The sequence below is a fragment of the Pituophis catenifer genome, unplaced genomic scaffold (assembly GCF_029215685.1).
Source record: "Pituophis catenifer annectens isolate HBS135680 unplaced genomic scaffold, rPitCat1.0.hap2 SCAF_1, whole genome shotgun sequence".
Classification (NCBI taxonomy): Eukaryota; Metazoa; Chordata; class Lepidosauria; order Squamata; family Colubridae; genus Pituophis; species Pituophis catenifer.
The window spans coordinates 141169340-141241428 of NW_027256881.1; the positions used below are offsets into that span (position 1 = coordinate 141169340).

Sequence of the window (72089 nt, forward strand, 5' to 3'; positions counted from 1 at the left end):
GGAACATTATTTCAGCAGGGCTAATCCACCTCAAATAACACAAGTCAGGATTTAGCCAGTCCTCATATCAATTTTTTTCTCAAGTAAATGACAACTGAGGGTTTACTGAGGTATAGTTCAGTATAAGAGGATTAGTATGAACCTTCCATATCCATAGTTTCTCTCTGATGAATCTTCCATTTTATTTTCAGGACTTCCAGAACAGTAGACCAGCCCTGGGCAAACTATCAGGTGGATGCAGCTTTAATGGAGAAAGGAGATAATCCCAGCAGTCTCTTTTAGCCAACTGACTAGAAATATATTCTTTATCTTCCATGCTTAGAAGTGAGAACCATTGTTATATAGTTCAGTGGCACTGCCCATACTGTTTGCAGCCAAACAAGGTAAGATCCATAAGGCAACACACATTTTGCATATCAGCTTAAAGGGAAAATATCAAAAACCCAGAACCTTAAAAATCCAAAAGCCCAAGTAAGACTGCTTATTTGCAGCAACACTGGAAATCTAGGAGGAGATGCCAGGAGAAATGAAAACAAAATAGTCAAGAAAAAGAATATCTTAGAGGATGACATGGCTGATTGGCTAGAACACTGGATAACTTCACACCATATTGTAAACTTGCTTTGCTGGTCCCTGGAATGCAAAAAATGAGTTTAAATATTAATCTGCTTTATATTCCTGTAATATAGCCCAGGAAAATATGCCCAGGATGTTGAAGAAATACTGGAAGAGAAACTTGGCCTTTCACATAAGCTTCTCATTTGGCCATATAAATGCTTTAGAGTTCTTGGCCAATCATTGCAAAAGATAGCTTCAAAAGATAGCTTCATCTTGAAGTTCTGTATAGCAAGACTATCATTCTGTGGGACTCACTGTAAGCTTATATTTCTACAAACAATAAGATTAGCCTGGGTAAGGAAAGTAAGATATAGATCAACCACCGATTTTGGATAGCTTGTTTGGAGTAGCTTTCCAGGATCTCTGATATAACTTCTTCTTGTGGTACCTAATCCATTACCTACAAATGCCAGAACGAAACTAGGTCTTTAGCTTTGCTGTGAAGCATTCCCTTTGACCCACATCATGGTCTCTTCCACCAACATGTGATAGGGTTATCTTTGCAAGCAAGGAAGCACAGCCAAAAAGTGGTTCATCTGATTTTGGCTTAATGTGGTATGTATATATTCTTTGACCTTACTGTATAACACAAATGGCCCGATTAGCATTTAGTGGTTCTAGCAAGGATGCATGTGTAAAAATAACCAGTTTGAAGCCACTGGACACAAGGTTCCTGGTATCCCTTGAACTTTTGCCGAAAGAAAATTCTGGCAAAGTTTCATGATACCACCAATCTCTTTCTGTTAACTAAGCAAGCAACAGTACCTATGAAAAGAGAAAGAGAAAAGAGAGTAGAAAGAAAAGGTCACCAAAAACAGTATTACAAGCACTGATTCAAAAGACGACTTAGACTCCTTATTCACTCATCCTGCCCCTTTGATGGCCCTTGTTTTCCAAGCTCATAATTCTTCTTATCCAACTTAAATCTTTCCATTAGCTGAACAAAAGGAAATCAATGGCATGTAAAGCCTTCCAAAACCTCCTCTTGTTTTTTAAGTTATGCACTCCTTGAGAAAAATTCAGCCAGTCTTTTTTGTTTAGCTATCATTTCCCTTCTAAAAATGGATTTGGGGGCTGCCAAACATAAAGGAATTTTAGGAAACAATTTTGCCTTATAACTGTTCCAAATTCTCAATATGGCATATCTGATAAAATGATTTTTTAAAAATCTACATTCACCGGAAAGATCTCAAATAGCAAGCGATTGATTTAGAGCTGCAAGCAGACTTTCCAGCCTACCCAGAAATACCTTCTTGAGTCACTCTGAACATCCTCTCCAACCAGCTGGACTGGACATCTCAATCGCATAACAATCCTAACATTCAGAAGGGCCTTCTCCTTAGTCCAATTCGATGCCCTCCCAACAGCTGCTACTGCTGATACCAAAAAAATCCCCTTTGAACAGAGACTGTGTTATGTAGTGGAGAAATAATTGAATCAATGGAACATGCTATTCTCTATTGCCCTCTCTGTGCAGTTACTTCCTAACAATTATTATTTCTACTCTTTATTAAACATCCTGATCAGTCCAATCAATTTTATCTCAAGATGATATTATTGCATCAATCTAATTTTATTCCCTTGACTACAGTCAAGTACTGTTCTATAATCTGCACAGTATACCACAGCACTAACCCTAATACTTTTTAGATATTTTAGAATAACTATATTTTTCTTGTGTCTTTTTTTTTTTTTAATTTGATTTATATGCCGCCCTTCTCCGAAGACTCAGGGCGGCTTACAATGTGCTCAGCAATAGCCTTCATCCTTTTGTATATTTATACAAAGTCAGCTTATTGCCCCCACAAACTGGGTCCTCATTTCACCTACCTTAGAAAGGATGGAAGGCTGAGTCAACCTTGAGCCTTGGCGAGATTCGAACCCTGCAGTAATTGCAGGCAGCTGGTCTTAATAAGCTTAATAACAGGGTGCCTTAAAGCCCTGTACTACCAAGGCTCTTTTAATTGACTTTTGTATTTTATTTGCTGGTCTATGACTGAATAAAGATTTGATTGAGTCATATTTTAAACCAACATCTTTGTATTCTAGTTATTTATCTTAAAACTTGCTGGCACAACAAAACATTTCAATTTTTTCATCAAAGAATCAATCCCTTTCAGGGAATCCTATAAAATCAAAACCAAAACATCAGCAAAAGCTCTCAATTTAAAGGTCTTATTTATTTTTATTTTTAAGCCCATTATCTTCTCATCTTGTCTAATATCTCTATTCAAAGCTTTACAAACCAAAATAAACAGCAAAGGGGACAGAGGATACCTTGTCTTGTCCCTCTTCTGAATATAAAAATGGTTAATTCACCGTTAACTATAACTGGAGCCTTTGGGGATGTACAGTATATATCATTGATTTGATTCCATGAAGAAATTCTCACTGAAGTCTGACGTGAATTTATGTGATAAGGCCTTGTCCAATTGTCCCACCATCTGTTCCTCTTCCCAGCTCAACAAATCAACTAATGCCTGAATAAACATTTTTCATATATTTTCAAAAGGGTTCTATTTAGAATAACCCTAAACCTCAGAGTTCCTTCTCTCTGAGTTCCAGCAGAGCCAAATTTGCCCTGCCAAATTGTCCAGTCCTCTCCTCAGATCCCTAATTTCTGATTTTTTTCTCCAAAAGTTCCATCCTGACATTAAATGTTTTAATTTCCACTGAAATCTTATCCAGTCTTTTTAAAAAAAGTTTTTCAAAGTCTTAAACTAAACTTCTAAAGATTGTGCTAATGTTGTACCCAAGATGTCAAATAATCATATTCATAAGAGACAGTGGAAGCTGCTGCTCATCTCTAAACCCTGATCTTGATACCCCTATGTGGAACCATGGTCTATATCATACACTGCTAGCAAAAGATTTATTAACAGCCTTTAATTCAAAGGAGGCAGTCCTTGTTTGTAAATCCAACCAAATGATGGGAAGGTAGATAGAAAAAACAAGCAGAGCAATTTGATGCTCCAAGCTGAAGAACATAGATTCATCAAAAAATAATCTTTCAAAAATAAAAAATCAACTTAATTCTGTTTAGATGCTCTGAGTCTCTTTCGTTTCCAAGTTTTTGCAACTCAGACAAATATAAGAAAAAATTCTTAACATTTCAATATAAATATAGCTCCAGAAATAAAGTCTCTAAACAGAAGTATTCATTTTTTTTAAAAAAAATTGATTTATATGCCGCCCTTCTCTGGAGACTCAGGGCGGCTTACAATGCGTTAAGCAATAGCCTTCATACTTTTGTATATTTATGCAAAGTCAGCTTATTGCCCCCACAAACTGGGTCCTCAATTTACCTACCTTAGAAAGGATGGAAGGCTGAGTCAACCTTGAGCCTGGTGAGATTCAAACTTACAGTAATTGCAGACAGCTGGTGTTAATCACAATGCTATCAGTCTGCTGAGCCACCAGGCCCTTTCCAAAGATCCAAAGAAAGTTTCTCTTTAGCTACAAGGAAGAATACATCAAAAAAGTGAGAGAGAGAGAGAGAGAGAGAGAGAGGGAAAGAGAGAGATATGACACTCATCTCAAAATTTTGTTTCTGCAATTTACTTGCAAGGAGTGACAATCCAGGGTTCATATGGAACAATTCTAGTTTTTAGAAATGATAGGGCGCCCTTGCTGTGCAGGGAGCAAAACAAGCTGTCCCATCATCTCCAAGATTAGAACGTTGGAGGCATCTAAGCTGCCATTTTCATCACCAGAAGCTGTTTGCTTAAGCTTTTTTCCCTAGACAATGGAACCAATTAACATCCCATTCATTAGCATCAATGGGACTGCCATAGGAAGACTTTTTCTAGCCATAGTGTGAGTCAGAACCTCAAAAATAAGGTGTCACAAGAACTGGAACCCTTTGCATAAGACACCCATGAAATACACATTGTTCTCCACCACAACCTGAAACACTATGCTGTGGTACCCTGTTTCCCAGAAAATAAAACATCCCCTGATAATAAGCCCAATCGGGCATTTGAGCGCATGCACTAAAATAAGCCTCCCCCTGAAAATAAGCCCTCCCCAAAAATATTTAAATGCAGAGCTGGAAATAAGACGGCAAGATGAACCCCATCTTGCTCCATACCCTCCCCAAATAATAAGACCTCCCTGAAAATAAGGCGAAGTGCTTATTTCAGGGTTCAAAAAAATAAAAGATAGGTCTTATTTTCGGGGAAACACGGTAGATGTCCCTATTATCTACAATGTGGTGGCACGCATCCCTGATACAAGGAAGCAAATATGGGAGGAATCTATCCCCTTCTATCACCAAGGTATATCCTCACTCCCTAAATCCTAAATAACTTCTCTTTTGTCATCCATTTTATGACAGTCATAATACTCATATAGTAATACACAGCCCATCTAACAGAAAATGAAACATTTTTTTAACCTTAACACATATGGTACTCAAGTAAAAATAGGTAATATTGAAAGCTACCTTGTACAGGGTCAAAGCTATTTGCAACTCAGAGACAGCCAGATTATCTTGATGACTTGCTGTTAAACTAAGATATTTTGGAAGTGATCTGGCTGAATATTGTGACAAACATTCCAAAAACCAACACTTTCCCACTCACCAATATCTAAACCTCATCCCTGGAAGTCATGAGTAGTTTTACCTTAGCTGGAATGTTGACAGGCAACTGATTCCAAAGACTGCACAAACTGCTTTTGCCAGATTTTTTTCTAGTGCGCTGACACCAAAGTAGGATAGACTGCTTTGATACAGTGTGAGAATTGTGCATTGGCACAACGGTGTGCCTGTGTTGTGGGATGGGTGGGAATAGGTATTTGTTTTCCTAAGGGTGACTGTATGATAAAACTCCCCACAAACACACCTTGGGAACTCCATAAAGTGGTGATGGCCATGGGAGGTAGTGTGATGTTTCTAGAAGAGCTTGGTAGCCACTGGTACTATTCATAACAATAACATACAGGGGTTGTTTTGGTTCTTATGAGGGTGCGGCTATATCCCTGATTGAGTACTAGTGTTGGTTTGCGTTTGGGGGTATGTGGGAGCAAATTAGACTTTTTTTAGGAGCTTAGGCTCAAGGGCATCACTGAGACACCCCGCCCCCCCCCATTTGATTTTGTTGTTGACAGTGCTGAGGGTATGTGGTTTTGTTGCCTCTGAAAACCAAGGAATATTAGGAAGACATGTTCAGTTGCTGCCAGGACTCCAGCAATGAAACTTAAAATATTCACCATACCTCCAGAGGAGGAGGGGGAGGGAGGGAGGGAGGGAGATCAGGGCACCTCACTGAGTTCCATGAAATGGCAGATTAAGCAGAGTTTTAAGTTAGACATACTCATGACTCTCTTTGGGTCTGAATCCAACTCCATAAGAATTAGTAGGCTGGTCAAGTAATTCCTCTTTGATGTTTTCCCAGCCCATTGACTTCTCCCTCGAAGGAGAACAGTGCCATTGTGTCATATACAATACCATACTTATTTCATGGGACTTCAAACGACTTCAAGCCATTCAGTCATACTATAGTTTTGTAAGAAGGTGGATGTAAAATATTCCCAATTGCTTTTCTTTTATCTCCTGAAGGGACTAAGTACAACAACTACTTATCTTGATGCAAACTGATATAAAAGAAGCCCTTAAGAGCAGGAAGATTCTCTGCTTATCTAGAAAATCAAAAGGATAAGTTACCAGAGCTCAAACAATCAACTACTGTGTTTCCCATCCTAAATTGCTTCTTACAAGTAAAAATAACCTTAATGTTTCATACAAGGTAGGGCTTTGAGGACTTCATGTATACTAGCCAAACGTGAGAAGACACTCAGTGCCTGCAATCATTAACTTAACTCAAAGTGTGAATTCTAATTTATTCTTCGCAATGGACAGACCTGCTCCACTCTGCTGAAGAAACAAGCATGGCAAGTCCTACCATAGGGAAGAGCAGAAGCAACCTCCAAAACTCAGCTGCTCAGCCGAGTGAGATGTCAGAGAACTTGACCTTGAAGCGAGAAATTGGCTTAACCAGCGCTATCTCACTCGTAGCTGGAACTATGATTGGATCAGGTATTTTTATGTCACCAGAATGGGTACTGCATAACATAGGGAGCCCTGGTGGTAGTCTCATTATTTGGGCAGCCTGTGGTTTGGTGGTCATCTTTGGAGCTCTGTCCTATGCTGAGTTGGGAATTTTAATCAAAGAATCTGGGGGTGACTACATTTACATCCTGAGGACTTTTGGGTCCCTTCCAGCTTTCCTTTTTGCATTCACCTCAATCATTGTGGTAAGGCCTGCTGGCGTGGCAGCCGTCTCACTGAGCTTTGCAGAATATGCTCTGGTGCCATTTTATTCTGGCTGCTCCCCTCCGCAGGTCATGATCAAATGCACCGCTATAAGCTGCATCCTCTTCCTGACATTGGTCAACTGCCTCAGTGTCAGGTTAGCGACGTCCATGATGAACATATTTACGGCTGCCAAACTCTTGGCACTATTGGTCATCGCAGTGGGAGGACTAGTGCTGCTTGCTCAGGAGCAAACCCACAGTTTCCAAGATGCGTTTCAAGACACCAATATGGAGGCTGGAGCTATTGGAATTGCATTTTATCAAGGTCTCTGGTCTTTTGATGGATGGAACGTCTTGAACACGGTGACTGAAGAAATTAAAAAACCTGATGTAAGTGAAGGCTGCTTTTAATTTTTTAATAGATTAATACATTATAGATTAATTTATGGATGAGACCTGAATTGTGATTTCATTTTGACATTTTATAGATAGTTGGTTTAGATCTGCAGATTTGACACTCAGGGTTATCAAATGACCCAATTTTCTGGAAATTGTCTGTACAGGTCATTTCTGCCTGTTTGGCTTAGGTTCCCAGCTTTCATTAAAGAAACTGAAAAAAGTAGAAGTCACTGACTAGTAGAACTAGTGGCATGGTATTGTTCTAATAAGGCTAGACAGGCATGTACAGTATAGGTAGGAAAAGAAGATACTTACAATGTCACTATCTTAAATGAGAATTTCTAGATTTCTTTTTGTTGGAGATTTGCGTCCAGCAGGAATGCTTGTTAGAGAATAGGCTCCTGAGCATATATAGATGCTAAAAGAATATCAAGCCATTAGGTGGCATCAGGTTTCATTAGTAAGAAAATGCTTATAATATAGAGTATAGTATACAGAGTATAGGATGCAGAGTATAGTCTTCATCTAGCTATTAGTGTAGCTCTACTCAAAAATGTTGCATTTTTAAATTAGTGGCGGTTCAATGGGCAACCCTGTTCTCTGCATTCAATAAATGTTGCCATGATGAATTGATCAAAATATCACATTTGCATCATATTAGAACAGATGGAATACAATGCACGTACCATTAGGTCACCCGGCCTTATGGAACTGGCATGTGGTAATCCTATTTCCTCTTCTACATTAGCACAATTTAATGCTGGAAAATGCTGCAATTTCCAAAGAGGCTTTCTTAGGCTATTAACTAAAATTGGGGAGAAAATGTATCTCTGTATTTAGGGCAAGAAAAAATTCAAGCATGGCATTCTTTCAAAAGCTCATCCATTTTTAGGCTTGCATGAGATCTAAAAAAACCAACAGGATCGCTTTAATGAATTAAATGCCACTTGTTAAAGCTGAAGCCAACAAATGGCCAACAGCTTAAACTTTGTGAATTGTAATATCAGGTACATAGAAAAATGGCTACAGTTATGTTGCACACAGTTGCCTTTTAATTTTCTTTTGCATTAATATAAATATAATTAGTGTAAAGTTCTGTTCAGATCAATAAGCCATCCAGCAGCATCCATGGGGAGGTTAAAAAAACCCCTCAAGATGGCAGTTATGGCATGTAATTGTAGAAGAAGAGCAGGTGGCACTGGAGACAGAGTTAAACATGTCATAAGCTTAGAGTACTTATGTTGCCACAAGCGATCCAAGTCCAAGTTCCCTTGAATTTCTTTGACCCTTATCTAATGCCAATTTAATGCCGGCCATTAGTTGACTAGATTCTTGTGTATAAGCTTGAAGAAATTTTCTGTGCTGCAGCTTAACATATTTTTCTGAACTTTTGTACCTGACAGCAATTGAAGCCTATTTGTATATATGTGACATTGCTGTAAATCAAATAACTTTTTTCACAGCCTTAAGACCTGAAAGATGTTGATTCTACAATTTTGCATACACAATTGTCAATTATATGATTTTCCTTGTGAAAAGGAGTGATGTCAGCCCTTTTGGCTACACAAAACCGAGAAACACGCACTAATGAAGTATAATGAACTATATTTCATTAAGATAGGCTTAATGACGAAATCTTGCAAGCCTGATTGTGAGTTACTTTCTTATCTCTTATATCCTGTCTACGCTGTGGCCCTTGCAGTGCCTCTGCAGTTACATGATTATAATTTGAGTGCTTGGCAAGCTGCCCACATTTATGACTGCATGAATGCTTCAACTCTCTCCCCCCCCCCCCGCCTTCCCCCCCTTCTCCCAATCTCTGCCCTTTTGGCTACCCTGCATTCCACTGTACCTGCTGCTCTGCAGCACTTGCTGTCCTGCCCCCCCCCCCCCCCCGGTACTGTACCATTCCTGCTGCACCCAACCTGTCATCCCTCATCAGTAGCTGGAGGAAGAAGATGGCAAAAACCATCTGGGGCAGCATGCGATAGCAGGTTGAGAGAGTATAGGAAGGTGGGGAGGCAGGGCAGAGTGAGGTCAGTGGGGGCAATAGGGGTGAGGGAAGGCACAATGGCAGTGGCAGTGGAATGCAGGTCAGCCAAAACAGCAAAGATAGGATAGGTAGGTGAGGTGAGTTAAAGCATAGATGAGCACAGCTGGGCAGGAGAAGTGTGAAGTCCTCACCTAATAAGTGTGGTTCTGGCATAACAATGGCATACAAGACAGCGGTGAGTTTTAAATTTTTTTACTACCGGTTCTGTGGGTGTGGCTTGGTGGGTGTAGCATGGTTTGGTGGGCGTGGCTTGGTGGGGCAGGGGAAGGATACTGTAAAATCTCCATTCCCATCCCACTCCAGGGGAAGGTTACAGCAAAATCCCCATTTCCTCTCAATCAGCTGGGAATTGGAAGGCAGAGAATAGATGGGGGCGGGGCCAGTCAGAATGTTTACTACCAGTTCTCCAAACTACTCAAAATTTCTGCTACTGGTTCTCCAGTATTGGTCAGAACCTGCTGAAACCCACCTCTGATACAAGACTACCGAAATGGCTGTCAGTAAGCAGTGGGATCACATGCTAACGGCTACGTTGCTTAGCAATGAAAATTTCAGTCCTAATGAAGGATGCTAAGTGAGGACTTTCCAGGACTTGAGGAATGTTTAAGCCCTTTTTGTTTCTATCCTGGCTCTTGCCTATTTCTTTCAAGGCCATCTCCCTGTGATATTCTGCACCACCTTCTCCATTAGCCTCAATCTTCCTTCTTGTGTGCACAGAAAATCTGAGGCCAGAATCATGGGAACAAACTATCAATTTACTTCTCTCTTCTGCCATTAGCCTTTGCTGAAATCACTAGACAAGTCCTATAACACAGTGGTTTTTTAAAAATAGGCTTTTCCCTCAGTCCTTTAGGTTTTAGCAAATGAAATTAATCACATCAGAAAAGGGACTAGGAAAATGGTGAGGTTGAATCTGAAGGCTCTATAGCAGTGGTCCCCAACCTTTTTATCGCCGCGGCCCGCTGAGCGCGCGCAGGGGTGGGGCCGCGGCCCGCTGAGCGCGCGCAGGGGTGGGGCCGCGGCCCGCTGAGCGCGCGCAGGGGTGGGGCCGCGGCCCGCTGAGCGCGCGCAGGGGTGGGGCCACGGCCCAGGAGCCTTTGCGCAGGCCCATTGCGCACGGCCCAGGAGCCTTTGCGCAGGCCCATTGCGCACGGCCCAGGAGCCTGAGCCTTTGCGCAGGCCCATTGCGCACGGCCCAGGAGCCTTTGCGCAGGCCCATTGCGCACGGCCCAGGAGCCTGAGCCTTTGCGCAGGCCCATTGCGCACGGCCCAGGAGCCTTTGTGCTGAAGCGTTCCTGTCCCCCGGCCGCTGCGCGGCCCGGTGCCAGGTACTTCACGGCCCGGCACCGGTCCGCGGACCGGGGGTTGGGGACCACTGCTCTATAGCAGGGCTGTCAAACTCGTGGCCTCTGGGGCGGATGTGTCACGTGCTGGCCACACCCACATGCCCGGTTTAGCGAAGGGGGGAAAAAGTCATGATATGTCATGTGATGACGCCGTGACGACGCGAGTTTGACACCCCTGTTCTATAGTCTGAAGTACTATCTTGGCAACTCACTGCAACAGAAAGCAAGGTTGTCCTAGAGTTTTCTTTGACAGAATTAATTGGAGGGGAATGGAAAATTTTATAATTGGTTTTAGTTTGGTTTAATCTCAGAGATTGCTAAAATACAGATAGTCCTTGGGTTCCGATGATTCAATTAATGACTGCTCATTGGCATTGAACAACTTCAGACTGGTCTGCGAAGTTGCAGCCATTGCAGCATTCCCATGGTCATGTTATCATAATTCAGGCACTTGGGCACCAGCTCACAATTTTGATAGTGGCACTATTCTGTGGTCCTATAGTTGCTATCTGTGACTTTCTTTGATGGCTTCCCACAAGAAAAGTCAATGGAAAAGTTAGCAGGAAGTTGCAAGTCACTCCTGCTGCTTTATTGCCTGTCCATCCCTGTGTCTCCTTAGTGTCTGGCCCAACACTCAACCACCTGCCCATGCGCCATAGTGCCCATCTGTGACAACCATCCATAACTCTGACTATTTCTCTGGGACTCTACCATGGTGGCGCAGTGGTTAGAGTGCAGTACTGCAGGCTACTTCTGCTGATTGCCTGCTGCCTGCCATTTGGCAATTCAAATCTCACCAGGCTCAAGGTTGACTCAGCCTTCCATCCATCCGAGGTTGGTAAAATGAGGACTCAGATTGTTGGGGGGAAATATGGCGACTCTAAACTGTTTAGAGAGGGCTGTAAGGCACTGTAAAGTGGTATATAAGTCTAAGTGCTATTGCTATTGCTACCTCATCCTATATTACTTCTCATACATGAGGTCCTCACTTAACAACCCACATGGTCCTGGGGTTACAAGACAACTGGGACTGCCATTGCTAAGCAATGCTAAGCAATGCTTTCATGTGACATCATGGTTTATGACCACATCACTTAGCAATAGACATTCTGGTCCCAATTGCCATTGTAATGTGAAAAACCCTGTAGAGACCTTTAAAAAAAATGAACTGATGAGGCTGCTTTCTTAAACCTGATGTGAGGAATGTCTAGATGTGTGCTCTGTTTGGAAATATGAAAATAATGCTGGTGCTGTTTTAATGAATAGAATTACATAACCTTTAGCAATTACGAAAAATAGGTGATGCATTTGGTCAAAGACTGAAGCATTTCTTCTGAGGCATTTTGAAACTTTCACAACCCTAATATGAACACAGAGAAGATAATGAAATAAAGTGAAGAGTGTAAGGAACAATTCTGTTCCAAGACATACAGTCAGGTCCAGAAATATTGGGACATCGACACAATTCTAACATCTTTGGCTCTATACACCACAACAATGGAGTTGGAATGAAACAAATACAATGTGCGTTAACTGCAGACTGTCAGCTTTAATTTGAGGGTATGTACATCCAACTCAGGTGAACGGTGTAGGACTTACAGCAGTTTGCATATGTGCCTCCCACTTGTTAAGGGACCAAAAGTAATGGGACAGAATAATAATCATAAATCAAACTTTCCCTTCTTAATACTTGGTTGCAAATCCTTTGCAGTCAATCACAGCCTGAAGTCTGGAACGCATAGACATCACCAGACAGTGGGTTTCATCCCTGGTGATGCTCTGCCAGGCCTCTACTGCAACTGTCTTCAGTTCCTGCTTGTTCTTGGGGCATTTTCCCTTCAGTTTTGTCTTCAGCAAGTGAAATACATGCTCAATGGGATTCAGGTCAGGTGATTGACTTGGCCATTGCATAACATTCCACTTCTGTCCCTTCAAAAACTCTTTGGTTGCTTTTGCAGTATGCTTTGGGTCATTGTCCATCTGCACTGTGAAGTGCCGTCCAATGAGTTCTGCAGCATTTGGCTGAATGTGAGCAGATAATATTGCCCAAAACACTTCAGAATTCATCCTGCTGCTTTTGTCAGCAGTCACATCATCAATAAATACAAGAGAACCAGTTCCATTGGCAGCCATACATGCCCACGCCATGACACTACCACCACCATGCTTCACTGATGAGGTGATATGCTTAGGATCATGAGCAATTCCTTTCCTTCTCCATACTCTTCTCTTCCCATCACTCTGGTACAAGTTGATCTTGGTCTCATCTGTCCATAGGATTTTGTTCCAGAACTGTGAAGGCTTTGTTAGATGTTGTTTGGCAAACTATAATCTGGCCTTCCTGTTTTTGAAGCTCACCAATGGTTTACATCTTGTGGTGAACCCTCTGTATTCATTCTGGTGAAGTCTTCTCTTGATTGTTGACTTTGACACACATACACCTACCTCCTGTAGAGTGTTCTTGATCTGGCCAACTGTTGTGAAGGGTGTTTTCTTCACCAGGGAAAGAATTCTTCGGTCATCCACCACACTTGTTTTCCATGGTCTCCCAGGTCTTTTGGTGTTGCTGAGCTCACCGGTGCATTCCTTCTTTTTGAGAATGTTTCAAACAGTTGTTTTGACCATGCCTAATGTTCTTGCTATCTCTCTGATGGGTTTGTTTTGTTTCTTCAGCCTAATGATGGCTTGCTTCACTGATAGTGACAGCTCTTTGGATCTCATCTTGAGAGTTGACAGCAACAGATTCCAAATGCAAATAGCACACTTGAAATGAACTCTGGGCCTTTTATCTGCACATTGTAATTGGGGTAATGAGGGAAAATCACACACCTGGCCATGGAACAGCTGAGAAGCCAATTGTCCCATTACTTTTGGTCCCTTAACAAGTGGGAGGCACATATACAAACTGCTGTAAGTCCTACACCGTTCACCTGAGTTGGATGTACATACCCTCAAATTAAAGCTGACAGTCTGCAGTTAACGCACATTGTGTTTGTTTCATTCCAACTCCATTGTGGTGGTGTATAGAGCCAAAGATGTTAGAATTGTGTCGATGTCCCAATATTTCTGGACCTGACTGTATATAGCAATAATAATAGCAATAGCACTTAGACTTACATACTGCTTCATAGTGCTTTTACATTTCTCTAAATGGTTTACAGAGTCAGCATATTGCCCCCAACAATCTGGGTCTATATGCTTGAATTACATCTAAAAATGAAGAATGCTAAGGTCTCTAGGAGTAGATAATAATCTAGGAGTAGATAATACTAAAACAAAATCCTATGAAACAAATATGTAGTAATATTTTAGATACTCAAGAAAGAAACACAGCTAACTGAATGGAATAAAAACTGGGTGTTATTTTGTGAGGGAACTCTGGATAATATATAATTGGATTAAAAAAATATTTAGCCTCTGGAAGAAAGTTGAGAATTTGGAAAGCAAATATTTTGCCCTGTCAACTTTGAGGAAACATAAGATATGTTGAGGCATATATGTTTTGCCTGTAAATGACTTTTTCTGTTTTAATTGCAATAATACGCATGCGAACAACAGCTTTAAACTCAATGTAAATCATTCTAAACTTGATTGTAAAAAATACGATTTTTGTAATAAGAGTTGTCAAGGTCTGGAATTCTCTACCTGATTCAGTTGTCTCAGCTACAAATTTTCACAGTTTTAGTCACAAATTGACTTCTGTGGACCTCACTTCATATTTAAGAGGTCCGTAGAGGGGGCGTGCACAAGTGCACTAATGTGCCTCTCGTCGCTGTCATTGTATTATTATATTATTTCTGTTTTCATTCCTGTTCGACAAATTACAATAAATAAAAAATAATATATATCCCACAGGTTGCCCACCCTTGTACAGGTAGTCTTAAAACTTACAACTGTTCCTTTAGTGATCATTCAAAGTTACAACATCACTGAAAAAAGTGACTTATGACCATTTTTCACTCTTACAACTGTTGTAGCATCGTAATTTACATTCAGATGCTTAACAGCTGACTCACATTTATGACAGTTGCAGTGTCCAGGAGTCATGTGATCACCTTTCGCAGCCTTCTGACAAGCAGTCAATGGGGGAACCAGATTCATTAACAACCCATGTTATTAATTTAAGAACTGCAGTGATTCACTTAACAAATGTGGCAAGAAAGGTCATAAAATGGGGCAAACTCACTTAACAAATTTCTCACTTAGCAATATAAATTTTGGCCTCAGTTGTGGTTGTAAGTTGAGGACTACCTGTAGAAACCTAGTAAGGAGAAATGGCTTTAGTATAGATCATCCCAAAGAGTTCCAGATACCTTGTTACTTTGTGAGTTCAAAATCAACAAATAAATTCCCACGCTTTCCCGAAAATAAGATCGGGTCTTATATTAATTTTTGCTCCAAAAGACTCATTAGGGCTTATTTTCTGGTTAGGTCTTATTTTCAGGGAAATATGGTATACATATTCAAGATTAAGAAAAAATATGGTGTCCATCTGGCTGACGATCTTAACTGGGGCTTATTTTGTGGGTAGGGTTTATATTACTACCATCCTGAAAAATCATGCTAAGGCTTATTTTCCGGTTGGGTCTTATTTTGAGGGAAACACGGTATACATATTCAAGATTAAGAAAAAATCTTTTTGAAAGCAAGTTAATAACATATTTAAATACTATGTCTACTGAAAATAGCAAAAAGGTCTGAGAATTGAATAATGAGTGGTTTGTTATTTTTTTAATTGTTTTTCCATGGGATTATTTCAGTTATAAATATTTTTTCTTTGCTGTGCTGCTATCAGATAACTGGTAGGCCGTGCGGGTTTGGATGGGGAGAAACAGGCTTCAACTCAACCCTTCCAAGACCAAGTGGCTGTGGCTGCCGGCGTCCCGGTATAGCCAGCTGGCGCCATCGCTGGTTATTGGGGGCGAATCATTGGCCCCCACGGAATGGGCTCGCAACTTGGGCGTCCTCCTGGATGCACGGCTGTCTTTAGAAGAGCATATGACGGCCATGGCCAGGGGGGCTTTCTATCAGGTTCGCCTGATACGCCAGTTGCGCCATTTTCTGGATCGGGACTCCCTACGCACAGTCACTCAAGCACTCGTCACTTCTCGTCTGGACTATTGTAACGCTCTCTACATGGGGCTCCCCTTGGGGTGCACCCGGAGGCTCCAACTGGTGCAGAATGCAGCCACGCGGGGGATTATGGGAGCGACGGGGCGCTGCCATGTGACTCCTCTCCTGCGCGAGCTGCATTGGCTTCCGGTGGACTTTCGGGTGTGCTTCAAGGTGTTGGTGATCACCTTTAAAGCGCTTCATGGCTTAGGGCCGGGGTACTTACGGGACCGTCTTCTGCCACCAATTGCCTCCCACTGGCCAGTTCGCTCCCACAGAGAGGGCCTCCTCAGGGTGCCGTTGGCCAGACAATGTCGGCTGGTGATCCCCAGGGGGAGAGCCTTCTCTGTGGTGGCACCTACCCTCTGGAACAATCTACCCCCAGAGATACGAGTGATCCCAGACCTCCGGACTTTTCGTCGGGCCCTTAAAAGCTACCTCTTTCAGTTAGCCGGGCTGTCCTGATTTTATGATGGGTTTTTAAAATTTGAAATTGGTTTTAAATTGTAATGTTTTAAATTATGGGCCAAATTATTTAATTATTTTAAATCTATTTTAACTTTTGTATATAAAGTGTTTTACTTGGCTGTTCACTGCCCTGAGTCCGAAAGGAGAAGGGCGGTATAGAAATTTGAAAATAAATAAATAAATAAATAAATAAATAAATAAATAAATAAATAAATAAATAAATAAATAAACTAAATAATTGAGGGTCCTTGGCGCTGTCTGAACTTGGTTGTTTTCTTGCAGACCTTTCATTATTAAAACTAGGTCAGGGGTCTGCAACCTTAAACACTGAAAGAGCCATTTGGACCCGTTTCCCACAGAAAAGAAAACACCAGGAGCCACAAAATCCTTCCCATGCCTGACTATTTCTTGAGCAGCCACAAAACTAGCATATGTAGTTGAATTAAACGTTCTGTTTTCTTCTGAAACTTTTCTTTTCTTGGATTTATCCATGGTTGGCCTAAATCGCTTGCCAGTGGGTGTCACAGATTGGTGGTTGTGACACATATTTTGAGTGACAGGGAGCCGCAGCAGAGGGGTGAAAGAGCCACATGCGGCTCCAGAGTCGCAGGTTGCTGACCCCTGAATTAGGTAATAGCATCAGTTGTAGTCCTAGGTAATTGGGTATTGAAACATCTGCATGAAAACAACCAAGCTCAGAGACAACCAAGGACCCCTCATTTCAACCCTGACCTATTTATATTTCCCTTTATTGGTACTAAATAATTCCACATAGAAACAATTTTGAAAAGAGCTAATCAATCTGTGCTGAAAGATTTGATCAAATGCATAGTAGATCAATATTCCAAGTTCTAATCTGATAGTTTTCCTTAATGTGAGCTTTCTGATGGTATGTTTAAAAAATAACTCTATACTGATATTCAAAGAAAATAAAAAAAGTACTTGTAGCTCACATAATGTTCCATATATTTATATTATTTTAATGCTACTAATTACTATCACATAGCTCAAATATGGAATAAATAATGATCTCTAAGAAGTAATATGTGAAATCTTGGATTTTGAAATGCATTAGCTTGTTAAGAGTAACAATATTTACGCTGTTAAGAGTAATATTTTTAAAGAAATAAACAGGTTCCCATATCTAATGAATTATTCCATTTACAATTGTTTGAAGACTTCAGAAACTCTTGACTTAATTCTGAGATTGAGGTTTGTTATTCAGTGGACTTTCTCCCCATTTTTGTCCACATTCTTTAGCTAATGTTTCATTAGATATTAACAAATTGCTGCATAACTTACTGCTTAGAAACAGCCAGAGTAGGTCCATGCCAAAAACAGAAGTATGTTTGCTGCAGGTCATGGAAGCAGAATATATAATAGAGTTCATACATTGATCTGCTTTCTACATAATCGTCATAAACATTACTGTCAGTTCTGGCACTGGTTTACTTGTGGCTAATTCTCAGAGCAATCATCCATTTTATATAGGCCAACCTAACAGCAAAGCATTTATTACAAAATTATTGGCTATGAAGATTATTTTTAAACTGTAGAGTTAGAAAACATAATGTAGAGATTTTATAGGGGAACTATTGAATGTGCCATTGCTGATCTGCAACAGAGCAGCAATGTGCAGTCTTCAGGCACCCATTTATAATATATTAATGATGTTCTTTCTTTTTTTTCTTTTCTTGGTTGAATTACAAAGATCTTTGGAAAAAAGGATGGAGTGGCGGGCTAGCCGCTCCTCTGCCTCCTCTTCTTGTTCCCCAGAGGACTGTCAAGGCAGAAGTTTGACTCCGCACCTTCAGGCACAGCAGTGTTATCCTCCGCCTCTTGCTTTCCCTGGCCAGCCTCCCCCCGTGCATCTCCCCTACCACCCCTTCCTTCTCTCCAGAGATCTGTCAAGGCAGATGTTGGACTTGGAGGAAACTGCTTCCTGAAAGCTTTTTCCTCCATGCTTCCATGTGCAGCAGTGTTGCCCTCTACCTCCTGCTTTGCCAGGGGTGGGGGGGGCGGGGAGGGCAGGGGGCCACTGGATAGTGAAACGCCAACACTCAGATGTCTGGGATTGGGAGAAGAACATCTCTTTTAATGTGCTGTGTTTACATGCATACACAGACATTCCAAGCTTGGAAACTTTTATTCACATCTGGGCTGGCAAGCTGCCAATCATGCCTGGGCTTAGGAAGAAGGACCTCTCCTTCCTCTGTGGATAAAGGTCCACAAACTCGGAATGGGATGTGCATGTGTGTGTGTGCGCACATACACAGTTGGCTGCCGGCAATTTGGGGAGGCAAGAAGCTTATGGGGCACCAAATAGTCCCCATGACAACTTAGACAATGCGACTTGTTCTGTGCCAACTCAGCCATGCCGAGCCGGCTGCACGCACCTAGTCACACCTACCCAGCCACGCCCATCTGGCCACTGTGAGTCGCGATAGACCCCTTTGAAGCCATGTTGAGAAATCGACTTTATATGCTGGACTAAATAAAATTTGAAAAGGACCAATAAAATTTGAGACCAACTTGCAGCAAGGTTAGGCAGAAGGCAACATTTTTCTTAAAAGCCACATCAAATCTTCTTTAGCAATTTTGGCTCCCTCTTGTCCGTGGGTGTCTGTAGCTTGTATGCAGGTTTTGCCAGATCTAGTTGTTCCTGTAAAAAACAGTGGGCAGCTTGCTTCTCTTGCAGGAAGTCCGAGATAGGAGGAACTGCAGATGCAAGAGCTCTGGAGGGCAATGTACAGGCATAGAAGCCATAATTTGCATGAAAAAGAGACATGCTGATGTAGGAATGTATTGTGTTTTGTGGGCAAATTCTACAAGTGACATAAGCTTAATTTAATTTTGTTGCTGATAAGAGACATAGCATCTCCCTCTTAGACGCTCTTATAATGTTGGGTTCAATCTTTCAAATTCTCCACATGATTCCAGATGGTGAGAAGACGACAAATGACTGTTAATGTCTAATAAAGACTTGGTGGTAAACTGAGATCTGCAATTTGAAATTACATGCTTATGTAGGCCTGCATACCTGAAAATATGGTCTAAAAAAGCTGCGCCATTTCCTGAGCTGAGGCCCTTGCAGGCAATGAAATGGATCATCTTTGTAAACAAATTGTAAACAAATCCACCACTGCAAGAATAGCAATAGCACTTAGTCTTATATACTGCTTTACAGTGCTTTACAGCCCTCTCTACAGAGTCAGCATATTGCCCCAACAATCTGGGTCCTCATTTTACCCATCTCAGAAGGATGGAAGGCTGAGCCAAACTTGAGCCTGGTGAGATTTGAACTGTCAAATTGCAGGCAGCCGGCAGTCAACAGAAGTAGCCTGCAGCAGGAGTGGGTTCTACTTACCTTGATTACCGGTTTGCAATGGGAGCACTCACATGCGCAGATCACCAAATATGACGTCAGGGCGGGTGGGCGGAGCCTCCCGCCACTTTTACTACCGGTTCTCAAGAACCGGACAGAACTGGGAGCAACCCACCACTGGTCTGCAGTACTGTACACTAACCACTGCACCACCGTGGCTCAGAATTCATTTATTTCCTTAAATTTATTATAGCCACCCATCTTACTTGCAAATTTTTGAGTGGCTTACAAGTTAAAACAGCAAAAAAATCTTGTGTAAATAAAGAAAGCTACAGCAATTAAAACACTACATTAAAAACTTGCTGGCATACCCCTCTACCAGCTGGAGATCAGTAATAAAATCTATTGATAATGTGTCCCAAGGTCACAAAGGTGAATTTGGTTTGCTGCACGCAGCTGGCTTTCGATGGACAGATTTTACCTGTCATCCCATGACGGGATGAAACATAATCCCCAAGATCTGCCCTTATTTTTAGGCACCCAAAGTCTCTAAGGACCTAACGCTGGATTTTAAATAGTCTCCCATAACCAGCCGTTTATTGTCCTGACAGAGTCATAACAATTATTCCCTTTAAGGAAGGGGAAAATATAAACAACCATTGTGAAACAGTTACCCTTCTTCACGCATGAAAGATGATAGTTCATCCTGTGGGGTTTCCTGTAGGTCATTCATATGAGTCCCAGAATAAACAATGTGTTTGTTGCTGCTCTTTAATTTGAGCTAGCAAATTCACAGTTTGTCTCCCTTCCCCCAGCCTTTCTAACTGGCCTAACCTTGATTGAGAAATGAAGTTGCTTAACTGCAGAATTGTGACATTGGGAGCAGTATAAAGAAGGCATGGGCAGGGCATCTGGAAACTTGTTCTGGGAGCTTGATATATATAGGAGAAATATAAAAATTAAAATGGGTTAAAAACTGTGCTCACCTGACCTGCCAAGACAAGAGAGTCTGTGCTTTCTGCAGAGTTTCTGTGAGCAGTTTGGTCCTGGAACAGCTGGGATGTCCCTCCTAGAGGGTGCTTCCCAGAGGCGGGTTCAAAATCCTGTCTCTACTGGTTTGCTAATGCACGCGCAGCGCTTCTGCGCATGTGCAGAAGCATCCAAGCGGGTGGGCGGAGCCTCCCGCCACCACCGTTATTGGTTCACCCAATCCTGTGTGACTGGTAGCAACCCACCACTGGTGACTCCATTGTTGTGTAGAAGAATGAAATATTTTGGGAAATATTAAGAAGTCAAGGTAGAGTATTTCTCCTAAATGAGAAATGGGAAAAATCTTAAAGGAGGCAGAAACCAGCTCCAGTTTCCCTGCCCCAAGCAGAAACTGAGGAGGCCAGCTTTTAGAAATGCAGATTTGGTAATCCATTCAGAAAGACTGGGTGAAGACAGAAACTCAGATAAGCAACAAACAAAAGGTTGACAAAATTAGCTCAGACAAACACTTAGGATTTGCATTTCCCCTTTTGCCTATAGAGCCAGCCATGACCCCTACATGACCCCATAGGAATCCAGAAGGTATAAAAACCCACCCACTCTAAGCTCCATTTTGTCAACTGTCCCAGAATCACATGTGGTTCTGCTTCATCAATCATCTTTCCAATCAGCCTCCAGCCTCCATTTTATTTCCAGCGCCTTTCTCCCAGCATGCAACTGGAATTTTTCTTCCAACAGTTGGAAAGCCAACTTTACAATAAATAACTCTATGAAAATGCCACGATTTCCTTTGGCTGGATGAAGCAACCTAGAATAAAATACATAAGGAGAGAAATGCAACATTCCCCACCAACTGGAGAGGAATTTGGAGGCAAAATGATCCAACCAGCACATTGGATGCATTGGTTGGTACCACAAATCGGTGGGCAGGTGCTTGAGAAGTGCCTGTGAAGAGAAACAATGTTTAAACGTTGCTTATTCTTGAGTAGTGAATTTTCATCCTTTGTGAATTTTTATCCTTTCTTTAAAAGTTCAGTTGGTGGCTATGTGTGGTCTTCCAAATTAGGGATGAACTTCTGATAGAAATTAGTAAATTCCAATAAAACTCTGGTCTCATCTATGAAATTGTTTGTCATCCTTAATTCTGTAAGAGTAGAGAGTTGTATTTTCTGGCCTGAGTCAAAACAAAGAGTAACAGGAATCAACAGGAAAATGTCCTTGCCTGCCTTTGGCAATCTGAATGTTCCATAATGGTCTGAGGCAGTGGTGGGTTTCTACCGGTTCACCCCGGTTCAGGAGAACCGATAGTGGCAGTGGGGGGGGGGGCTCTGCCCACACACCCGGAAGTCATCACGGACACTCTGCGCATGTGCAGAAGATTCTGCGCATGCGCAGAAGCGCCACACATGAGCGAAGCAAGCAAGTTCCAAACCGGTAGAGAAGGTAAGTGGAGCCCACTACTTGTCTGAGGGTCTCTTTTTGGAGCTCTTGTAAAAAGGGCCTGCAAAGTTTCCCAAAACCAAGACTTTCAAGCAATTCAGGCAGATGTTTATTATATGGCCAAGTTTATTTTGAAAATATTATTTTAATTTTGTTTTATAGCCCTCCACTATTGCTTCTATATGTAACAGCATTTCATTTAACCTTCATCTGAAAGGTTGAATGAACCTTTAAAGACCAAACACACTGGATTATGATCTGAAAAGGGTTTTGGTAGTCAAATTAGTAGTCAGGTTCTTCGAAATCCAAATCATGTGTATTTTCAAAAAAAGGTTTATGTTTTTCAGAAAAATAAGTATATTCTCTTGAATTTCATTTCATATCTCCATGCATCAATAAGCTGTACCTTGTTCATCAAATTTAAAAAAAAAACTTTTAGTAATTTATCCTGTGTACTTTTAATATTTTTTCAGAATTTGTTTCTATTTGTAAGGAGATCATTCCATTTCTATCTCTAATTGGTACTAATTTTCACAAGAAAAGCGCATTGGTCTGTCCATAAGTTCTTTATAGAACATTGCTTTATCTTCATTTAGGGCATAATTTTCCAATTTTGGAATCTTAACTCCATGCAAATTAACTTCCATCCCAACATACCAGTAACTACCATGCTCATTAGTCAATATGAGTTATAGTTGTAGCTGAGGGTTTATATACAAAGCAACTCCTTTTCTTTTCTTTTTCTTTTTTTTAATTTTTTTATTGGATTTTAAACAAAGATATAAAGACAATACAAAAAATATAAAGACATTACAAAGACAAACAAGTTCCCACCACCTACATACCCACACCACATTTTACATATATGTTTTGGTCATCCTCAGAATATATATTGCTTTGTAAGTTAATGAATGAATGATATATTCTCAATTCAAGTGTTTTAAATTAAAAATAATCTTGCATCTCCTCTTTATTCATTTCCAATTTTTAATTTTCTACCCTATTTTCTGTCATCTATATTTGTACTGATTTTCTTTTCCAGCCATTGATACCACTGGTGCCACACAAGATAGTATTCACTTTCTTCCTTATCCTGGAGTTCCAGCGTCAATCTATCCATTTCAGCACACTCTGTTATCTTTGAGATTAATTTGTCTTTGGTTGGGAGTTGATCTGATTTCCAATTTTGCGCGAACAGTAGCCGTGCTGCTGTCAGAATGTGTATGATGAGATATTTTGTCTCTTTGTTGTACTGTGTTATTATCATTCCAAATAAAAAGAATTCTGGAGTGTTTTCTACTTGTTGATTTATTATTTCTTCAATAATTTCCTTTATGTCCTTCCAATATTGTTGGGTCTTTGTACATTTCCACCAGGCATGGTAGTACGTCCCCTTTTTTGTTTTGCAACTCCTTTTCTTGTTATTTGTTCCTGCTGTGAAATTCTTCACCTTTGTAAGCAAATTATATCTTGTTTTTTTTTCCCCTCCAAATAATTATTTACTTTTCCTCTTCTGAGGTGCACATAGTCCATTTATATTCCACTGACACAATTATAATTCATACTCAGGCCAAATATTTAGAAAAGTCAATACCTGCAATACGTAATTATTATTGCTGTGACTTTCCTGTTAAATCTGTAAAAACTTTTGGGTAGTCTCTATCTCTATCTAGCACAAAAACACAATCAAAACCTCTATTATTCAAAAATAAAAATTACTCCTCCAATTGTCCAATTGAAATGGAATCCTTTTCTGTTTAAGTCATTCAGAAAATATACTTTTCTCATATACAATATTCTGATTGGAGTTACTTTGAGCACCATTACATTTGTATTATCAATCTTCAATCTTGTATTAAAATGCTGCAGAACTTGGTCTCCTGTTTTCTTCCTGACAAAGTTCCCCAGGATTTATTTATTTATTCAATTTTTATGTGATCCATCTGCCTATAAGGCAACTCTGGGTGGCTTATAGATGTCCTTGGAACTTTTGCAAATGTTGTATTTATTCTATAAACTTCGTCAATTTCTGCACCTGTATGTTCTTCATCCTATTCTAAAAAAATTGATAAATGTCTTCACCAGAATCCACCGAATATCAGAGGAGTTGCTCTATATCTCAAACAAAATTCGTTTTCTCTCAAGATTATATTATCAGGCATCTCACCTGACAGCATACTACCACTATTAGAAGTATGTCCTAAAGTCTTCAATGAGTTCAGTATGTTTAGGATTGCAGCCAACATAAAAAACATAAATGTTGTTTTACATCATATTATATTATAGTTAAGGTATTGGAATTCACCCAGAGGGATCCACTTTCAAATTCTGATTTACAAAGCAAATGTGTTGATTTAGAGCCATTCGTTTCCTCTCATCTTGATTACCTCACAGAGTAACTGGGGTGGGGGTGGGGATGAGAAGAATGGAGTGGTTCTTTATGCATGCTTCTAATAGAAGAAAGGTAGTATTTAAATGTAGCAGTACATCTCAGAAACGTTCAGATATGTGGACTTCCTGTGTGCATGTTGGCTGGGGCATTTGGGGCACTGAAATCCACAATCTGAAACACTCATTTAAAGATTAAAATCCAAACTATGACTTTTCAGCAGATGAAGGAACATAAGAAATATTATATACTACCGTAAGTTCCTTTTAGTCTTACTTTGTTTTCATAGCTGCACATTTGTTGTTTGGTGTTGCATTTGCGTATTGAACTACAGTGGTTTCTGTTTTATGAAATCTTCGTATTTTCTCTTCTCTACCTTTGCTTTTTGACTATGTGAGAAATATCTGAAATTGTGTTTATATATTTAGAACTCAGTATAAAAAAGTTATGCAGTGCCACACCTATATGTCTACATTGCTCAACACTGTGCATCTTATTTTCTTCTCTCTCCAGGTGACTCTGCCAAGGGCATTGATGATTGCTATTCCTCTGGTGACCTGCTTTTATTTGCTAGTAAACGTCAGCTATTTTGCAGCCATGACTTCTGTTGAGTTTCAGACTTCGGGTGCTATTGCCATTACCTGGGGGTGAGCAATGCTAAACACTAAGGCCTACCAGCCTATTCAACATAGGTGGCTACATTTTCTCTAGCATTCATGTACCTGCCCTCAAAAACACTTTCCATCTCCAACATATGCCATAGCTTCAGCCTTGCAAAACACTGAAAGCCAATAGCATTTATGTACAACTCTTTTGCGGGAGGAAAAGAAAAGGAAAGGAATTACTGAAGTATTGAAGTAATATTCAGTCATATTATCTGAATGGGACATGGAGCTTGAGAAAAATCTTTAGTATTATCATTTCCTCCTCTCCAGTGGTGAAATCCAAATTTTTTTACTACCGGTTCTGTGGATGTGGCTTGGTGGGCATGATGTGGCTTGATGGACGTGGCTTGATGGGCATGGCAGGGGAAGGATACTGCAAAAACTCCATTCCCACCCCACTCCAGGGGAAGGATATTGCAAAATCCCCATTCCCTCCCCACTCCTGGGGGAAGGATATTGCAAAATCTCCATTTCCACCCCACTCTGGGGCCAGCCAGAGGTGGTATTTGCCGGTTCTCCGAACTACTCAAAATTTCCGCTGCCGGTATTCCAGAACCTGTCAGAACCTGCTGGATTTCACCTCTGCTCCTCTTCCTTTATGACACAATCTCATTCTAAGTGGCACTGTTTTGTAAGCTACGTTAGTTTGCTGGCCTGGATTAGTGATTGATTTATCTTATGATTCTCTGTGTGTATATGTTCCACTGATGTAGAGTGGGGAACTATGGCCCCTTCATGACTTGTGGATTTCAACTCCCAGAATTCCTGAACTAGCATGGCTGGCTCAGGAATTTTAGGAATTGAAGTCCACAGGTCATAAAAGGACCATAAAAAGACCATTGTTCCCCACCCCTGCACTAATGCATTAATCCCTTACTACTTTACTTTCGTTGTCAGCAACCAGCTCCCTGTGTTCAGAAAGGCACATTATTATTCCTTATGAGTAGTCTGCTCTGTTTGCACAACACTGTGCCCAACTATCTTTCTGAAATTAACAACCAGTGTTTACATTTGAATATAACCTTGCCAGGTTTCAGAAATATCTGCTCCAAAAATATTTTAACACTTCATTAATAACAAATATTTCTTCTGTAAAACACATTGAGGAAAAAAACTGGCATTTTTAATGAAATTAATTGAAGCCCCACTAATCTTAAAGGCATATATTTGTAGTGGTATGATATTTTGCTATGTCTAAGAGAAACTTAAGAGGACTCAGCTTAATGTAAAAGGTAAAGCCTGCTTTATTACAGACTTATATTAGAAACCTAGTTGACAACTATGATAAATCTGGGAAAATTCTACTTTGATCAAACACAATATATGAAGCAAAATTTGGGGAATTTGGGGAGAAAGCTAAAAAGCTAGTTGCCCGTCAGATGAAACAACAAAAAGAATTGAATATTTTCTTTGAAATTAAGGCCAGTTATTTAGTACAGGTAGACCTCGACTTACAACAGCTCATTTAGTGACTGTTCAAAGTTACGGCACTGAAAAAAGTAACTTATTATGACCATTTTCACACTTATGACCACAGCAGCCCATGATCAAAAGATGAATGCTTGTTAATTGGTTCATGTTTATGATGGTTGCCGTGTCCTGGGGTCAAATAATCCCATTTTGTGACCTTCTGATCAACAAAGTCAATGAAGAAACCAGATTCACTTAACAACCATGTGACTAATTTAACAACTGCAGTGATTCACTTATTAACTGTGGCAAGAAAGATTGTAAAATGGGACAAAATTCGCTTAACAAATGTCTCACTTAGCAACCTAAATTCTGGGCTCAATTGTGCTTGTAAGTCGAGGGCTACTTGTAATATGGAGTATATTAATTACCAGGGTTTTTATTTTTACTATTATGGTCAGTGATACAAATTAGAAGATTTTACAACCAAACAACAACAGATTAATTTGGGTAAACCTACTGAAATGGAAGAGCTTTCCCCAAAACATAAAAATAATTTGACGCTATCACTGATGCTACAAGAAATTATAAAGAAATTATAAATTATTGTACTCTGACAATAAAGGTTTGAATGAATGAATGATGAATGAATAAAGACAGTTAAATCTATGGCAGTATTCTCTATGGAGACAGCCTTAGGCTCAGATAGATTTTCAATTGGATGGTATAGAACTTTCATAGCTCAATTGGCACTTTTAATTTATTTATCAGATTTACACCCTGGCAAAATCACAAAAGACTCCCAGCAGTTCCCAATACTAACAGAGCACAATAATATTAAACACAGTTATCTTAAAATACATTTTAAAAAATCACAACACAATTCATGGTTGCAGACCCCCAAAGCTCCCACCCATTAAACATTTTTTCTAGAAGGTCAAACATCTGGATACAAACAACTGTCCATTCCAGAGGGTCAATCCCATCATTGGGCTAACCTGACTACAACAAAGAACAATCAACAAAGAACAAATATTGCCCACACCCAGACAGCACAAGTGCTTGGAGGTGAACACCAAGTTTAATGGGTGCTGTAGTTTCATCCCCCCCCCACAACCCAACTCTTAATCCCAACCTGACCTAAATCTGGCCTACTCAGGGGCCAATATCCCATCCTTCTCCTTCCTCACTCCACTCAGCTGTATTCAATTGTGGGTTGCCCCCAGTTCACACTGGTTCTATAGGACCATTAGTAAAACCAGCGAGAGGCTCCGCCCACCAACCCCAACGTCATCAGAATGCTTCTGTGTATGCGCAGAAGCTTCTGTGCATGTGCACGCAGCCCCGTTGCGAACTGGTAGTAAAGGTAAGTAGAACCCACCCTGGTTGTACTATAGGGGTCAGCAATCTGTTCAAGACCATTCACAACAACCCTGCCAAGCAAAGGTGGAGAGAAACTTCCTCCACCATCTACAAATCAGAACCCACAAAACCCGAAGCGGACAATACATAACAATACAAATCACAGCAGAATATACATTCCATACAGGCACAATGCTCAGAGATATTCCCTTTATTTTGAACATTGCAACCTCTTCTTGGCTAGTACTCTCCCTATTGGCCAGGTGATCCTAACCCTCTCCCCCAGTCTTTCACCTGTCCCAACACAGGTAAACCAAACCAAGTAACTCTCTCCTTACAACCCCAATAAAGCCGCCAAGAAGAATGAGACAAAATGTAGATGAGTCCTGCAATTTCACATCAGGCGCTAATGTTGCAAGAGTCCTCTCCAGGGGAAAAATATGATTAGCCAGAGCCCTGGTTAATATTATTAGAGAGCTCTCAAGAGTCATTCAATCTCACCACATTCCACTCTTCATTTTATGAGATTTATTACCATATTATTAAACCAGGGAAAGACCCCACCAGATGTGCAAGTAATGAGCCAGTATCATTGCTTAACTTAAATGCCAAGATATTAACTATGACATTGGAGAAGAGATTACTGTACAAACACAGTGTCATCTCTAATTTATCCAACTCACTTTATCCAATTCAGTCAGGATTAATAAAAACAAACAGACAGACTGGCATCTATAATACTCATTAGGGATGTACATTTTGGAAATAGCCACAGACAATTGGACTCATCTGTTTTAATTTTGCTGGATATTGAGAAGGCTTTTGGTATGATTCATATTAAATTTCTGGGTTATGAATTTTAAAAAGATTTAGATTTGATTTTCTAAGGATCGGGGAATAGGAGATCAAGAACTCATCAGACCGGGCAATAATATTACAAGTAGGGATTCTTCCTTATCTATGGACAAGCACAGCAGACTTTTTAAAGTCATATTTTCTTTAATCAAGGAAGAATTTAATTTTACGCACAAGGTGAGAAGCTGCTCGACAATCAGATCTTTTGCTGTCAGGTCTCAGTTTTGATAGTATGACATACACACCATTTAGCAACAGCACTTTTGCATGCTGTCTATCCTGAAGATTGAAAAAAACTAAGCAATTATAGATTCAACTAAGAGCTAGAACACATACAGGTAGTCCTTGACTTACAACAGTTTCTTTAGTGACCATTCAAAGTTACAATGGCACTAAAAAAAAGTGACTTATGGCCATTTTTCACACCTATGACCACTGCAACATCCCCATGGTCACATGATTTACATTCAGACATTTGCCAACTGTTCATATTTATAACAGTTGCACTGTCCTGGGCTCATGTGATCACCTTTTACGACCTTCTGACAAGCAAAGTCAATGGGGAAGCCAGATTCACTTAACAACCATGTTACTAATTTAACACGTGCAGTGATTCACTTAACAAATGTGGGAGGAAAAGTCATAAAATGGGGCAAAACTTACTTTAAAAATTTCTCATTTAACAACATAAATTCTGGGCTCCATTGTGGTCATAAGTCAGGGACTACCTGTATGTACTATGTCTAATGAATTAATGTAGAGCTTTCAAACCTGGGCTGCAAAAATCCCTGCGATTTCCTAAATGTCATCAAAGACAGCAAGATGATTCTCTTGGCTACTAGTGGTCTTTTGTGTTTATGCAGTTGAGATTTGATAGACCTTGTTAATGGAACCATATAAATCCTCTTGTTCTGAGGCAAGGATATCCTTTTTGAAATCTTCCCTTCCAAATCTTCTTGATTGGACTGATGGGAGTTATACTTCAAAATAATCGAGGGGGCACATATTTCTCTCTTGCACTTCAAGCAGTGTTTTAATTATGCTCTGAAGCTTGTATCTATACTGTTAAATATATTTCTTCCAAAAGTGGCATAACCACCAATTCTGGTTAACTGTGAAACCAATGTTTTAATATACTTTAACATTTTTAATTAGTGTTTATTGAAAGTGATAGCTACTATCAGTAGTGGGTTCCACTTCCCTTCGCTACCGGTTCGGAATAGGGAGCGCATGCGTGCGCGCAATTGCTTTGCTTGCATGCAATGCTTTTGCACATGTGCAGAACCTTCTGTGCATGCGCAGAGCGTCCATGATGATGTCCGGGTGGGTGGGCGGAGCCTCCCGCTGCCACCACTACCGGTTTGCCTGAACCGGGGTGAACCAGTAGAAACCCACCACTGGCTACTATTGATTTGGAACATGGAGACTTACAGTATGGAAAAGCCATACAATTTGACTAAAAAGTGATGAAGAACAGAGTTACCTGGCATACAGATTTCTTTCAACCAACGTATTACAAAAGTCAAGTCAAAATTAGACGACTAATTAGACAATTAGTTAAATTAAATTAAAATTTAATTAAATTAATTAAATTAATTTTAATTAAATTTAAAAAATTAAACAACTTAGAACTTTGCCGTCTTCGGTCCGATCTAAGCGTAGTACATAAAATTATCTGCTACAATGTCCTACCTGTCAATGAATACTTCAGCGTCAACCAAAACAATACACGAGCACACAATAGATATAAACTTATGGTAAACCGATCCAAACTTGATTGCAGGAAATGCGACTTCAGCAAGAGAGTGGTCAATGCCTGGAATGCATTACCTGACTCTGTGGTTTCTTCCCCAAACCCCCAAAACTTTAACCTTAGACTGTCTACTGTTGACCTCACCCCATTCCCAAGAAGTCTTTAAGGAGCGTGCCTATCGTCCCTGTCCTAATTTTCCCTTTTATTCGTATCCATTTCATGTATTCATAGTCATGTTTATACTTATATTGTTATTTAATACATGCTTGACAAAACAAACAAATGAACTGGGGAAAAATGTAAATTTACAGGTGAAATCTGAGCTTGAGTTAAGGTCTGCTTGGTCCTTAACCAACACTCTAGCCCAGTGATGGTGAACCTTTTTGGCACCGAGTGCCAAAAAGGTCACGCGGAAGCATCGCTCACACACACGCACCCTCGTCAGGGCTGCGCTCCAGAAAAGCTGAACTTCTGGGTTCTAGCACACATGCACACCTGACAATCAGCTGGCTGACATGCATGCGCAGTCCAGTTTCCGGCACTGCAGTGCACACAAAGGGATCACGCTCCGGAAAGGCCAAACTTCTGGATTCTGGTGCACATACGCACCTGACAATCAGCTAGCCGGTGCGCACACATGAACCAGTTTTTGGCACTGCCGCACACACGAAGGACAGCTGATTGTTGCATGTGCATGCGTGCCAGGAACCTGGAAGACAAACAGGCAAGGCTATGCGTGCCGGGCGACATGACTTCACGTGCCACTTCAGGCACGTGTGCCATAGGTTCGCCATCACGGCTCTAGCCAATCCACTATGGCTCCTTTTTGGTAATATTTTATTTTATTTCCCTCTCAAGAAATAAAGTCCTGGGCAACTGGGTATGGCTGATGTCCCTGGCAGTTGCCCTTTCTTGCTTTGGATCGGTTAATGGAACGTTCTTCTGCGGAAGCCGGGTGTGCTACATTGCAGCAAGAGAAGGCCATATGGTAAGGACTATGAACATACTGCTTTTTCCATTATATTCATCGATCTATTATTATTTAATCAATCATTTTCATGCTAGAATCTTTTACTGTTATTTCATGTCCCCCTTGGCTCCTTTGCGGTTTTGTAGGGCTGTCTTCTAGTCAGCAGTTGCATATTGTTAGGGGTGTGCAACCCATAGGACAATATATAAATAAAATAAAATAAAATAAAATGCACTGGCAGGATGGGAGAATGAAAGACACAGTGCTTCACATGCCATAAATTGCTTATATAACCTACATTCTCTATTAAAGTTTGACACTTTTAATTACCTGTAACTCACTTGAGCCAATTTGACAATTTAAATTCTGTAATTTGAACCAACTAAACCTAATGGTCCTGAACTCATTTAAAACTAAGACTGTTTACTTAGCTGTCAGCTATATTGGGCTACTGGATTTTTGGAAATACATAAAATTGAATCCAGATTTAGGATGTAATCCTATACTTATGTACCCAGAAGTTAAATCCAATTAAACTATTTTTGAGCAGGCATGTGCATCAGTGTATAAATTAATTGTATGTAAAACTTATTGGAATTAATAGAGCAAGATAGTTACTACTAGTAGTTATCCTTTATCTTAATGAGAATTGAGAACAATATATTTACTTTGGCTCTAATGGCTTAAATTTTAATCTATCTGTAGATAGATAACACTAAAGAATCAATGAAAAACAAGTGAGCCTTCTGGGAATTTGTTGTAACTTTCTGATCACAATCCTGCACACCTCTCTTATTCAATGAAAAATGAATATTAATTTTTATCAACAGAAGCCACACACGCAATTCTTCTATATGTTAATAGCATGCATTACCCTCCTACACAAGATTGTAGCAGAAATGCAATTGCAATTATTACTAAATTCAGTCGTGAATAAATGTTATAGTACTGAGCTATAAATCAATTATTTTGTGATTGATACCCACGTTTTATCAATCTGACGATTATTCTCCCCGTCCCTTCTCTACTCTAGAGTAGCTTATAAAATTCTAGCTCTGGAGTCCAACAGCTGGTTGGGAACAATGAAAATAGCTATAATTTAATTTAATTTAATTTAATTTAATTAATTAAATTTATACGCCGCCCCTCTCCGAAGACTCAGGGCGGCTCACAATACATTTTAAAAAATAATTATAAAAAAACATTGAAAAATTAAAAACATTAAAAACATTAAAAACTCATTCATGCCATTCATGGCCGGATCTCGCCAGATCACAAGAGCGAGATCAGCGGCCCCAGGCCTGCCGGAAAAGCCAGGTCTTCACCGCTTTTCGGAAGGCCAATAGGGTGGGGATGGTCCAGACCTCAGGAGGTAACTGGTTCCAGAGAGCTGGGGAGCCATAGAAAAGGCCCTCCCCCGTGGGCCCGCCAGCAGGCATTGTTTAGCTGACGGTATGGAGGTATCAGCTTGGGCCTGATTGGTTTATATTCAGCCAGAAGAGCTATGAATTTTGTACTTCCTAACACTACAGGAACTTAGTGTGCAAGTACTCAACAAGAGGAAAGCAGAAGAGTATTCTGTCTTGAATACAACTATAGAGAGGCTTCCTACCAGAGGTGCTATTCAGCAAGTTCTGACAGGTTCTGGAGAACCAGTAGCAGAAATTTTGAGTAGTTTGGAGAACCAGCAAATACTACCTCTGGCTGGCCCTAGAGTGGGGTGGGAATGGAGATTTTGCAGTATCCTTCCCCTGCCACGCCCACCAAGCCACACCCACAGAACTGGTAGTAAAAAATTTGAATTCCATTACTGCTTCCTACCCTGATGTCCCCCTGAAAACCAGTAGGCTCTAATTCAAGTGGGTTTAGTAGTTCAAAGATACAATGTTCTAGCGAAATTAACATGCAAGAAATAAGTTTGGTGGGCTTCCGACAGAGAGAGATCATTACGGCTGTGAAATTCCAAATGACATGAGTGCCGTACAACAGAACTTACTGTGGTTCATGACCTCGCAGCATAACCACCTGTTCATTCATTTACTCATTAAAACTTTGGAGAGTTGGACAGAAGGTGAAGGAGCAAAGCAAACCTCTCAGCATAGTTAGTTATGGTCTTTTGTTTTCATGTCTTCCTTTTCAGCCCGACTTCCTATCTATGGTTCATATACGTTATTTTACACCTTTTCCTGCTCTCATATTTACTTGTGTGGTGTCAATAATAATGGTAATACCTGCGAGTTTCAACAAGATAGTGAACCTTTTCAGGTGGGTATTTCTAGCTACTCACAATTACTCAATGAAATTGATCTCTCAGCCTTTTTTTGATTATTTTTATATTATGAAAGTGATATTGCCTAGACTTCAGAGAGAGAAAGGGGACATGGTATTATTTATTTAGTTCTTTGTGTTACTTAATTATTTCTTTTATCCAAACTTTTTCATCCTGCTTGCTATGCAATACATCTCTACGCTGGGCACAGCATTTTAAATAAAGGCAATACAAAAGTGGAGGTGTACAAAAGATTTTGAATGACCATTATAAAAACACCACTATTTTATTTGTAAAACAATATAAAAATTGAAGTAAATTTAATTTTCAGCATCTTCATGGCTGGTCAGATGTTGTTGTGTTTGTAGCATTCACCTGAACTCTAGCACACTTCATTTGGAGGGGAGGTCCTTTTAGAAAATTAGCTTAAAACCATAAAAGCTCTCTTCTTAGATGTCCTCCATTCTTTCATCACTTTTTTTTTTAAAAAAGTTTTATTGGATTTTTTTAAAAAATATACATCAATATCAATACATGAACAGTGTGGCCTCTGGGTATAATTCATTTTGATACAAGCAGCAATAATAGTAATAATAGTTGTTGCATTAATAAAATTTATGTAATCCTAGTACTGATATACATTATTGTTTTTTTAGAGTAGTTATTCAACATTTCAATGTTCCATTTTAATGCCAATTATATTATTAAGCATACATAGTAATACCATCTTTCAACCTCTAATCTGTCCATCTAATTATTTCTTTATTGCCTCGGCTGTCCCAGCTTGCCTCTTCTCCTCATCTCGAGGGAGAGGGAAAAGCCCTGAGTCCAGCAGGAGAGTTGCTGCTCTCCCTGAACTACAGGGCGCCCCTTTTTTATTCACCACCCCTACAGGGTGGCTTTAGCTCCTTTTGGAGCCCTCCAACAGGGAGAACTTGGCATGGGAGTGCGGAGACCCACTCTTCACGTCTGATATCACCACGTCAGCCGTCAGGTCACTTCTAAGGTGACCTCAAATAATGATCTTCAGTATGTGCTACCATTAGGATCATAGTCAACAAAGAAAACTCTGTGGAAGAAGGTGCTTCTTCAGCATTCTAGTCTGCTTTGAGTTTTATAAGTTAATACCAAAATATTAACCTTAGTCCCATAGTAAATCAATAAGCAATGCAATTGCTATAACTGTATATACTGCAGTGGCCAGGTTCACTGTTTACTGTCTACCCACATCATTTATCATCCAAACCAGGATGTATGGTCAGCCAAGAGAAAGGGGACAGGAAGAAAGGAAAAAGCTGGCTGCTGGACTGCCATGGAGAAGAAGTCAGTCATGGATTGTGAAACTCAAAAGGAAGGTGTACCACACATAGGCAGAGGCTAATCAGATGAAACCCTGGAACAATAGGCATAAACCAGAATGAATGGCCAACGTAATTATATAGTATTTATGTTTTGAACTGTAGCTTCCAGTCCATACAGATGGGCAGTTCTATTTAGAGTACCTTTCAATAATCAAACTATGTAGTTCTCAGTTCATGTGTCATACTGACTACGTTATTTCCTATCTAAGAGTAGCTATTGCATTTGTATTTCTTTATAGCTCTTGTATCATTAAAATATGTCCTTTATTGCTTCAGTCACTTGTGCCTTGTGACTATAATACTTTTAAAAATATTCCAGGGTATGTAGCTGCAACTCTCCAGGATAACCAAGTTGCCAATTTCCCCAGAAAGGAACTCATTTACCTACTGGATCTTCACCTTAACATGCTTCAGAGTCTTACATCTAGGACAGTGATGGCTAACCTTTTCCGGACCGAGTGCCCAAAGCGTGCCTGAACCCCCCGAATGCAATGCGCCCCTGTGCATGCGCCCAGCCCCCACACATGCACGGCAGAGACCCAAAGATCAGCTGGCCAGTGGGAGGCGCACACGCATGCGTAGCAGAACTAAACTGGGGCAACAGCTTGCGTGCCATCAGAGAGGGCACTGCATGCCACCTCTGGCACATATGCCATAGGTTTCCCATCACGGATCTAGAGATTACTTTCCTCAATTTAGGTATAAAAGAGAAGCAGAGCTGGGTATCATCAGAGTATGGATATCAAGTCTCCTGACTTATGCCTTCTGTACATGCACAGAGGATCAAAAACGGGACGTGATGACATCCGGGCGGGTAGGCAGAGCCTCCCACTGCCAGCGCTACCGGATTGCATGATCCGGATAGAGCTGGCTGAATTTCACCACTGATATTGCCCAGGATTAAGCAATGGCATTCCAAATAAGTGCAAAAATATTATGTTTATGTGACGTCACTGTTCATGCTGCAAATTGACAAATTTATTCATTTATTTATTCAATTTCTATATCTGCCCATCTCTGTCAATGACTCTGGCCGCCTTACAGTTATGTTATTTGTGTTATTTACGTGACTCTATTTGCCTCTCCTCTATGGATGCCCATAAATTAGGCTCCTAGATGAAAATAGAGATAATAATGTACTTCAACATCTATGGTTAACTGGAGATGTATTGTCAAACTGTGGAAAATGAATGAAATCTTTAGTATTATATTATGTATATTCTTCTGATATTTAAGTAATATGTGTATATGTGGAGGGTTGTATCTGGGTGTGCATTTTTAATAGCAGCAGAAATTGCATGATCGCACATGGAAGGGCTGCTACTAAATGTTACTTTATATAGCTTTACAGCTTGGATTTTCAACGGGATAAGTGTTGCAAGTCTCCTGTATTTAAAGATTAAGAAACCAGAACTCCCAAGATCTTACAAGGTTAGTATTGTATAAAAAGGCTAAAATCCTTTTTTCTCTTCATTTTTCCTTTTTTTTTTCTTTAGTTGTACAAGACAGTGGTCATAATCTGAATTTGCTTCCCCCACTCCCCAAACTGGTATCCTGTAGATAGGTAGGATTACAAATGTTCTATTAACTTTCTACAAACATGTAGGAGTTGTAGTTCTACAGATCTGAATACCGAACTGGGAAAGACTATTATATTTTCCGGCCGTCCATAATTTCCTGGCTACCTCTTGTCCTGTTCTGTATTCAGGGTTGACCAGGGATAGGCTGCTGGGGGTTTACAGGGGTTTGGGAGAACCTCTAGTTAAGATTCTGTGCAGTTTGGAGAACCCCCAAATCCCACTCCTGGCTGGCCCCACCCACCCCACTCCACCCCTCCCAGGAGTCCCCATGTGGCCCATTTTGGATGCAGGTAAGTGCAGGGTGCTTGGAGAGGGCAAAAAACGGGCCTACCGGAAGTTCAGGAAGGCCACAAATGGGCCTTCCAGAGCCTGCAGAGGCCATTTTTCACCCTCCTGGAGGCTCCAGGAAAGCCTCCGGAGTCCAGGGAGAGCAAAAATGCCCCTCCCCCCCCGCTGTGGTGCAGGAGGCTGACTAGAGACTGGTCATCTGACCTGATAGCCATGATGTATCAACCATTAGATATGATTAGGCAGGTTTTGTGAAGAGGAACGCCTTTACTGGGAGAGGATCAGAGGTGGGTTTCAGCAGGTTCTGAACAGTTCTGGAGAACCGGTAGTGGAAATTTTGAGTAGTTCGGAGAACTGGTAGTAAAAATTCTGACTGGCCCCGCCCCCATCTATTCTTTGCCTCCCAAGTCCCAGCTGATCGGGAGGAAATGGGGACTTTGCAGTATCCTTCCCCTGGAGTTGGGTGGGAATGGAGATTTTACAGTATTCTTCCCCTGCCACACCCACCAAACCATGCCCACCAAGACATGCCATGCCCACTAAGCCACACCCACAGAACCGGTAGTAAAATTTTTTGAAACCCACCACTGGAGAGGATGGTGGTTAGGGAAATTTAGATTAGGACCAAAGCAGGGTGAAAGAGGAATTTAACCCCCTTCTCATATTGTTTAACGCATTGTAAGCCACCCTGAGTCTCTGGAAAAGGGCGGCATATAAATCGAACCAATAAATAAATAAATAAATATTGTACACTGGATTAAACTGTTGAGTAACTGTGAACTATTTCATGGGGTGAAATACATACTGTAAGTTTGATATGGATTAATGATAATGAGATTCATCCCTTTGAATATATATAGGTAGTCCTCATTTAGTACTCATATTTGGGAGTAGCAACTTAGTTTTTAAGTGTAGTTGTCCCTAAGTGAAACTATGACTGTGCTTATGATCTTACTTCAGCTTTCCTTTGCTTTACTGACCTGCAAAGGTTCTAAATGTGAGAATTGGTCACAAAGATACTTTTTTTATCATTGTTGTAACTGTGAATGGTTGCTAAACAAGGCGGTCACTACACAAGGGCTACCTCGCTAATTCTTTAAAATCATCATTAATTGTCAGTTTCCTTGTAATCATGTGACCCAGTGCAGATATTCTCATCCAAAATTTATCTGAAGGCACTTCCTGTTTCATATCATCAAAACGTTGCTCTAATTGGGCTAATTTGGATAGTAGGAGGGCAGTTTTTAAGAACCTAGGGATACCGTCCAGCTTATAAGACAAATTCCAGGCAATATGTGTTATTTTTGTTCATTTTAGGATCCCAATATATCTCAGAAAAAGTTGTTTAAAATGCCTATCTAACTTGGTTATTTTTTTCCCCATTCACTTGTCTGTAGGATCATTGAAAAATAAAACAGGGAATACATGCTGTTCTATACTACATAAATCCAAAAATCCCATAAAATACAAGAAATTGAAATATAAGAAATGTTAACTTTGTAATAAAGTATACCAAACTACATAAATAACAACTGGGAGTATAAAAGATGGCAACTTATAATAGGCAAGCTGGTGCCATCCAATGTTTCATTTCTTCTCAGCTTCAGCCACTGGCAGAAAACTATAGGATTTACAGTCAGTACTATTTGGAAAACTTTCACCTTCTGGGGAAAACCATTAGTATAAGAACCTTCCTACCATCTTTTAGCTGTTATTCTTGGCAAACATCAATGCTCTGGCTTATGACTTTTTTATTTTTTGACTTATTTTTAATTGTTTCTGCTGCTCTTGAAGCTTGAGGAACAAGATAAAGAGACTGGAGTGTTCATTTATTTTTGTTTTTAAAAGCCTCTTGGTTTAGAACTTTACCTCACTCAAACTGTGCTTTTTCTATTTCTGTCTCCATTGTTGAATACCTTGTAGCTGAAATAGCATCATTCATATCCAAGAGGGAGACATTAGCAGGCTTGGGGACATTCCAAAGTTCACAGGAGTGCCAGAAAATTTAAAAGAGAAGAATAAGAATGGTGGGAGGGGCAGAACATCCAACATTAGTTCAACAGAGACTGAGTTTGTTCAGTGGCTATGCCATGTAGGCTGATTATTGGAGGACACCTGGAAAATTTAAGGAGCATCCTTCAAACAATCATGGCTAGTTGGTTGATGAGATACCTTGATCAGGGGTGAAATGCTCCCGGTTCGGACTGGATCGCCCGATCCGGTAGCAATGGCGGCGGGTGGTTTGGAGAACTGGTAGCAAAAATCCCTGCCCACCATGCCCAGCGCAATCATCAGAAGCTTTTTTTTACTTTTAAAAGCATTTTTTCTACAACCTCTTTGGCAGAAAAAATGCTTTTAAAAGTAAAAAAAAAAAGCCTCTGATGATCGTGCGGCTCAGCTGGGATCGTCACAGACTTTTAAAAGCATTTTTTTCTGCAACATCTTCAACTGAAGAGGTTGTAGAAAAAAAATGCCTTTAAAAGCCTCTGACGATCCCAGCTGTGTTACCTGATCATCAGAGGCTTTTAAAAGCATTTTTTTCCTGCAACCTCTTAAGGTTGTAGAAAAAATGCTTTTAAAAGTAAAAAAAAAAAGTTGGCCACGCCCACCCAGTCATATTACCCCCACTCCCACCAAGCCACGCCCACAGAACCGGTAGTAACGAATTTTACATTTCACCACTGACCTGTATAATATGACTTTTGTTACAAGGTACTTCTTATTTCATCTACTGTGAACAATGAAGCTGTGCTTCTTTTCACACTGAGTATGAGATGCTAATGATGGCATCTTTGTCAGATGCCACCATTGTCTTTCCTGGAAAACTTACCCAAACAAATTATACAGTGACCATAAATGTGTTTGAAATAAATAAATAAATAAATAAATAAATGTATCTTCTTATTCCAGGTACCAATCATCATACCAATCATTTTTCTGATGATATCGATCTACCTGGTACTGACACCCATCATTGACCAGCCACAGCTCGAGTTCTTCTATGTTATACTGTTCATCCTCAGTGGTATCATATTTTACTTCCCCTTGGTTCATTACAAGTATTGCCCTGCATGCCTACGGAAATTAACTATTTATATGCAGCTGTTAATGGAAGTTGCAGCAACTGAAAAGGACACAAAGTGAATTAATATTCATAAAGGGTTTTTTGACAAATGTCAAAAGAGAGGTTTAAAAAAACCCAATAGATTTTTAGATTGCTTTCTTTTCTACAAGAAATAATATTGCATTTATGTTCCTGGAGATGCAGTGAAACTACCGCTTTATTTAAACATTCCATCTTGTTCCATTTTGGTAAGAATCGGCTACATTCATTAACTCCGCTTGAGATTTATTTCAATCACATGGGAATTGCCTTTGGTCAGACAAAATGAGCACAATATCAATTGACATATTGTTCAGCATTGGAACGCAAATATATGAGTCCAACTATTTAGCAGTTTGCAACATTAATTAATATAACTAAAGCATGGATGATTGTAATGAATCATGGTTTCCATTTATTAATATATGTCCGCAAGTATGTATTTTTATGGTTTTGCTTCCTTTTTAAAAAGTTTTTTCTTCTTTTATAATTTTCTGTATTTTTTGTCCTTTTTTTTTGTCTTTAGCTAATAATAGTAAATTAAAAACCACTGTTGTTCTTGCCTTCATCTTCCTCAAAACAGAGAATTATGGATGAATTAGTCAGTAATTCTTCAAAACAGACAATAGGGAGAACTAAAGTAATCCTTGCTCTTTTCCATCCATCTTTTGGTTCCTTTTGCACTGGTTTCCTTAGCAACTCAAAACAATGAGATTGGTACCTGTGGGGAGGGACTTTAAAAACACCCCTCTACTAATTTAAAAAGTAGAACAAAATAGCTGTATGGTCCTTTGATCTTGACAAGGAGTTCATTTTTACTGTAAATCTATAGTAACAGAATCTTGCAAGTCTGAATGTGCTTCCTCTCTCCCTCCCTTTATCTTTGTGTGAACTGGGAACCCGGAGATTTAATTCTTCTGGTAACTTTGAGTATTTTGAAAGTACTTTTTTCAAACACCTAGAGTGAATGTTATCTATAAATATACTGTAAATATGACCACTGACATTCAACAAAGCTCTAATCCAGGAAGAAGTTTATATAGTGCTAGCTGAAATCCAAGATCAGGGAGGGATTTATAATAAAATATAATTGTGCTGTATTTTTCTATTAAGGAAGATTAATGTATCGCCATAGAAATGGGATTTCTTCAATCTCTTCAAGAGCTTGGAGCATTTCATACAAAAACAATGAACATTTAAAATATTTATATAAGAAAGAGTACATAAGAGTCAATTAAAAATAATGTTTTAAATGGATATTAGCAATAGAGGATTTTGAATGAATTTATGACAGCTTACATGCCGATTTCAGATGGGAGATGAGAAATTTTGAACTGGAAACCAGATAAGTTCTAGAACACTGCATCCTATTTATATTCCCCTTCAGTACCAAATATAAGAATCCCAAACAGCTTGTAATGGCACAATCCATTTTTAAAAAATGGGCTGCTTGTGGATAATATGCTAAAATATTACTTAGTCAAGTGTCTCAAATTTTCCAAAATCTTATGAAGATTTTTTTTCCACTCAATAAAATTTTCCCCAGGTTCACAACATATTGATTCATGATGTAGTGGTAGTTGACCAAAGCCATTGCTGATGGAAAGCTTTGTTACTCTCTGGCACCCAAAAATCACAAGAAGTCCGATAGTACCTTTTCAGACTAACACATGTTAATGACAGGCATAAGTTCCCATGAAAAACAACTCACTTCATGCAATGGAGCAACCAGCCTCATGTATAATTTAAATTGAAATGTGATCATCAAGGAAGGGAAGACAAGGTGTTATGCATGAGAGAGATTATAAGTAGTTTACCTGTTAAAAAACTTGCACTAATGGGTTAAATAGCCATTGTCTTTGTTCAGACTTCTGGAGATTATTTTGATGCACATATGTTCCGCAATCTCTTGCTCAACTGTGCTAGCAGAATTAGTGAGAATAAGCTTCACATGGCTCTGAATGTAAATATACTGTAGGCCTACCACTCAAGAGTCTGAAAAAATGCAATGTCATTGCCAAATATGGGTTATAGCTAATGGTGTGCTGGAGCTGGCTTGTCCTGGCTTGCAAAAGCTAATTGTTAAATGTTTGGAAATTTTGTGAGCCGGTTGAGAGTAGAAGTAAACTCCGACATCTAGTGGTGTGGCAGTGCTAATGGAGCCAGCAGAACCAGCTGTGAAACATTTACCAGCACACTATTGGTTGTAGCTTATTAATAATGTGTTAAAGTGGCTTGAGTTGTGAACTACAGTTGGCAACCAGTGGTGTTCCATTTTCAGCTCCTGTGGTGTGTCTTTTAATAAGTCTTGCTTGGGAATTGATCTGGCTCTGTTGATTTGTCTATTGATCTTGATAGTTGAGCAGTTCAAACCAGTGGTGAAATCCAATTTTTTTTTACTACCGGTTCTGTGGGCATGGCTTGGTGGGCATGGTGTGGCTTGGTGGGCGTGGCTTGGGGAGTGTGGCAGGGGAAGGATTCTGCAAAATCTCCATTCCCACCCCACTCTGGGGCCAGCCAGAGGTGGTATTTGCTGGTTTCCGAACTACTGAAAATTTCCGCTACCGGTTCTCCAAACTGCTCAAAATTTCTGCTACTGATTCTCCAGAACTTGTCATAACCTGATGGATTTCACCCCTAGTTCACTCCTCAATACCTGGTTTAATCCTATCAGTTGAGTTTCTCAGTCAGGTAGATCAGAACAAATGTGGTTGTACACATAGTCCTTGCTTAATGACCACTCATTCAGCAACTATTGAAAGTTACGATACCACTGAACAAGTGGTATTTATGACTGGTTCTCAAAGTTCTAGCTGTCCCAGCAGTCCTCGTGGTCACATGATCACAATCTGGCAACTGGTTCACACTTACGATGGTTGCGGCATCTCATGCTCATGGGATCACCATTTATGACCTTCTCTGCTGACTTTCCACAAGCAAAACACTGGGAAAGCCAGCAAAAAAGGTAGATCACTGGCACTCTCCCCTACCTGGCAGCTGCCATTCCCAGCACCACTGTACTTGTTCCATGTTCCATGGGTCACCCTTGCACTCTGCGCACCCCCACAGAGCAATAGCCATTGCATTGGTCCTGCTTCAGGATGGGTTCCAAATCCCATCACTAACAGTTCGCTCGTGTGCGCAGCACTTCTGAGCATGCACAGAAGCATCTGGGTGGGTGGGCGGAGCCTCCTGCCACCGCCGCAATGGGTTCGCCCAATCCAGTGCGAACTGGTAGCAACCCACCACTGTCCTGCTTGTTGAAAAGATGTAATGTTCTATATTTTTCAATGGATTGAAGGAAAACTCACATAGCAACTTGTAGGCTTGCAATTTCAAAGTTTTTTCAATCTTAAAGAGGCAATAAAAAGGTAAAATCCAAAATGATTAAAAAGATGAGGTTTGGTCAATCCTTGACTCCACAAAAGGCTGAATATTTATGGCTCATGGCCCAATGGACTCTCAGCTGATTCTGTGTGCCACTCCTTCTCGAAATAGTGTGAGAATGAGGGTTTTGGAACCACCACAAGGATAAGGCTCTTGCCATTCTTCAGATGGCATACCCATTCTCACGAGACCTGGGAAAGACTAGCAGGTTTCTGAAGGATCATGAGAATGGGGCATGTGGCTTGAAAAGGAAGGCGGCACATGCAGTGGTGGGATTCAAATAATTTAACAACCGGTTCTCTGCCCTAATGTCCAGCTGGGTAGACGTGGCTGGCTGGTCATGTGACTAGGTGGGCGTGGCCAACTTGACATCATTCATGTCAAGGGGTGCTTTGCTTCACCTAGCTTCTCATGACCGTGGGGATGTTGCAACAGTCATGTGAAAAACAGTCATGGCATGCCAATGAAGTTGGGATGGTCCCGCTTAAGATAGTTGAAGCCCACTGGCAGCAGGGTTCCTTGGGCTCTCTCAGCCGGATCTGGATTAATCCAGTTAAGAGATTAATAAATATGTAGCATCCTGGAGACACTCGGATGAAGTGGAAGGATAGGTAGAAGCAAAAACAGATGGCCTCATCTCTCCTACTCCTAATATGTAACTGTTGCATATTCAGATTAGGGAGTGAAGCCAGTGAATAAAGGCTTCCCTCAGGTCCGCCACCAAGGCGGGAAAATAGTTTGTTCTTATTGGCTAAGCAGGCTGACAGCTCCCTATAAAAGGCAAGCTGTCAGCCAGGCTCTTTGCTGGGTTTTACTTGTTGTTAATAAAGAGCTTTTGCTGAAGATCACTGTCTGTCTCTTCCATTATGACCCCAATTTAACTGTAACTGTTGCCTTTTGTCCTCTTAGGAAATTTAGTTCACAATTTCTAAAACACTGGAGTACTGTAGTTGATCACCCTGAAGGAGTTTGGGGAAGTGGGATGAAGGGGAAGTGTTCCAGCTAAACTGAGACTGCCAGCCGTTTGAAGTCCTATCCTGAAAAGAAGTTGGACTGGTTTTTCTAAATGACTTCTTCCAACTGTTGATTTTGTGATTAGGGAAATCAGAAAAATATGTACATTAAACATCAGTATAGACATCTTCACACAGACCCTCATCAGTTCCTTTTCCTACTTGGAGGCAAATCATTTCTGCTTGTTATACTGCCAAATAATAACTTTATAAAAAAGCATGACAGCGCTTCAGAGGATGATACATAATTTGGCTTCAGCCACTGCCTAGTCACAAGCACCTGTTATTAAAAAGAATCATCATCTGATTTTTTTTTTTTTTTTGTAAACTATCATGACATGAACATATGTGAGAAGCTCAGGCTTATGCATGTATGGTAATAGAAGATTTTATTTTCTAGGTGAAACATATGGTCCTCTTAAACCATGAGAAAGAAAGGAGAGCAGAGAAAGGAGATAAGTGTGTAGGTGGGCAAAGTTGGAGAGTGTTTTGAAAACATTCTAGGACTTTGACCAACCATGAATGACAAGCAAACAAGGGCTGAGAATCAAACGATGGAGAACGTGGGCTGCTGCCAAAGAAAGCATCATAGCATATGATTAATTTCTGCAACATATTTTGAAATATAAACAGATAGAGAAATACATGGACACAAAGAGGAGGTGGCTAAAAAAGCCACTATTATTACACATACATAAATATTGCATATGGCAGGGGTGTCAAACTCAATTTCATTGAGGGCTGCATCAGGGTTGTGTTTGACCTCGGGAGACCAGGTGGGAGTGGCCAGGGTAGGCGTGGCCAGCTTGATGTCATTCGTGTCAGTGGCACCTGTGGGTGGCCTGAGCACTCTGCCAGCGAAAACAGAGCTCAGGAGGGCCCCACACAGCCCTCCTGAGCTGTTTTCGCTGGCAGAGGGTTTCAGGAGGCCGTCGCAGCCAAAAACGGAGCTCGGGAGGCGAGCTCCATTTTTGCTGGCCAATATACCATGGGCCAGTCTTTGCTGTTTCCACGGTGGCCCTGCGGGCCAGATCTAAGCCCCCTGTGGGCCAGATTCAGCCCGTAGGCCTTGAGTTTGACACCTCTGGCATATGGAATTTGGCAGGCACAACTTGAGTCCCTCAAGTCAATTAAATCCCACTAATATTTAGAAAAAGACTTGCTAATAACAGAGGCAAGATAAGAGATACCCTGGTAACAAGATAACTGTTGCAGCAGATACAGTGATATATTTTACCTCAGGATGCTGTTCAATCTATAATTAATTTTCAGCTGTGATTTATTTTAAAATCTGAATGATTTTTCATGAATAAATGTATTTTAGATATTTATTCCAAATACGCATTCCTAAATTACATCAAAATATGTACATTCTGAGGTTTAAAATGCATCTTTTTTTGGGGGGGAGCCCCAAACTGCTCTGGAACATATATGGAAAGAGTATTCTGATACAACTGATTACCATGTCTAACTTCATGTATTGGAATGTGTGGATGACCTTGGCAAAGGAGAAGAAGAAATGCTGCCTAGGAAACAATGAGACAAGAGAGGCAGGATGACAGTTTCCTAGGCAGCCTCTCTACCCCTCATTCCCAAAGCTCATCCACACATTGCATTACACATAAGCACATTTATGGTTTGGTGCATCCCAGAATTTGCACATCTATGTGTACTTCAACCTGTTTAGGAATTGTTTTTCTATTGGAATTTGTTTATGTAGATGTATAACAGTAATAAACCATACTTTCATAAATGTACTTCTGATATATATATTTTTAAAAAATACACAATTTGAGAAGAGTATTTCCCATTTATCTTGATAATCCATGTTTTATTGTTAAAATATTAAAATGCAAAGAAAATAAAAACAAGATAAAATCAACACTACTATACTTCTTTAAAAAGCATAGCTAAAAAAAAGAAAAATTGCCTTTAGTGATACATTTTCCTCTTCCTTTCCATTTGACTCAATTATTAGTCAGAATTTAAATATTTAAATTTTGCATCTACCATTACAGTTGTTAATTTCTATTTAAGTCCTAAAAACCACACTTCAGATATTTAAATTTGCCTTGCTGTATGATACATTGTATATACTGTAAGGAAGTCATTCTTGCTTCAATTTGGTTAAACTTCTATGTGGATATATATACTGCCATCAATTTTCCACTACAACATAGTCTCCAACCTTAGTCTCCCAGATTGTTATAAAAGGCAAGCTAGCTCTTTTCTAATGTTGTGCTAAATTGAAAGCAAAAACACACTCATCTTGATTTTATAGATGCAGCAATTTATCATGCTACATTTCCTCCTTAAAATACACATTTCAAGAGTTTAGAGCTATTTAGCAATAAGAAGTCTGTGAAGAATGGAGGGCTTTTCCCTTTTGTTGATTAGAAGTATTTGCTAGGTCTAACAAAATAAAGAAGCCACTAAAATTCAGGATGCATGGATTTAATATTCTCCTTTTAAAAAATGTTCCCAGCTAATCTTCAGCAAATATTATTGGATGGATGAACAAAGCATGGCTAACAATTAAGAGTGGAGAGCTAAAGGCTGTGGATTCTTCATTTGCTTAGAATACTCTAAAACCAATAATATTTTTTCCTCCTTTTCCACTGTTTATTTATTTATTTTATTATTCTATTTCTATGCCGCCCACTCTCCGAGGACTCTGGGCGGCTTACACCAAAGACAGCATATTGCCCCCAACAATCTGGGTCCTCATTTTACCCACCTCAGAAGGATGGAAGGCTGAGTCAACCTTGAGCTGGTGAGATTTGATCCGCTGATCTGCTGAACTAGCAGTCAGCTGAAGTAGCTGCAGTACTGCACCCTAACCACTGTGCCACCTCAGCTCTATACCTTTCTCTACCTTTGTGTCTGTTTTTCTCCCAATGATTTTGAAAGACAGGCCAAGCTTTCATATAGAATGCCACATTTCATAAATTTTATTTTCTGACCCTGATGCTGTCAGACAGCCAGGAAGGCAAGCTTATATCCTATACTTATTATGAATTTTGCCAGATGGTGATACCAATATTAAGATTATAATTCCATGCACATATTTGGGAGTAACCTTCCTGGAATTCAGTGGGGCTTACTTTGGAGTAAACATGGACAACTTTGTTATAGGGACAATTTATGATGTGGATCTTCTGGATTAGTGTCAGCAGGAGGATAAAGAAAGGTAAAGTATCCCTGAAAGAAATGTTGAAGTTTGAACATGCTCACACAAAGGTAAAACAGCATTGCCCCTGATTTGCTGAGAATGTAATAAAAGAGGTGTATAAGTTTTTGGCATGGGGGATGGCGGTGGTGGTCCAATTTTCCTTTATTACTAGTGAGTGGGATCATCTTAAATGAAGAGACTTATGTTTTTTGGATAAATAGAGTAAAAGCCAATAACCACGATGCTGAAACTTATTCACACATCAGATTAACAGAGTTGGAAGGAACCTTGTAGGTCATCTAGTCCAACTCGGTCTTTCCTAGACCGAGATGCCCTTCGCACAGTCACTCATGCCCTGGTTACTTCTCGTTTGGATTACTGCAACTCCCTCTACATGGGACTGCCCTTGAGGTGCACCCGGAGGCTCCAGCTGGTCCAGAATGTGGCCGTGCGGGTGGTTACGGGAGCTCCCCGTTACTCCCGGATAACACCTCTCCTACGTGAGCTGCACTGGCTACCAGTGGTCCTCCGGATCCGCTTCAAGGTGCTGGTACTTACCTTTAAAGCCCTACATGGCTTAGGTCCAGGGTATTTGCAGGACCATCTCCTACCCGCCTCTCACCGTCCTGTCCGCTCTCACAGGGCTGCCCTCCTCAGGGTACCGTCAGCCAGACAATGTCAGCTGGTGACGTCCAGAGGTAGAGCGTTCTCTGTAGGCACCCCTGTCCTCTGGAATGATTTACCCCCGAGCTTCGGACGGCGCCTGATCTCCGCTCCTTCCGTCGGGACTTAAAGACTTGGCTGTTCCAACAAATGGGTTGACCCTGATCCTTGGGTTTTATTATTTTGATTGTTGTTGTTTTAATCTGGGTTTTAATCACTTTACTTTTTATTATTGTATGTTTTTAACTTGTGTTCGCCGCCCTGAGTCCTTAGGGAGAAGGGCGGCATATATATTTTTGGTAAATAAATAAATAAGCCCCCCATCCAAGCAGGAGACCCTACACCATTTTTGACAAATGGCAGTCCAATGTCTTCTTGAAAGTCTCAAGTGATGGAGCTCCAACAACTTCCGAAGGCAAGCTGTTCTATTGGTTGATTGTTCTCACTGTCAGAAAATTTCTCCTTATTTCCAGGTTAAATCTCTCCTTGTTCAGTTTCTGTCCATTATTCCTTGTCTGGCCTATAGGTGCTTTGGAAAATAGCTTGACCCCTTTATCTCTGTGGCAACCCCTCAAATATTGGAAGGCTGCTATCATGTCTCCCCTGGTCCTTCTCTTCACTAGACTAGCCATGCCCAATTCACGTAACCGTTCTTCATATGTTTTAATCTCCAGTCCCCTAATCATCCTGGTTGCTCTTCTCTGCACTTTTTCTAGAGTCTCAACATCTTTTTTATAGTGCAAAACTGGATGCCAAAACTGGATGCAGTACTCTAGGTGTGGTCTTACTAAGGCTTTATAGAGTGATATTAGTACTTCACTTGAACGTATCCCTAATTATGCTATTCTTCAGCATAATTGTTAGAATTTCAAAAATATTATGTTTCTTTGCAGTGGGGTGCAAAGCTGGGTACTTTCTAGATATATACATTTCAGCTCCCCAAATTCCTGGGCCAGCATGATATGCCAAATTCTGGAATCTGAAAGTCCAACATCTGGAGGAGGCCCACTTTGGGCAAAGCTGGGAGGCATCAATAAATGATACAAGCAATTTAGATCAAACAGTGATTTGAAATTAGGGAACTCTTCCCCAATAAGTGCATAGTTGTGATTTAGCAGAACTTTCAGATTCTTGTAATGCAAGAAAAATCAAGATCCAAGACTCCTTACATAGGGAGCAAGGGCTGTTTAACATATGGCTTCCCAGTTGTATATGTGTGGCAAGCTCAGGATTCTGATATATCATCTGATATAGCAAGTACACAGTCTTAATATGAAGCTTAATTGTTACATTTATTACCATATTCAATGAGTTAAAGACTAGCACATTACTGTACATTAAACCATGCCCGGTTTTAGCCATATTGCACTAATCATAATGTCTTAGCTGTGGTTTGTTTAATAAGCCACAGTGGCTGAGTTTATATTAAGGCCTAAATGATAGCTTAGACACAATATAATATCTGGGTTAATAAATCGCACTAAACCACAACTAAACAAAGCACCTAGAAACTTAGCAATGTGTGTGAACCCTGCCTCATCCAGCTAAACATTCCCCGTTGAGGCTAAAGTATACTGCATTTGAGTGAATGGCAGATGAATGAAAGGCACATTGGACAGTACACAAATGCCAGCTGCCTTAAAATACTGAAAGCACTTATGATACAACTCAGGATTAGATCGGATATGCTTTATTGCAGCCAAAGGCCAGTGGTACAACCCAGGATAAATCCTTTCTTCTCAGTAGACCATCAGCTATTAACACAAGGCACAGATGCTTACAAATAATAGATTGAAAGGGAACACTTTTAGACTACGATTGTATGAGTGGACTGGGGGGAGGGTGTCATATTTTTAAAGATATCCCAAGAAAAATACTCTTGGTTACGCCAAATCTTTCTCTCTGATGTGCTTGCCTGCCATACAGAGCAAATTCTTCCAGAACTGTGGTAGCCTGACCTGAAAACAACTATAGCCTGAAATCTCACCATCCAGAAGCTTTTCATCATACGCTCTGAATTATGTGTAGGCAAAGTTGAGGCTTTTATTTTTAAAAATGTATCGGGGCCTGATTTTTCTCTTGCATTTCAAGAAATAACCCAGCTGGAGGGAAGGCAGAGCAGAAAGATCAATATAAATCTTCACATTCTTATCTGCATAATGAATGCATTCCATGGAAATGAAGCCAAAGGCTCACAAAGCTGTAGAACAAGTTGGAGAGTTGGGGGAAAAATGAAGTCATTAGACCTCACCAGACAAAAGGCCTACCCTCTAGAAGTGGGGGGGTGGGGGAACCTGGGCTTAACTAGATTGTTTTAGCTAGGGAGAAAAGAATGTGACAAAGAAGACTTAAAAAGATTTTATGGTTGAGGATGGTACGCACATTTGGAGTTAACAAAGAACCTCGCTGCTGTTATAATCCTCTGCAGAAAAGCTGAGGGCTGGGAGTGCAACATCTGGAATGCCATGAGCTGTTTATCCTGTTCTACCTCCTCTAAAACATGTGTTTCCCTCCCACCAATCTCACACAAAGAAACATGTTGGCTAATCATGTCTTTATTTGTGTAGCTTTGGGTCTTAGGGGAAAGAATCCTCTTTAAGGCTTGTTAGGAAACAGGGAGGCTAGAAGAGATGTACTGTGTTTATCCGATTTATATCCATCCTTTCTTCCTGGATTTAAGATCATTTTTTCCCACATTAATAATTTGGTAAGGTAGTTTGGGTTAAGACAGAGACACTCTCTCTCTCTCTCTCTCTCTCTCTCTCTCTCTCTCTCTCTCTTTTGCTCATGGCCTCCTTCTCAGCTGGCAAAGTACCTTTTCTTCCAGCTAACAATAACTATGAGGGATGTCACATAGGTACTATATTTTTCGGAGTATAAGACACGCTTTCCCCCCCTAAAAGAGGGTGAAAATTTGGGTGTGCCTTATAAACCGAATATAGCCCCACCGACCCGCCATCCCCCGCCCTTCGGCCATTTTCGGCCTCTGCACATCATGTTTTAGACCTGTTCCAGGCTGCAGGGATTGCCACAGGCCATTGCTGCCTCTGTGCCTCGCATTTTTGGCCTCTGTGCCACGTGTTTTCAACCTCCGAACGCTCTGTTCCAGACCTGTTCAAGGCTGAGGGGATCACCAGAACACATTGCCGCTGATCACTGCCTCTGTGCATCTCATTTTCAGTCTCTGTGCGTCATGTTTTCGGGTAGTTCCAGACAGTGGGGATCGGTACAGTATGGTCTGTGGCAATCTCTGCAGCATGGAACAGCTGATTGGGGGTATTCCGGGAGGCCGATCCACCTGCCAATCAGCTGCTCGTACTGAATCAGGCTGCAATAATGTGCTGAAGCTGACCTGGCTGTTCTCTATCTGCTGCAAGGACTCTAGCCAGATGAATACTGATGGATGCTGGTAGGCAGAGGCAGAATTTTTTTTTTCTTATTTTCCTCCCCAAAAACTAAGGTGCATCTTATACTCTGAAAAATACGGTACTTTATCATCTGCTCTCCTTTATTAACCTAAGATGTATCATATAACTGTCCTTATATTATAAAAACAAAGTATTTGGAATGGCATTGCCCCTGGGACGCATATGGCTGTATTGAAAGCCATTGAGTTAAAGAGATGGTGAAAGATCTGAAGTCCCAATAAAGGAGAATATTTGTAGCTCAGGGTTGAAATGAGAGCTCCTGGGGTGTTCTATGAGCTTAGTTGTTTTCTTGCAGACATTTCATTGCCCAAATTAGGTAACATTTTCAGCGCTGGTCCTGATGTACCAGCACTGATGATGTTACCTAATTTGGGTAATGAAATGTCTGCAAGAAAACAACCAAGCTCAGAGAGCACCAAGGGCCCCTCAGATCTAAAGTCATCTAATGCGTTTCCAAGGATGGGGTTAGACTCGACTCTGTGTCTCCTTAATCTGAGTTCAGTAATCTAAGTGTGGCACAATGAATCAGCTACAATAGAAAATGCAAAGAGGAAGGAAGGCCACAGAGACCATTGTCAAACCAAGCCACAATATTTCAAAAGTTGTTTCTCTGACATGGGGGCGAAAAAGAGTTTAACACAGTTGTTGCTAGGCAACACTTTTTGCTTTTGCGGCATTGGCATAGGAAGTGTTGCTAACTGTCATGCTACTGTAGGCGTTACTAGATTAACTTTTGGTATATATAATCCAGGGGAATGATTAAAACATTAGTTCAGTGCCAGCCTAAACATAAAATCAAGGTGAAAATAAAATGTCTGTTAAAAGACATGATTAGTTGAAGGATAATTTGTAGGGATAGATAGATATTCTACTGGTGAGGCCAAAGTGACCCTGCCATATCATACAGGCCTTTTGCACATACAAGGAGAATACCATGATCATACCTTCATGAATATTCAATAAAAGATCCATTATTAAGCTAATATTATCTGAGATTTGCTCCCCTTTTATGAAACAAGGTTGTGCAGGATGGACAATCAAATGAATATTATTTATGTCTCCATGTCTAGATTGCTGTCAAAAAGTTGCCATCAACATTTAATGAGAGAGTGCAAACTGTTGTCCATTCAGAAGAATCTTTACTTCAAAATTATATAAGCCTTATTAAAATAGGAAAAACTATTGTAAAAACAATCATTCTAAACCAGTGGTGGGTTGCCCCCGGTTCACACCGGTTCTATAGAACCGGTAGTAAAACCGGCGGGAGGCTCCGCCCACTGACCCCAATGTCATCAAAACACTTCTGCGCATGTGCAGAAGAGCACGCAGCCCCGTACTACTTACCTAGTAAAGGTAAGTAGAACCCACCCCTGTTCTAAATCTCCAAAAATTGATAGAGATAATAATCAGTATAGGTCATATGTTACTCAGAGTAGTTATCCAAGCCAAGAGCTATATCTTCATAGACTTAATGATATATAATATTTCCTGAAAAGATAAAGATGCAGATAAATAAACAGTTCAATTAAGCAATCTTTAGAAAAGCTATCTTATTATTATTGTATGCTTGGTCATGCTGTTAACCAAGTGCTTTGGCATTTGGATTTGGCATTTTTATTCATCTCTTGAGTTCTTCCCAAAGACCTGGGATAGACAGATGTTGCTGTTTGATTGTCACAGGATGATGTAAATTGTCACAGGATGATGATGACAGACAACAATGTGCAATCACAGTTACCAGTTCTTTAGCTGGTGTTGGCCTTCAAACACATTGAATTCTTCCCAAGAACTTGGGGTGTTATAATGTATTGGTGTAGCACAGTTTTTGTATTTGTATTTGTTATATTATATATAACATGTATGGGGAGCCTACAATTAGATTCACAGTCTAAAACTGGTGGAATGATTAAGGTAGCAACTAAGAATATAGGTAGTCCCAACAGGGTGGTTTTTTAGGGCATTCAAGTTTGTGTGTGTGCACACACAAGCATACATGCATATCCCTTTGGCAGCCAAATTTCAACTATATTTCACTAATCATCGACAAAGTGTATGATCTCAAGAATAAACAATGTACTTTCTAAAACATGATCTTTTTTTCAAATTCAGTAGAAAATATTCCAGACTTTTAATAAACATTAAAAAGTCCCTTTACACAAAGACCTGAGCTTAAAATATCCACCAAACAGGTAATGGTATCATGTGGTAATCTTCTAAGAACATTTTTTTTAAAAAATATTTGCCTCCCCACATCCCCATATGGTGGCTAATAAGCATTTTATTTATGCTTTCCATTTAAATGTCTAGGATAAAAAGACATTTCCACTCAGGACAACATTTTGAATAAGATTTCTACAGGATTCAATATCTGATATTCCTGTGAAGGATTCAACGGCCAGAAATACATAAACTAACATAAGGCATCTGTGAATTAAGACCTCCAAGTGCCATCCTTCAAAAGGTGGGGGGAGGGGGGATTTGGTTGCAATTCTCTAAAAATAATAATTATTCAACAAATCAGTCCAACAACTTTAAAAAAAAAAAAGAACCACAGAAAAGAAAGGAATAAAATAAGTGCCAGCTTTCCAACAAAAAGGGGAAAGCTGTGTTACAAATGTTCTTGCCTTAGTTATGCAAACTTTGTACAGGAATATTTTATTTGAGCAGCAATCTACAGATTGGTAATCAGCAAACTTTTTTGAAAAAAGAACATCAAATATAGTACCTGGTTAATGTAGAAATAATTAGGAAGATAACGACCCAGATGAATTCAGTCAAGCTAATTGTAAGGAGGGTTACCCCATTGGTGTCAGGGCATGTCTCTAACCTTGATCATTATGATGAGTCCAAAATGATATAGGGTTAGGGTTCTTGAGCAGGAGGGTTGGACTAGAAGACCCCCAAGGTTCCTTCCAACTCTGTTTTTATCTTTTCTGTATTCAATTGTAATTGCAAAATTATCCCTCATATCACAAGTTTCTCAATGCCTCTTAAGATTCCAAACAAAAAGAACAACACACAGTGTGCCATATTATACTAATGAACCAATGTCACATAAGGACTTGCTAAAGGATTTATCAAGAAGTTAGCAGCTCTACATTACAATACCTTAATCAGGCCACAGCTGAGTATATAGTTGCTACTGAAATTAGAAGTTTTAAGCATGCAGGTATTTTTGTGCTGATTAGTAAATAGTATCATTTATTTTATGCCTCTTGTATATAGAACCAAAGTTGCATGTAGCCCAAGATTAACAACAATGGCTGGCTCCATTTTTTCCCCACAGCCTTACCAGGAGACAGGAAAGACCATATTTAAATTTTCCTTCTTGCAAAAGCAGATGTTCTGCTACTGAGTACAGCCCTCCCAGAAATACAAGTCATTGGTGAAATTGGAATTTCACCTGGGCCTTGCTTTCACTACAGGAAATAATTGATCACAATCGGGACCTGAATTTTGGTCATTGTGTAAAGTTGTTCAGTGAGAGGTCTGGTGACTGCCCACATAACGGTTTCACTCCACCACCACAATCCTGGCTCACCCAATTGTGGTTGTTAACATCCATGAAGGCCATTAAGCAGAGTGCAAGGGTGCCTTGGGGAAAGGGGAAGGCCAAGAGAGGCCCTGGAGGTTTGGAGTCTACCGGTACGTGGGTATCTGCTGTAGGCCGGGAAGCATTGGCTGGCTCCAGGACTTACCAGTGCATATAAAGCTGCAGGATTCTGATGTTCTTCCCACCCAGCCACCCAACAATGCCTGGGAGTCTTCAACCAGCTCCAGGGCCTACTGGTACACATGAAACTGCCTTGGCCTGGGGGTGACCTTTGGCCTTCTCCCCACCTAGCCACCAAGCAGTGTGCAGAAATCCTTGGCCAGCTCTAGGGCTTACTGGAACACAACTTACTTTTCCATTTTTCTGCAGCTTCTTACAGACACACCCAGTCAATGCTTTATGCATGCCTGAGGGATCTCCATCCCCTTGGCTTGCAACCTTCCCTGTGGCTTCCCCAGGGGGAGACCCTTCTCTGTGGGGGCACCTACTATCCGGAACGAGCTCCCCCCAGAGATACGGAGGATTCCGGATCTATGCACCTTCCGCCGCGCTCTCAAGACCTTTTTATTTCACCAGGCTGGTCTGGCCTAACCTCTCCCATTCTCTTTTTAATGTAAATTTTAATGTAAATTTTAATTTAATTTAACCTGGGGTTTTAAATTTGTCTAGGGCTAAATTGATTTAATCCGATTTTACTTCTGCTCTTAAATTTTTGTATTCTATGTGTTTTATCTTGTGCCTGTTCACCGCCCTGAGTCCTTCAGGAGTAGGGCGGTATATAAATCGAATCAAATCAAATAAAATGAAATGAAAAATTAACTTTCTGGAGAAGCCGGCAGAGAAGATTTCAGGATGATGATTACATGATCGCAAGATGCTTTGCAATCACTACTCAGTGCAAATGGGTTGCCAAGCACCCAATATGTCATCATGTGAGGGTGGAGTAGAAGCAGTGGGATGTTTTACAAGGGCCAGGAGTGCTTTACTGGCCATAAAGCATCCCTTCCAAGACCCTCCTAATGACAAATGGTTGTTAAGTGCCTAGTTGTAAATCAAGGATTACCTGAGTGTACAAAACTTCATCAGGCTAAATTGTTGTTTTTTTAAAAAATGGGATAGTAGAAGAAACAGGCAAGTTAAAACATCTGATCAAATGTTGTGTCTACAGGGAAAATGGATGGAGACTGCATGCTGAATGAGTCACAATTTGGTGTTCCACATATCAGATGATACTCATTTTCTTGGACAAAGAAGCAGTGAATGGCACATGGGCTGCATCTATCTGGCATCTTAAGACAAATCCAAAGACAAAACCACGGTTTTGCCTGCAGCGTGATTGCATAATATAAGCCAGCTGCTTAGATTCACAGAATCTAATGGGATTGAGAGCATATGAATAAAGTAAGTAAAAAAAACTGATTTACTTAGCAAACCGTGCTAGAAATAACCCTGGTTTAGCACCGTATGCAAACAGTTCATGCACACACATTTTTTGAAAGTGCATTTTAGACTGCTTCTCTTGAGAACAAGCCAGTTCCTGAGTATGCAAAAAAAAAAAGAGAGAGAGAGAGAGAAAGTATTGTTGTATTCGTTCAGCAACATTTAAGTGAGTTTAGCTTCTGGAGAGCTATTATTTCAGATCCATAAAGTACTGTAATTACCTGCTCATTTTCCACGGACAAAAAATCTCCTCCTGCTCCCCCCCCCCCCCCAAAATCCTCAGCACCACACCTTGCATCAGATCATACAGATGACCACCAGAGGGCAGTAAAGCCCAACTCAATTCTTCTGTTTTAGTTTGTTTTTCCAGCTCTATTGTTTGTCTCCCTTCAGCCAGTGACTTACTTGGGCAGACCTTGTCTGGGTTCAGAAATGGAGCAGGAAGAGTTCTAGCTAATACTTGCTAGCAGAGAATTACCAAGGTGATACCTTGCATTCTTGGAAGTTCAAAAAATTTTTTCCCTGGAAGATGGTCAAAGTGAACAGCACAGACCAGCAGAGACATGTTCAAAAAAAAAAATAAAAATCACAGGAGTAAATCCAGTCTTGAAAGAGAATTATTTAGCCTGTGGCATGAAGTAATTATTGAGTAATGGCCTTGCTGTATTATGTAAAGGAGAATAAGGAGTGTATTCCTGTAAACCGAACCCAACAATAGATTTTTCTCTGAAAATGAAACACGGTTGTGCTTGCCATGATAATCTATGGCAATAAAGCATGCAAATATCCTACAGATGGATTGGCAGATTTCTTGAGCAATAAAACATATTTATGGGTATGTTCATCAAATTTTAATACCAGCCCTCCCCAGATGTTCCTTTATTTGCATCATAATACATCAATATTAAGCAGGCTTAGCTTTTCTTACCCTGACATGAAGGATATTGTTTACTGCATTTTGTGTTTATACAGTGTATATATAGCATAACATAGGCTTAGTATAATATGCAATTCTGCAGGTCAAATTGTGATGAAGTTATGACAAAACATTTGCCCACAGATAATTCCAGATTTGTTTACTTCAACCTTGGCAATATAATGTATCATTCTGAACCTAGACAGGGTGGAGAGGGAGGCACGTTCACTCCCTATTTTGTCCTCCAAACAATAGAAATGGGAGAAGGGAGTGGCTCATGTTAGTGCTGATTCAGTATCTCTGTTTTTTCCCAGCTCTACTTTCTCTCCATGCAAATCTGAAGTTTGTTGTGCCTATGGAAAGTGGCACCAATGTGGTAAGAAAAGATTCAGGGTTTCCTTATCATGGGTGTTGACGAAGGCATCAATTCCAATCAGGATATTATAGGGTTTTAAAAAAGAAAAGGAAAATATTAAAAAGGAAAAAAAAAATACTTGTTGGCCAACCACTGTAGAGACGGTTAGATGAGAGTTAGGGAACTGTTAAACTTTTGACTGAAGCAGTTGTCAGTTAAGATTGTGGACCTTTTTTTTAGAACAACCTCAATGTTATTCTAAGATAGGAGTGTCCAACCTTGGCAACTTTATGACTTGGGGACTTCAAATGGCTGGCTGGAGAATTAAAGTTGCCACGGTTGGTCACCCTTGCTCTAAAATAACCCCAATCTTCCTTTTTGGATACATGGATTCTGGCCTCAGCTTGCATCAAGACCATGATCTGAAGCCTTGTGATTGATATTGTCTTCCAAAATAAAATAAAAAATGTTTATCAACTTCATCTGACATCCCCCCTTCATTACAGCTTCAAGATATATAAAATCAGTTTCACCAACCATTATTGACAAGGTCAAGTTGTTTGTTTTGGGTTGGTTTAGGCAAGCACTTCTTTTCCAGTTACAGGCCAATATCTACCATCGACATGTATCGTCTATCTTTGCTACTCCAACAATATATTCTTGATATAATTTGGAATGTTCTATCACAGGAAAAAAGAAGCTTTGCCAAGCACTCCCAGCAAGGTATTCTCCTCTTAGCTTTGCACCTGATCTCCACTGCAGGATCTCCCCTGCTCCTAAACCCAAATATCCCTTGTAATAGTGAGTTTCCCAGCTGATATTTTCAGCAGAAGGTTATGTCAACAACCAGCTGCAAACTTTTTCCTTCTCAGTAGTAAGATCTGCCTCTTGACAGTTCATATAAAAATGCTATTAGAAAGAAGGAAAAGTCTCTACCTTAATGTAATAAGAGATTATTTATCTGAATTATATCCCACCCAAGTAGATATGTTTAATACTCCCTCCTTTTTGCCACAATAAGTATCCTACTACTTAGGGTGGGTTAAGAGTGATTGAGTAGCCCACAAGCTTTTGTAGCTGAGTGTGGATAAGAACCGGAATCTCCCTATTCCTAGTCCAACACTTAATCCTTCTCATCCCAATAAATCTTGCTAAAGAAGAGTCTATGAAAACCTCACTTGGAAAAAAAAAACTACCTCCAGTTTAAGACAACTTTCAAGAGGCTCTTAATTACGAAGACAAGTATACAGCAGTCAAAAGTCACCAAGAGGAACTGCGTAATTCTGCAACCTCTTCGCCAGTTGCTGTCATCACCCATATAATAAGGTATATCAGAAAAGAAAAGAAACACTATTTTAGCATCAGATTACTCATGACATTAGTCACCCTTAAAGAATGTTTAGTATGGCACCTTCAAGCTGCACTTAGGGAGCGCTATGAATAAGGCCATTGCAAGAAGGAGCAGGAATAGAAAGGTAAAGTCACGGATTAAGAAGACCAAACATGGAAGGCATTTTATAAGATAACTCTTTTCAATTTTAGGTCAGGATTTAGTAATACACAATCTTCTAAGCGTTGTAGAACTAAAATTCTCAGCAACTTTCGCACCTGTTCACGCTGGTTAGAACTGCTGACTGGTGATTCAGCAGCAACTGGCAGACTTTCATCTGTTTTGTTTGCTTATAAATTAGAATTTTTTTTAGGTGGCCCAACTTATCAGAGATTCCACACAATATAATAAAAAGCAAAAATGAAGAAATAAAAAATAAAGATGGGTCTCGTAATGCATTACTGAGGGAACATAAAAGAACAGTCTAAGTTGGTGCACTTCAGATACGCTCAAACAATGGTATATGTATCAGGACCCAGGAAGCATGCCTTATTTCTTGTGGGGTCTGTCCCCTGGAATTACCTCCCTCCTTGGCTCTATGGTGGTCTCACCCTGACAATGTTCCTGAATCTTTAAAAACTTGGCTGTTCTCCTAAGCTTTGCATAGGATAGTAGTGTAGCCCACTGGTTGCAACTTATGGTATATGGCTGTGATGGCGAACCTCTGGCACACGTGCCACAGGTGGCACACGGAGCCATATCTGTGGGAACACAAGCATTGTCCTAGCTGAGCTCCAGAGCGCATATGCGCGCCAGCCAGCTGATTTTCGGGCCTTCCGGGCCCACCAGATGTCGGGAAATGGGCCATTTCCGGCCTCCGGGGGGGGGGGGGGGAGGCCATTTTCACCCTTCCCAGGCTCCAAGAAAGCCCCTGGAGCCTGAGGAGGATGAAAAACAGGCCTACCAAGTCCACCAGTAACCTTTTTGCCATCCTGTACCAAAAGCGGGGGGAACATGGGGGGGTCATGTGCGCATGCACTGGGCCATTGAATTAAGGGTGTGGGCACACGCCTGCATGACCCCCCGCGCTCCCCCTGCTTTTGGCACGCGACGGCAGAAAGGTTAGCCATCACTGGTATATGGGGTGTGGTTTGTCCAAATGTATGTGGCTTTTTAAAAATTGTTTTTTATCTTTTTAAGTGTAAATCACCAATAGTCATTTAAAGTTGGGCAGCCTCTAAGTTTAATAAATAAATAAATGGAAGGCCCATGCCTGAGCAACAATGGGGCTCAGGCCAGTAATGCAGTTGCTGCTTGATCACTTCTGCTGCTCAGCCTCCTCACCACTGCACCTGTGACCCTCTTTGTCTGTCAGAAGACTGGCATGCTCTGCCCATCAATTTCTCAACCCTTCCTGGTCATCCATACTCTTCAAAATTGCAAACCCCTAAATAGATCTCTTCCACACCAATGGTAACAAGAATGGTCTGAACTAGAGTTGGGTCATTATCCAAGATTCCATGTCCCTGGAACCAGAAGGCCATTGTGCTTTCGTTAATAGAGAGGGCATACAGCAGTGTTTCTCAACCATGGTTGAGGGTCTGTAGACTTCAACTCCCAGAATTCCCCAGGAGCATGCTGACTGAGGAATTCTGGGAATTGAAGTCCACATATCTTCAAGTTGCCAAGGCTGAGAAATATTGACATAAAGAAGGGCCTTAAAGGAAAATAGGAAGATCTGTTTACCAAAGCAATAATCAAGCAAGAGCTGCTGAAGTCGATTCCAAGAAACTAATTGGGGTGGGGAAAACAGATGGCTGCTCCTTACTTCACACAAAGATTAAGTGAGGGAGGAGGGAAGCACATTCAGACTTGCAGGATTCTGCTGTGTTATAGCTGTTCTAGTTAAAGGAGTTTTAGCCCTTTACGTATGAGGTTCTCAGTCTGATCTACTCTATAGGGCAGAGGTGGGGGACTATGGCCCTTCTATGACTTGTGGACTTCAACTCCCAGAATTCCTGAGCCAACATGGCTGACTCAGGAATTCTGGGAGTTGAAGTCCACAAGTCATAAAGAGGCCATAGTTCCCCACCTCTGCTATAGGGTGACAGTTAACATCTCCCTACAATTAGTGCCCTGTTCCAATACTGCCAGAGCCCATGCCATAGCTGCCCAGTAAGATTTCCACCCTCCCAAAAAATTATCACAACCATCAACCCAGCTATGTATTTCCAGTCCAAAACCCACCAATTAACTCTCTCTCATAAGCTCATCTCCAAAAATCATTCTCCCCAGATGCCATCTTAGTTATATTGTTTTGTTCTGAGCAATCTTGAATAGGATTTTGGCTAGAAAGGTGGGATATCAGTATTAATACTTATGCACACGTGGGTCACCATAATTTAACGGATTAAGGAGAAAACATGGGGTTTGGGAAGAGAAGGAGCTATAACTGATGGAAAAAAACCAATGGGTGGTAGAGAATCTGGAGAAACTAGTATATTGAGACAAGGCAAACATTATTTTTTTAGCATGATTTTAAAAGATTATTTGCTGTGTTCATGTGTGATCACAAGGAAGGCTGAATGAATATCATAATGATAATGATATTAATTCAGTAGTATTAATAAGCTCTCCCTCTCTCTGAATTCTAAGACATTCAAAACTTGCGCAATAGAGGGCTAAAACCAGTGGTGAAATCCTCTGCCGGTCGCCACCAGTTTGCGTATGTGCAGACGCATGCGCAGTGCGCACCAAATGTGTGCTTCACGTGTAAAAAAAGAGCCGTTTGAAGGTAAGTAGAACAGCAAGGGGGGAACAGCTGTGCTGCGTGATTTAGATTAGCTAGAAAGCAGGATTTCCAGAATATTTTCAGAATTTCCAGAATTTATATTCCAGAATATAAATTGCGCGGCACAGCTGATCATCAGAAATACCAGTTTGGACCAACCGGTAGCTTTTTTTTTTACTACCGGTTCACCAAACTGGTAGATTTTATAACTAGCGGTTCTCCCGAACCGGTGCGAACCAGTAGGATTTCACCACTGGCTAAAACCTGGTTACCATTGGCTAAAACCCATCTTGTTGCTGGTTGCTTGGAAAAAACCAAAAAGGAAAAGGAAAGAAGAACTTGGATGGGAGGAGGAAATGGGACCACTATGATTCAGTGGAAACCAGCCCATCATTGGGGAAGTGGGATGGGGCAGAGGGTGGAAAGTGATGAAAGGTTAAGGAGAACTATGGGGAAGAAGTCAGAATGGACTGGTGTGGGAGTGAGGGTGGAGGTTGATTAACAGGGAGTATTCCTTAAAGAGAAAATAATTACTGGGAAGAATACAAATCTTCCCATCTGGTTCAAATACTTTCTGCTAGTCCTTTAATAAGTAGAAAAGTGTAAATGGAATATTCCCCGCCGCCAAGCCCTATTCAACAGAGTAATGAGACAAAAAAAATAATAAAAATAAATGGTGCTAACCTTACTTACGATTGTGGGTCAGATTTAGGAAAGAGATTAATAGATTTCTCCAACTTTGTTTCTGTTTTTATTAAGCTTCACCTGCCAGTGAGGGGGAAATTCAACCACTCTCCCTAATATGGAGCGGGATAGGGCAATGTTTAGACAGTTGCTTAGATTAGTGGGTTTAGCCACCTGTCCAATTGCCGGGCCTAGTGACATGAGAGGGAATGCTCCCTTTGCTTCCACTCAGCAAACCCCCTCTTCTATGCCTATTATTAGTCAGCTTGGCAAAAATTAATCTGATAACAGGAGCAAAGACTGAAGTAGGAGGGAGTGGTTTATATCTAGAAAGAAAAGAAGATGACCTTGATGGACATATGCAAGATATATTGCCAGGGTGATGAAGAGTAAAACATATTTTCAGTTTACAATAGACAGATAATATTTGGAAGCGGCTCTGTCAGACACCTCCCTAATTCACTAAGCAAGGAGGAGACCAAATGTTTGTAAGACTGATATGAGCCCCATTAGGTAGATCAGACTAACAAATCAAAATCAACTCTGCAGGAAAGTTGAAAGTATTTTTTATTTAGATTGGCTAGAACAACAATCAAGGATAAGTTGAAGCTGCTTATGTCCTCTAAACATGTCCTTTAAATAAAATTACTCAGGCCTCACCATTGGGAGCCAACGTGTTATACAGAACCGCTGTGAGTTGAACTCAAATGCTCACCAATCCTTTGCCAACTCATTATTCTGTGACTGACACTTAATCTGAAGTAATTCTGCTGGACTTTAGAGCCAAGAGGTTGTTACAATCCGCTTCTGTATTGCAAAATCCACCTTACTTGATTCTGCGTAGCACTCAGTATTGTTAGTACATTGACTTACTAGAGTCGCAGCTCTTTAGATTTTTCATTTTTTGTGAACATTTTGGTACCGTCGGGTGTTGGAAGAAAAGCAAAAACTCTTGTTTTAAAACTAAACAGAGAATTTCTTATTTCAAATCGGTTCTAAATAATTCCCAAGGAGTTGAATTTCATTACATTTTTTTCTTTTAATTTCTCTACTATGGCATGGCTACACTTTATGGTAGTGGTATAATGATGTGCCATCAAGTGGTTGTTGACTCTTAAGGATCACATAGGTAGGTTTTCTCCATTATCCTAAGGCAGGGGTTTAGGATAAAGCTGGCTCAGGAATTCTGGGAGTTGAAGTCCACAGGTTGTAAAAGAGCCCCATTTGCCCACTCCTGTCCTAAGGGATACAGTAGGGTTGTTGTTGTTTTTTTAAAAAAGTTTTATCATACATGTAGAATGTCAGCATGAACCTCTCTTCTTATATGATTTGATCATATTCATTTAGATGATAATCTGAACATGTATTCCAGAGCAGGGGTCTCCAAGCTTGGCAATTTTAAGCGTGGAGGACTTCAGCTCCCAGAATTCCCCAGCCAGCTTTGCTGGCTGGGGAATTCTGGGAGTTGAAGTCCATCAGCCTTAAAGTTGCCAAGCTTGGAGACCCGTTCCAGAGTACTTTTATCACCTCCTCTTAAACTACCCCAATTTAAATTGGAGGGTTGATTCGAATTGAATCCAGTGAACTCAGCAACAAGTGGCCAACTATTGCTTGTCGAGTCTTTATAAATAAAACAGTACTGCATAGAAAAGCTCTAAAATAAAATAAATAAATAAATATGCAGAGCCTTTTTAAGCCACCTTTTGTGGTTCTTTCTTGAACCGAGTTAACATGTATCGTTTATACAACGGGTGCTGCGAGGGGGAGGGTGTCGGGAAGCGAGAGCTAGATGGGAAGACTAAAGAGAGAATTTTTTTTTTTTTTAACCTTGGACGAAACTTTTTTTAAAAGAAACAGAAGCTCTCCAGATTAGAGCAGGGAATTTGGAAGAACCTGAAAATTCTAAATTTTCAAATCACAAAAATTCTAAAGCCTCTTTTCTTGCTTCGGATCCTTCCAAAAAAAAAAAAAAAATCTCAGCAGCTCACGAAATAGCAGAAAAGACCCCTCCCTCTTTTCATGATCGATTGTCACTCACTTCCTGCTTCTCCCCCGCCCCACCCCAGCGCCTGCAATACTCTCCACCAATCACCCGCCTCCTCCAAACCGATGACCTCATCCTTTTCCTTTCCATTGGCCAGCTATATTAAGAAAGTAGCCGGCCCCTTTAAATAGCAGCGTCCGACTGTCGCCGGGCTATGGCATAAAGTACGGACGGCTCGCTCCGCTCTTTTGACAAAAAGAAAGAAAGGAAGAAAGTAAAGGTGGGAAAGCAAAGCCGGGCCACAAAACTTGCAAGGGAAAAGAAGAAGAAAAAAAAAAAAACTGCAGCCACTTTCTTAAGAGCTCCGGTGCTTTCGCTTCCTTTCCGCCTTGCCTCCGCGTCCTCTTGGAAAGGGAATCTGGGGGACAGAAGAGAGCCGAGGAGCCGAGATCCAGTTCTCCATGCAAGCAGGCAGAGGGCATCAGAGGAGCCAGCTAAGAAGAGAAGCGAGGCCCGGGCGAAGTGGGCGGATCCCCCTTTCCTAAAGCCGCGCGGAAGAGCCATTATCTCTGTCCCCGGCGCCCGGAGAAGAGAGCCACGCTGCCCTGTCGAAAAGGCGAAGAGGCCGGAGGAACAGCAACCAGGCGCGGGGAAGAGAGCGCTTCGGTCTCCCTGCTGGAGCACCACAACAGGGCGGGGTTGGCGACCCTGGCCATGGCGGCGATCCGCAAGAAGCTAGTGGTGGTGGGCGACGGGGCTTGCGGGAAGACGTGCCTGCTGATCGTCTTCAGCAAAGACGAGTTCCCCGAAGTCTACGTGCCCACCGTCTTCGAAAACTACGTGGCCGACATCGAGGTGGACGGCAAGCAGGTGGAGTTGGCCCTATGGGACACGGCCGGCCAAGAAGACTACGACCGCTTGCGTCCTCTCTCCTACCCGGACACCGACGTGATCCTCATGTGCTTCTCGGTGGACAGCCCGGACTCCTTGGAGAACATCCCGGAGAAATGGGTGCCCGAGGTGAAGCACTTCTGCCCCAACGTGCCCATCATCCTGGTGGCCAACAAGAAAGATCTGCGCAACGACGAGCACGTTCGCAACGAGCTGGCCCGCATGAAGCAGGAGCCCGTCCGCACCGAAGACGGCCGGGCGATGGCCATTCGCATCCAAGCCTACGATTACCTCGAGTGCTCGGCCAAGACCAAGGAAGGCGTGCGGGAGGTCTTCGAGACGGCCACCCGAGCGGCTTTGCAGAAGCGCTACGGCACCCAGAACGGTTGCATCAATTGTTGCAAGGTGCTATAATGCCGTGGACGCCCGGGGAAAAAAGGGAGGAGGGGGCGGGAGACGAGCGTCGAGGGACTCGGGGCTGATTCTTAAAGCCCGTCGGAGAGAGCCCGCCTGCAGAACAAAAAAAACGGGGAAGGGTGGGGGTGGGAGAGAGCAAAAACACGCGCCCGTTTGGACGTGGGGGGAGCGTTGATTTTTCACGAAGGGGTCCCCCCCCGCCGCCGGTTGATGCAAACTCCCGTTCATTGATCTTGGCTCTCTTCTATGCCTGTGGTTCCTCATTCGCGAAAGACAGTCGTCGGACTTCCGCGAACCGAACGCGCCGGAGGAAAGGAACTGGACTTGCCTATTGGTGCGCCGCGCCTAGATCTCCCGTGAAAAAAACTGCAGGAGGAGATCGGAAGACTGTAGCTGCGGCCCGCTCCCGCCTTACTCTTCCCTTGGAAGGAGGCTGGTGGACGGGATCTGTCTAAATCGGGATCCTTTCTCCCCCCACCCCCCACCTTGCACTGAATCGGTGTTTCCCTTCAAAGCTGGGAAGAGAGTTCCTGCATTGAGAAACGCTGAGAGGGAGGGAGGGAGGGAGGGGCATCTGCTGAGTGTACATAGCCAATTGTTTGAACTGGGGCAAGGAAAGGATGGGGCTTGTTTTAACACTGGACTGGGACCTTGCTCTCTCTGAGACTGATTCTAAGGGGTTTTTTTTGGGGGGGGTCTTGAGTGGATTGGACTTCCATCTTCTTAGCCCCTTCCACAATGAAAATATTTTTTTCCTTCTTGAGATAACCACTTCTCACAGAAGAATGGTATAATTTGTTCCCCTTGGGTTTCTGGGGGGGGGGGGGTGGAGACAATTCCCAAACTTCCCAGAGTCTGGTGCCTGCTGTCCTTGATATGGTTTGGATGCCCTCCTTTCTGTCTTTTGCTCTTCCCCCACCCATCCCTTTAATCTGATTTCTATTGCAAAAGAACCTAGTTTGCACAATGATGAGGGTGATTTGGACACCCTAATGCACTTGTGATGTGCAGTGTGACACTGTACCATTGCAACAAAAAACAAACCAACAAACCCTTGTGTCAGAACCTCATTTGGAGCACAGTCCAGCTAAGCACTTTCCAGGGGAAACACTTTTTAACACCCTACTTCCTTCCTTGAAGTTGAGCCTTTGAAGAACTTTCACCAGATAGCCATCAATGGGACTTTCAAATGCTTCTCTTTTTTTTTTTTTTTTCTGACTGGGTTGTGCGCCTTTGTTTCTGTATAACTGATGACCTATGTAAAGCCACTGTAATATCTTCTGGGGTTGTTGTTGCATCAAGAAATGAGTGGAAACACTGTCTTTCTCTTTTTTAAAAAAAAAAATGTGACATTTTTTGTCATTTTTTTGTTTTACTTTTTCAGCACTAAGTGCCATCTCTGAGTGCCATCTCAAAACAGTAGTACGTTTATTTTCACCAGCCAACTTCCGAGTGGTGTGTGTGAGAATAACCTGTGCTTCTCTGTTTCAGAGAGTTGATTGATTTAATCCCCTTCCCCACTGACCATTTTTAACAGTGGTACTAAGAGTTTTATTATTTAAAACAAACACACAAAACACTATATTGATTTGGTTACAGAAAAGACATGTGAAGTTTACTTAAAATCATCTAAGCTGTATATGCAGGACTTTTTTTGGTAAAGTATTAAAAAGTTCTATGACTACATTCATGAGATACTTTGCTTCTTTGTTGTGACTGATTTGTTGTGACTGATTGATTGAATGAATGTCTGTCTGTTGGTTCTGGAAAAAAATGTAAGCATTTCCCTTTGAACTACAGCTGCTGGAAACATTAGTGCTTTAAACATCCTGGATCTTTACTGGCCTAACTAAAATTACTTCACTCAGGCCTACAATACTGTAATGGGACCCCCTTAGAAGTATACATAATCTCTCAGTAGCATAGTAGATTAAAATTGGGTGCCATTTTTCCATCTTGTTTTTTTAATTGCATTGATTAAGTGGATTTCAACATCCCAAGTGCATGCAGGATTACAGTTCTAGAAGAGTTTGCATTAAAGAGATATTTTTATAACATAGGAGGAAAGGGATTGCTACTTAAAACAAGGTTTTGAGAATAGGTCCTAGATCCTTAGGAAACAGCTGTGCAGTATTTTTTTTTTTTAAAAAAGCCTTTGTCCTACTTGAATGAGGTCAATGCCCTTTGCCCTGAGTCTTCTGGGTCCTAGGGCCCATTATTTACATGGAGATAATAAATTGTAATAGGGTGAAGTTGTATTTCTATATTGATGCCATCTATGCAAAATTCTGAATATTTCTGCTTATCTGCACCAATTTTTTTACCATCTTACCTATGATTTGGAGTTCTAATCCAAGCATTGGCTCATTCACACATTGTCCTAGTTATGCTAACTCATAATTTAAAATGGTTAAAAATAAACCATAGTTTATTGAAAACAGTTCTCTAGGTTCATATTGATTAAGCATGATTTTTTCAATTATTACAATTAGATTCCATAACATACTAGATCAAACATATAGCTTTGAAATCTGTGAACTCAGCCATTTCTCAAAGATCTGGGAGATCAATTTTGTCCTTTTTAATATATACAATAAATCACAAAAACATTTGAATGATAGTTGATTATGTGCCATTAAGTTAGTGTACACTTGGTGACTACATGTATCGATTTTGTCCTGATTGATGCTAGTTACCTGGATGTTAATCTACTCATTTATCTTGGTTTACTCTCAAGATTAGCATGAGCGGGAAGAAAAATTAACCAGGCTATTCCACTAGAAATTTCATCCAACCATCCAAACAATTGGTTTCAATTAGTGATGATAAAATAAGTCACTTTAAGTGTACTTTCACTTCACTTAAATTACAGTATTAATTTAGTTAGTTATAATTTGAAGCTGGAGGACAGAGCTATCTTGTGACATTATAAAGTTTCAATTTAAGTGAGCAAATACACTTTGGCAAGATTGCTTTGAAATTAAGTGTAATTTGAAAAAGACCCAACTATGCACAGTAGGGGGGGAGTGCATTTGCTAAAATGAATTAATAATTTTCTAAATTGAAGCACTTGCGGCTCTTCACATGATGCTGAAGTGCAGCATTTTCATCACTGAATTTACTGACTTGGGGTTGCTGGGAGTTGTAGTTCAGCATCTGGAAGCCATAGTTTCCTATTTCTCTCAAGCAGTTCAGAGTGGCTCTTTCCACTCAAGGCAGAAAGATTGCCATTTAGAAGGTAAGGGAGCTGACTGAGGATCTTGAAAAGTGCAGTGGTGGTGAATGGTAAAAGCACTGCAATAATGGTGCAAGTAAAAAGACAGTGCTTTAATTTATTTTATTTTGTCCATAACCTGAATAAATACCTCCTAAGGTTGCCATTTGTGTTAGATTGGATCTAAATGCCAAGCATATTTGTTAAATATTTATGTACATAAAACACAGCCCATCTATTCCAGTGCCAGAATAGATATATGGAATGCTTGTTTCATTATAACCTCTGTTAAACTTGTTCTTAATAATGTTTGTTATTTTAATTACTGGGCTTTAGTTTTGCTTTTTTTTTTTGCCTGTAGCCCTAATGAATACACCAGTGATGATGGCATACTGGAGTTGTGGTTTTGTTTAATTTAAATTTCACTGCATTCAGTGAAGTCTGTCTCTTTTGCTTAGACAGCATCTTCACCCTAGGCTATTATTTCATTCCACCTCATTTGTCAGGCTGAGACCCATAGTAAAATCATTTCTTATGAACAATGGGATGTGGTTGGCAGTATCACCTCCAGATTCCCTTAGGAATTACCTCTTAATCAATCAGTCATTTAATTTTACCATTATTTGGCAGTGTTTCCCTGACCCAACTTAAGTTGGGATATTTTTACTTTGCTTTTGCCCCTTAAGAACCCCAATTTTTTTTTTTACCCAACCTCCCATTTCACCAATATATCCATAGCTGCGTATCATGCCTATATGAGATCAGACATTCATTATATGTCCCAAATCTCCAGTATTGTAGGCCATAAGTGATTTCTCTTTGGTCCTTTGCAAAGTGCTCTGGAAACCTCCTCAAGATCCTCTGAGACAATTGGTTGGAATTCAAATCCTCTAAGAATTGGGCAGCTTCGTTAATTTATGAAATCCTTGGATATGAACCCAAGGATGATTTGAAGGATGAATACATCAGAAATCTACCACTGTAGAGTAAACTGAACAAAAAGAATTCAACAAAGAAGTCAATATGAATAATAAGTTGTTTGATCTGCCACTTATAGGACTTCAGTTCCCATTAACTAAGTTTTAGTTAATAAGTATTTTAACAGTAATTCTGAATAGGCTTTTCCTTGTCTTTCAGCTGGAAACTAGAAATGATTTGATTTCTTTTCCTAGTCTTGCTCATGTGTTGGATTGCTGTATGTGCACGTCACTATGGATCTATAAAGATAAAAGGAAGTTCTGAAATTCATCTTGTAAGCTAATATAAATGAAGAACATCTGCAGTTTTATATGTGTTTTATAATAACAATGCTCTGGCATAGCCTGTGATACAGGCGCATCTCTTTTATTACCACACATTTTTTTCCTTGAGGTAATAGAAGCCAGTTGGTGAATATTAGAACAGAGCTGGTGAAGTGAATATTGCTACTCAGTGTGGAAGAAATCATCAACTGGCAGATTTTCAGACCACCATGGGCAGGCCTCATTCCTTTTAATTAAACATGTCTTTCAAGATTGCTTCAAGGACAAGAATTATTAAAGTGTTTTAGAACCAGAAAAATGCTATAGAAACCCCGAACTGTACAGCTATGGATATTTCACATTCTCATCATTCTCTTCAGTTTAAATGTGGTGTTTTTTTTTCTTTTAAATGAAATAAAAATATGGTGGTAGTTCAATCTCAGTCAAAAGCTGAAGTCTTATGCATGCTTATCCATGGCAAACATAACGGACATGGTCCTAGCTGGGTGCCCTGTTTGTTCAGAACAAAAATGTCTCTTGATAGTACAGTATTCTCCAGCATGGTAGGCTGTAATTTCACATGAATTCAGTCCTTTCTTATTTATAGTTTGATAAAGTGTGGTGTATAGTTTGATGGAGCCAATTGGGTGTAGGAGTTAAAATGCTGATCTAGAAACCAGGAGATGGTGAGTTCTAGTCTTGCTTTATACAGGAAAGCTGACTTTCTCTCAGTTCAACCTACCTCACAGTATGGTTGTTGTGGAGAAAATAAGAGAAGGATTATGTATGTTTGCCACCTTGAGTTACTCCTAAAATAATAATAGCAGGATAAAAATCAAATAAGTACATAGCAGAATCTAAAATACCCACATAGTTTTTGTCGTCATGGTGCTTTTCTGGTAAAGGTAAAGGTTTTCTCTGACCAGTTGTATCCAACTCTAGGAGGTGATGCTCATCTCCATTTCTTAGCTGAGAGAGCCAGCATTGTCCAAAGACATTTCCGTGGTCCTATGGCCAGCATATTTATACACTGAGGTGCATGGAACCTTCCCACTGAAATGGTACCTATTTATCTACTCACATTTTGCATGCTTCTTTAGGTGGGCAGGATCCACTATAAAAATATGACAACCTTCACACACACACACCCGCCCCAATCACTGATCCAGAGCAGAAGCTGGGCGTGCCCATATAGAATCCTCTTTCTGCTAATTCAAAAAAACAAAACAAAAAAACCAAACCCCCACCCAGAGCATCAATGTGTCCATCCCCAGGAGGGTTGCCGTGTTGAGGTGAAAACTGCAAGGGGGTCTGCAATGCTAATTTTTGTGCATCACCATGCATCACTTCAGCACACTCGTTGCATTTTCCTTGTGGATGTGCTGAGTACTTAGAGCCACATTCCATGACATTTAGAAGGTGGCATAAATCAAGAGAACATCTTGGTTTTATTAATGCCAAAGAAGGCTCATGCAAGAAGCATCATTAGCTTTGACTTTATTTTGACAGATTGGTATTATTTTAGAGAACAAGGCAGAAAAAAACAGCTGTACAAACATAACACTCCCAAGTCTTCCCCAGGCTGGCAGAATGAACTAC

General features: G+C 40.7%; 2 protein-coding genes across 2 annotated transcripts; both read left to right on the forward strand.

The window, feature by feature from the left end:
• Positions 1-6507: 6507 nt before the first annotated feature.
• Positions 6508-40052, forward strand: LOC139325756 (b(0,+)-type amino acid transporter 1-like). Its single transcript, XM_070955743.1, has 6 exons — positions 6508-7263; positions 24909-25042; positions 31299-31428; positions 33551-33675; positions 36384-36471; positions 39819-40052. The coding sequence occupies exons 1-6, from the start codon at positions 6508-6510 to the stop codon at positions 40050-40052; spliced, it is 1467 nt and encodes a 488-aa protein (XP_070811844.1).
• Positions 40053-64931: 24879 nt separating this feature from the next.
• RHOB (ras homolog family member B) lies at positions 64932-67678 on the forward strand. The gene has a single exon (XM_070933014.1). It carries the CDS (start codon positions 65442-65444, stop codon positions 66030-66032), a length of 591 nt encoding a protein of 196 aa, XP_070789115.1. The 5' UTR covers positions 64932-65441; the 3' UTR covers positions 66033-67678.
• The last annotated feature ends 4411 nt before the right edge of the window (positions 67679-72089 follow it).

Excerpts from the sequence above, each read along its gene's own strand:
- LOC139325756 (XM_070955743.1), top strand. The coding sequence starts at position 6,508 with ATGGCAAGTCCTACCATAGGGAAGAGCAGAAGCAACCTCCAAAACTCA. Across the intron at positions 25,043-31,298 it reads GCTATTGCCATTACCTGGGG|AAATAAAGTCCTGGGCAACT; the intron begins GTGAGCAATGCT and ends TTCCCTCTCAAG. Across the intron at positions 36,472-39,818 it reads AACTCCCAAGATCTTACAAG|GTACCAATCATCATACCAAT; the intron begins GTTAGTATTGTA and ends TTCTTATTCCAG.
- RHOB (XM_070933014.1), top strand. The coding sequence starts at position 65,442 with ATGGCGGCGATCCGCAAGAAGCTAGTGGTGGTGGGCGACGGGGCTTGC.